The 72,089-nt window shown below is 45.0% G+C and overlaps 2 protein-coding genes, 1 long non-coding RNA gene and 1 other non-coding gene across 8 annotated transcripts; 1 reads left to right on the top strand and 3 right to left on the bottom strand.

Annotated features, from left to right (window-relative positions):
- Positions 1-19,687: 19,687 nt before the first annotated feature.
- Trnaa-ggc (transfer RNA alanine (anticodon GGC)) lies at positions 19,688-19,760 on the bottom strand. Its single transcript has one exon. It is a non-coding gene; the product is annotated as a tRNA-Ala (tRNA).
- Positions 19,761-45,499: 25,739 nt separating this feature from the next.
- On the bottom strand, positions 45,500-56,356 carry LOC135377100 (uncharacterized). 5 transcript variants are annotated; one of them, XM_064609419.1, is made up of 5 exons: positions 56,207-56,356; positions 53,628-53,757; positions 51,859-52,026; positions 50,619-50,765; positions 45,500-45,784 (listed from the first exon to the last, which is right to left on the bottom strand). In XM_064609419.1, the coding sequence occupies exons 1-5, from the start codon at positions 56,320-56,322 to the stop codon at positions 45,599-45,601; spliced, it is 747 nt and encodes a 248-aa protein (XP_064465489.1). In that variant the 5' UTR covers positions 56,323-56,356; the 3' UTR covers positions 45,500-45,598. The 5 variants fall into 5 exon arrangements, with proteins under 5 accessions (XP_064465489.1, XP_064465490.1, XP_064465493.1 ...); XM_064609420.1 differs by having other exon boundaries at positions 53,628-53,685; XM_064609423.1 differs by having other exon boundaries at positions 51,859-51,949; positions 53,628-53,685.
- A 7,737-nt stretch (positions 56,357-64,093) lies between these two features.
- Positions 64,094-66,247, top strand: LOC135395575 (uncharacterized). The gene has a single exon (XM_064626701.1). It carries the CDS (start codon positions 64,094-64,096, stop codon positions 66,245-66,247), a length of 2,154 nt encoding a protein of 717 aa, XP_064482771.1.
- A 4,597-nt stretch (positions 66,248-70,844) lies between these two features.
- Positions 70,845-71,664, bottom strand: LOC135377099 (uncharacterized). Its single transcript, XR_010418029.1, has 2 exons — positions 71,485-71,664; positions 70,845-71,025 (listed from the first exon to the last, which is right to left on the bottom strand). It is a non-coding gene; the product is annotated as an uncharacterized LOC135377099 (long non-coding RNA).
- Positions 71,665-72,089: the final 425 nt, after the last annotated feature.

The following is a 72,089-nucleotide window of genomic DNA, read 5'->3' as shown; positions in this document are numbered from 1 at the left end:
AGCTCCGTCCCTTGATCCTGAGCAGCTACAGCAGCCGCATAAGACTTGGGACAAACACCGGTGACATCGGCATGGAGAACGGAGTAGAGACTGAAGTCCACAGAGGCGGAGAACCGAGGGAGAATAATTTTGTAGTCGTCAGAGGGTTGCACAGAGTCAGTGGAAATGATAGGACGGGATGGAAAACCTGGCCATGGGCCATTGGAATTGCGGAGCTCGGGGAGAGCGTGACAGCCATACTCGATCTGCTGCGGTAAAGTTAGGGGTATCTGATACAGAACGTTTGAAGAACAGTGGACGAATTTGTTCCGGTGATTCTTGCAGCCAACTTCAGGTTTCGCGAAAGGCGTGAGGCGATCAAGACGGAAGTTGTTCTTGAAAACAAGGTTGACTTGAAATTTCTTCGCAACGGCCAAGAAGTTGTGAGTCATTTTGTGGAAGTGAGGTAATAGCACACGTTTGGTGACAGAGGGCTTTATTTCAGGCGAACGAAGAAGCAAGGTGTCTAATAAAACATTTAAAGCACCAAGTAACATATGTTTGGGGTAACCAGAATCATTCAAACAGAGAAGCTGACTCTCTGCAGAGGGAAGGATACGATGACAACAATATTATTTTACGGCATGTGATCGAACCCCGTTTTACAGTTTTAGAGTGGCAACTTGAAGCGGGCTAAATGGGTCTAGCATGAGATTTGCCGTAAGCCCAGCAAATAGTGGGTTGTAACAAATGTCTGATATCAAGAAACTGAAGCACGCCAACAGTGGCGAACTTAATAGTGAAACAGAAGCTCCGGGGCCGCGGGCAAAATTACATTCTTACATTGACCAATAACACTTTACATTACATTATGCATCCTCTTCACCAGCTCGCTTGCTTCGTAGCCATTTTTCATTTACACTTTTTATGACTGAGCATGATAAGTGTTAACTGCCAAATAACGTCCCGAACTGGCAAAGTGAAACTGAACTGAACTGAAGACTTCAACGTGGAGTCCAATAATTCGTTAAGCCAGTTTGAAATAAATTCAGAGTAAATGGAACCACGAACAAAGTGAAAACGCAAGGTGGAAGCAGAAGCAAGTGCAAATCAAAGTGCAAAAAGGAAAACCGGGGTGCACTATACAAGAAATAAGTAGCAGAGGCTTCTGCAAAATCATATAAAATGGGCGATCATCTGGGACAACTTGGGGTAAAGTACTACAACCCCTTTAAGCCACAAATGAAAGTGAAAAGATATGAGCATGAAACATCAATATGAAAGTTATATACATAGAGAGTAGGAGGCTACACAAGAGTGGTGATGCCAACACGTCACGCACAGCAACTACTAAATGTAGATGGAGCATTGGGTTCTGTGCACATAAAGATGTGTAGGGAATTCTAACGTGGTAAATTGCAAAGTGATTGAGTGTTCGGAGCTATATGCATCATAGTTCCATCTGCACTGAGTGTGAGCATGGCATGCCGTATCGGTAAGCTTATAGATCCCTCTAGACTGTGCTATACTGAAAATATCTTCTACAGCGCGGCTGTGTAAACGAGCAAAAAACCTTATGTGGCAGTAGTCTTCCAAATACCAGAGTTTTGGGAAGTTTACAGCCCACAGAATTTTTGTGATTTCCTGATGAACCGTCGTATCGACAACTCTCCCCTTTCTAGTTGTTCAACCAGCTCCAGAATTGCTGCGTCCTTCTTCTCCAACTTCTTCAGTAGTTTCCGCATTTGGGCACCATTCCTTGCTTGTACCAGAGCAACTCGTTGGGTCGATTGCCCTCTTCTAATCAGATCGATGCAAGTTAAGATGTGTGGGTGAGACCTCCGAACCATGTTGTTGATTCTCCTGGAATAACGTTTGACATGTGTTCAAGTGGTGCTGCAAGATTGAAAAAAAAAAAAAATCTTTCTGACAGGCACTGTCATTTGCTCTTATCCTTTAGTGTGAAACACTACTCAGTGCTATACTTCCTGGGCGGCCATAAGGTGGTTCATGTTCCCACCCAGTCCCCTTTGTCTGAAGTACACTCTGAGGCACTAGAACAATATCGGTAGCAATAAAAATAAAAATTAAAGCTTGGTTTCACCAACGCTGGTCAACTTTGAACCAAGATCAAGGGCTGCTAAAAGTTGAGGTTAACACTCAATTATTTTTTACAAACATTAGTTGGAGACATGATGAATGTTTCGGTGACACTCCCTTTAGTGAGGCAGAGTTAAGCATTAAATTCATGTTAAGAGACCGCTGATCTCGGTTCAAATTTTAAATGACGTTGGCGAAACCGGGCCTAAGTGATACATTCGCAGTTTTGTAGGTTTTCGTAACCTGACTAAATAAATCTAACCGTGCAACAGCTGCTGGGTTTGTATTCAGTCTAGATGGGTAAGGTACACGAATACCCCGATGGCTAAAAAGTTGTAAAGGTGCCAAAGCGACTAAACAACCAAACCAAACCAAATGTGGCATAATATGGTACCTGGTGTTCACACACTATCTATTTGTTGGCCTAGCTGACCATCTGACCTAGTTGATTTCAGTTTCAGTTACCCATTAAATGTAATTGAGCTGCCAGATATTGCAAAATCTCCCACAACATATTTAAGAATAATGTCCTTTTCATCAGAAGGTCATTGTACCCAGTGAAACAGAAAAAACAACAGCTTTACAGATGATACAGAGGTAGCAAGAGAGCAAGTTATGGAGCTCATCTGAATCATCAGACCTAAGTAGAAAGTACTTGAGTACAAGTTGCAGGCAAGATGTAGCTAGATTACAATCAGTTACTCATTTAGGAAAGTGTTAAGTACAGTAATTAACTCCCCAAAAGTAAATGATTGCACCAGTTTCACTACTTGCAATTATTAGTCGGGGAGTAGCTTGTAAAACTCAACTGGGATGCCATCAATGCCAGGGCACTTTCCGCCCGTCATTGAGGAGACAGACGCAAAAACCTAATTTCGCGTCAGCGGCGTTAAGTCAACATGGTCCATTTGTTTCGCCGGCAGTGGGCACTCTCGGCTGACAACAGGCTCGTCGTGAGGTGACTCCTGATAAAGGGCCGCGCAGTGTTTACGCATTGCTTCCTGAATGCCACCGGGATCAGTCAGAATTCAGCCGTCAGCTGACCGGAGCTCAGTGATTCCGAAGTCCGCATTTTCTGCCACATAGCGCTTGGGTAACACTCGGGAGCAATATGCCTCCCGGCACTAGCGCATAAGAACTCAGAGAGAGAGTGTATTGGCATCAAATGGAAGGCCGGCCACATGGGCAGGCTTCCTGTAGCATCTCAAACAGACTCGAACAACACCACTCAAAACACCACTGTTACCACGGTGATCACCGCAAACGCAAAATCCGAGTGTGACGATTGTTACATACCATCAGTGACAGTTATCCAACTTTGCTGGTGTGGCCGCGTGTCATATGGTGAAAGGCGAAAGGCCTTTTATTACCGCGCGGTATGGATTCGTCTTGGATTATGGCCGAAAGGTCGCTGGGCTGCCATTTACCATACTACAACGCGCTTATGGTGCAAAAAAAAAAAAAAAAAAAAAAACTGGCCCTGATGATGCCTTGAAATATCGTATGTTATGAGAATGTATGGTACCTGACTGCAAACCATAACACATTTCTGAAGGACCACATTTCTTGCAAGAATATGTGCAGATTTGAAAACATCCGGTGAATATCCAAATATCACAAAGTTGCGTCTCTGGGATGTTCGTGGAATGTAAAAAAAGTGGGACAAACCATAGTCGCCAGGACGTACATGCTACGTCTACTAGCTCTCTGCAATGATCCATGGGACATCCACACAGACACCTTGGGATACCAGGTGGACATCTCCTAGAGGTCTATGGTTTGCTGGGTTGAGCTACACTTGTCTCCTATGTGGAGATAAAAGACAGATCTCCACAGGAACAACACTTCACCATATAGGGGCAGAATTTTGCCACTAACGGGGTGGAATTGTTTAGACGCTCAGGGGTAGAACAATTCTACCGATGTGGTAGTAATGAAAGGGTAGACTTGCTTCTACCACTCTTTTTCTACCCAAAAAGGGTTGAGAATCTGTAACAAAACCCTTCTACCCCAAATGCTAGCATATTACACTTTTCTTCTTAGAGTGTTGATAGATCGAAAAAGGGACACTGCGTACCTCTTCGAATTATGCGAGTTCCTGTTGCGTTAAACTGTATTGCGTTTTTTTTTTTCTTCTTTCTTTACCTGTGTTGAGAAACAAGACATGGCCGTCACGAGCACACGTGTGTATTGTCATCAAGCAGAAGAGCCACCTATGGAGGTAGTCCCCTTTGGACAAACACTAACTTTACGTTACAGTCCTACAACCTAGATAACAACACTCTCGAGGAGAGTTGGCTTTACGTACAGACCGTACCAAGCGAACAATCCAAACACGGGAGAGCCGCTGCAGAGCGCAGTACGGTCCTAGCGAGCTGGCTAGAACATGATTTGCCACTCATCCTGAACGTGGCGAAAAAGACCAGTAGACGTCAGCCAGCGGCGTGAGCACTCCACAAGACCATACAGTGCTTGCTCACGGACAATGTGGCTACGAAGCCCTGCCCTGACAACCTGAAATGTAGCTGCGTCTCCGAAGTCTGGGCCACCGAAAGCCAGCCGGCAACGACGGATCCAAATCTGAAAGTTGATCTCGGTAATTAATAAAGCTAATTGTTTACGCTGAACGCGCGGAACAGGCAATGGTTCCAGGAACTGTACGGTGGCCCAGGCGACAGTCGACAGCTGAAATATCTGGGTTACCCTGCGCCACAGCGAAACAGGAACACGACAACGCCTGAAACAGTGCTCTTGCGGTGTCACACATCCAGCAAGACGGGCAACCGTCAGAGCGAGAGATGTGAAAACGGTGTAGTCGCTCGCGAAGAGGAAGAACGTCGTGCGCCAACTTCCACTGAAGACTGGCGCGGCGTGCATCTAGCCAGCCCGCAGTGATTCGACGCCAAGACAGCTTCGTCGGCACCGAAAGAAATGGGGGACCAGACTCCAACTCCCGGATAGCTGTATAAAAATCGCTGACTGGATGTCAGCGTCCGGAAGCTTGAGTCGCAAACGCCGTACAACATGAACACAGGCACTGTATTGATGAGGCAGGACTTCAGACCCAGGCCGAAACCTAGGGCTCTCAACGAACCACCTGGTAGCACATCCCAGAGAGTACTGCACTAATGCGCGCGCTGGGTGTTCGGGAGTCTGCAATGCCTCGAAATAAACGCGCGACTGAAGTGCAAGGCACTTGTCGAGCACCACCGGCAAGGCTAAGCCGCCCCGGTCACGTGTACGGGACCTCGCGACCCACTCCACCGAACCGCCCCAGAGGAAACGAACGCGTGCCTAGAGGTGGGAGAACGAATTAGTGATGGCGGCGTGGCAACGACTCCTAAAAATCACAAGCCACCGTAGTACCAGGCCACTAGCAGATGAGCGCGAAAAGTGATGGGCAAATCAACAAACTTAAGGCTACGGTCTCACGATAGCCATCTTGAGTTTACTTATGGACTTCCTACGGCGGGGTGCCACCGCCGCGGTTTTCGTGGATGACCCCGTTAGGGAGAAACGCGCGTGGGACACCTGCTGACTGGACCCTTTGACCTTGAGTCTCCTCTCTATGCTATTGTACCCGGTGTTTACACGTGTGTAGAAGGGACGATTGTCTCGTAAAAGTCTTCTGAAACTGTCGTGCAAGACGGCGAGTTGATTTTCGTGCTTTCGTGTTTTGAGTAGCACGGGGGTAGCTGTCGCGCGCGTAGCGTGTGACGAAGACTGTGCAAAATATAATATATTTGAGATATATAAAAATATATATCTCAAATGCAAAATGGTCAAACAACCGTCATAAAAAATGGACGCAAATACTAAATAATTGCAGTCAGCTGTGAAGAATCTGTTCACGTGCCGATCGGTAGCAGTTTTACCTCAATACAGCTTACAGAAACAGGATTTCTTGAAATGAATTATGAAATTACCAGTTGTGTTGAAACTAGAAGTTCAACCCACAGTGCGCACACAAAATGATAAGAATCAAAGGAATGGCATAACCGAAGGAAAATATAGGGAAGTCGACAATTATACGCCATGTAACCTGTCCGTATTCGGCATAGTAGCGGCTGTGACTAGTAGACAGTGGCGTAGCCAGACCTCCAAGGTAGGGGGGCTTGATACGAAAACTCGCCCCCCCTCCCCCCGCTGATCCTGTGTCAACAACACACACATACTTGTGCACACTGCAAACTGAGGATTAAAAAAAGGAAAGAAAATAGTTGATTTAGACGTTCACAGTACGATTACATGTATAGGCTGTCATGACCAATGTGGTGGTGTCGCGAGATTGGAAGTATTTTGGAAAGCTCATACTTTGAAAACCATTCAAGAGTGCTTCTTAGACAGACGCCATGAACTGCAAGAACTTTCGCGATCGTCACACCCAGTAAACCATAGATGTACAAGTGACGTCCGGGTAATATCCCAACCTGGATGTTTGGATATCCCAGGGATTTTCGCAGAAAGCCTGTAGACGTCACATGTACGTCCAGGAGACTTAATTTGTTCCACGGTTTTCCACAATTGAGGAACGTCCCACAGATGTCACCACAAGATATTTGGATATCCCAGGGATTATTTCAGAGAGCTTGTAGATGTCACATGTACATCCAGGAGACTTGATTTGTCCACATTTTTCCACATTGCAGAAATGTTGCACAGATGTCACCGCAGGATGTTCCCAGGATGTTTATTAAATCCCTGCATTGTGTTAATGTAGTACTTGTTTTCATCACCATGATAGCAGCTTCTGCAGAGGCAATGCACTAACCAGCAACATCTCAAGTGTTCTAGTAAGGTATATAATATTGTTTTTTTACGACTACGGTATACAATTTATCGCAAAATGTATTGCAGATTGTGGCATTACATAGTTGACCACGTGCAGCATAGAAAAACATATCACAACACACTACACAAGTGTTTTTATGACAGTTTCACATGACTAAATTTATGGCAGTGTAATGTTTATCACAGTGCAATGTAACACTTTACTGAACAAGAGCATGTCAAAACTTCTCAGTATCAAAATGTACTACTGTGCGGCATTGCAAAATGTACACAGTACAGCGTAGAAAAGTGTATCATGGTACGGTAAAACGAAGTCCTTAACACAATACAGTTTAAGTAAAAGCAAGCACTACAACAAATTCTATCTGTCCATGAGATTGCCACACATGACGACCATCATTAGGAACATGGTCCTTCCTATTTACTAAATTTACTAATCTGAAGCACGACATCCATACGCTTTAGTCACAGGCTGTGATAAGCAACTGCCGTTCTTGTCCTTGCCAGAGGCCTTATTTTCCTCTACAACCTATTCCAAAATCAAGACCAGGAAGACCAAGGAGACAACAGGAACCTCCAAATGTATGTGCTTGCGTCACATCACAGTAAATGACTATTATTAAAAAAGGTTTACACACCGACTTAGCTGAACAACACAAAGTAATTTATTCAAACATGTAATTTCTGGGGGGACATCATCAGTGTCCGCCAAGAAAGACAGAGTCAGGAATGCCCAGTTGCCTCAGTTAAGGTCACTGTATACCTCGGGAAGTGGGCTACGGTTAACATTGCATAGGGTCTAATCTTTCTGAATGTGCGGGGACCCCACCTTTGTTCGCAAACACTGACGCAAACTAAGTTCATTCATGTAGTTGAAGCTGTTACCGGTTGTCCAACAATGATAAAAAAAAAATGTCTCTGACCTTGTCGAGTTTGTGGTTCTCTCTAAATCACGTGCCACAAATACAACAAGGTCAAAGACAAAATTGCCTGATTATTGTTGGATAACTAGCCACAGCTTCACCTACATGAATGTACTTAGTCTGGGTCGCGAACAAAGGTGGGGTACCCGCAGATTCCTTGAGTTGTGGCACAATAGAAAATATAAGGCTGTATGAAATGTTAACCGTGGTCCACTTCGCGAAGTATACGCTGACCTCAAATGCGACAACTGGTTGGGCATTCCTCACTCAGTCTTTCTTGGCAGATATTAATGATGTCTCTCGCATGGGAAATGAAATGATGACCAAGGGATTTGCACAGTATCAATCGTTATGTTTCTTTGCTTATCTGGGGGAAGAAACAAAAATAAGAAATACAATTAGAAAAAGAAGCAAAAAGGAATGATGAACATAAAAGGATTATGCTAATAATGCCATCAGATATCCTACAACAGCGGGGAAGTCACTGCAGTAAGTCTAGCAGTGGCAAAAATACAAAAAGTGCTGTTTGTCTTTCTCAGATTAGCTGCAACTTTGAAACAGCCTCTGAAGGCACTTTAATGCCCGTACTGCAAACAGCGATGAATGTCGTGTTCATTTTAGGGTGCAGCTAGACCAAACAGCATCCATTTTGTAAATGAAAATATACCCTCTAAAATGAATTCAGGTATATGTTAATCACCCAATGATGGAAAAGTCTTCCTTTCTAACAGATGCCAAGTTGCTTAGACACGCCGTCTTCCGCGAGGGACGTTAAATACGGGGTGCCGTGTGATGAGCTTTCATCGCACGTTAAAGAACCATCAGGTGGGCAAAAACAATCCATAGACCGACCGCTGTGGCGTCGCTCATGATCTCAGTTGTCTCGCGACGTAAACACCCAATTATTTATTTATTTCTAATAGATGCCATCTCAATCTCAATCTTGAGGTAACATCATGGCGAAATGGAACTGTTTTGTTCAAATCTCGTTTTTCTTACATGTTCAGTGCAGCTAAAAAATAATCTGTGCATTATTGCAAAATCTATAAAGTACACTTCGGATAAAAGCATTGTAACAGTAAAAGTTTAACATGAAGATAGACCCTAGAGCCTAGTACACAGGGCTTATCAAATACAAAGGTGAAAGTCCTTACCACAACAATTACATAAGAGCTGTACAAAGTGAACCAAAGCAGCATAAATTACGTGAGGTAGCAGACTACAGCTAGTTGAGTGGCAAGTAGCTTCTTGGCACGTGGACGGCAAGCACCATGTGGAGAGCAGGTATAGTTCCTTTCCTTCCCGAGTGCTAGGGGAAAAAAAATCAGCCAAAATCAGAGCTAGCAACACATATAAAGATTTTGTGCGTGTATGTCTCCTCATTGCAATCACTGAAATTAAGATGAGGCGGTTTTGTATCAGGGTGCCTACCACATAATAGTTTTCAAATTCCCCGACTTTCCTATACATGCTGTGACTAAACAAAGTAAATTCCCTGACCATAGCAAAGGTTTCCCTTTATCGGTAATTGCTATCACATGATTAGGAACGGCTTCCTTCTTAATCATGAACTAGAGTTCCATGCAACACCTTGGATGATGAAGTAATGCTACTTCCCATGACATGTGCAAGGTACGCATCGGACAGGATTTGACTGACAGCGCGCGTTGAAAGAAGATACAGTATGGACAACAAACACTGAGCAGATGTAACAATAATTGACAAAATGCTTCGCGTGTTCCAGCCTGACTACTCTCTGTTCATAAAACATGACATCTGGCTGTGCAATAATCTATTCATCGCATTTGCAAAAAAACTGAGTGAATACGCAATCATTTGCCAGAATACTGAGATACAGGAATGAAAGAATGTGTGCCTGCACTGCTCCGCACAACAAATTTATAATCTAAATGTTCTCTACAATGTTCAACACCGCTTGGTGTAAGCAGAAATCGCATTTTGAGAGGAACACAACAACGTCAATCACATTAGGTTAAGTTGAATGGTAGACGGTCAGCAAAAAGCGAAAACGCGCCAAACTGTTGTAGCTAGACTTGCGAGGCAAAGTTTAAAACTTCCAAAGGCAGAAAGGAAATTGGTCAGAGGCAATTAGTACAAATCATTATCTTTGTTGATGCATAAATTATTTCAAAATAATGATCAACGGCTGGCAATCGTTTTTGCTGCCAACATGCTCCCAAGATGATATAGGATATCATATAGTGCCAATGGAGAACACGTAGAGTAAGTGGAGATTTTCGAATAAGGTGTCCTCAATGCAGTGCACATAGCAGGTGTAGTTTTCCTGCCAAAATGAAAGCACATGAAATTTAAGAACCCGACTACCTGTTCGAACTTCTAGCGCACAAGTGGGAACTCTTATCAGGGTCTAGAGCATTCTAAAGTACCTGCTAGGGTACAGTGAACCCTTCATTTATGAACACCAACAGTTCACAGTGAAAATGTTTATAAATCGAGGTGTGCAGGAACGAAAAGATCCGAGGAGCGCTGTAAACGGTGTAACTTTCCAGAGATGGATATTTCCAGAAATACTGGGTTATAGCGCTTTGCACATTACCTTCATTTGAGTCTGCTATATTGAGAAGGGATGTCAACTGCTTCATTCGTCGTTCTCCTCTTCGAAATACATTATAGCATCTACAGAACAAAACTACTAATCACAGTAGCACTTTTACATTTTCTTTGCTCGCTATCATCGTCTTTTTCACCCTGATGGTAAGGGCTGAGCGCTTCACTGCTCCAGATATGTCCATTTCGAAGTCTGAACACCAAACAGCTGTCTTTGTGCCAATCTGTGGCACCAAGGATGAGTCACGTTTTCTCGTACAACATCCCCCGTTTTATCAACTTTCAAAACAGCCAAGTCTCACCTCGGACGCCCCGGACACGTCATGCTCCAAATTCTTTTTTCTGACCTTTTTATGACTGGGCGTAACCTGTTCTTAGGTTGTGGTAAAAAGCTTTGTGTTCTCCAATTTGTATCCACAAAACTTGTTCATGATTCGGAAATCCAGGATACGTATTATGAGGGGAAATGCATGGCAAATGTTTCGTTCTGCGGCATACTGTTCATAGAACGGGGAAATCCATAAATTAAGGGTTCACAAATCAAGGGTCAGCTGTGCTCTGGAATACTGCAGTACCTGCTCGTGTGCCAGACCCAAAGACAGGGAGCTCAGGCCGTTACGTGGTACCCTTTTACATTTCTCAGGCTTTTTTTCGTCTGGAAAAAAATAAACCTGCAAAGGGTACGCACTGAGGGCATGTTATTAAAAAATATTTCAACCACCCTGTCTGACTCGGCATGAAATTGCTCCACTATCACAATGCCAAAGCTGTTGTCCGAGTCTATAAGACGTCAATGTATAATGTTTACTGTGGCTATAAATGTGTTAACTGGCTTCTTCAGCACTTGGCTCTCTTGTTGCGTTCAGGAGCGTGCCGCAGCCATTCCTTGATTACAGCTTCCACCTCGAACTTCGCTACTTTGGCAAATTTTTTCTGTGCATGTAGTGCACCTAAAGAAACAAAAAATGTCAGCATGAGCGAACACACAGGTGGGTGAGACAGTTTTCCGCAAACTTGTGTTCAGGCCTGGTTGACAATATGTACAAGGTATTTCAATACCGTAATTTAACAACTGATTATAATCAATATGCTTCTTAATTAGGACTATTTGGGAAATCTTTGGGAAATATTTATTAAAATTAATGACAACCTTAATCATGTAATTTTGGAGAAATCAGAAATAGCAGAATTGTAGGCAGTTCTCTTTTATGTCCATTTCAAGTTTTAGAAATATTGGTACTGATATGTGCTTCAAAATATGCACCTCTGAAATTTCTTCAAAATGACAACGAAACCGTGGTTGAATGGCTGTGGAAGAATGCAGGAAGCACGCTCACCCTTCGTGTCACGTGGCCATCACCTGCCAGAAATAAGTGCCTTATTGATTGCCGCCCTTAAGATGGTATCAGTCACATGACACTTTTCCTCTGTGTGATGACCACATGACGCAAAAGGTGGACATGCTTCCTGCGCTCTTCCACATCCGCTCGCCTATGGTGTCAGAGTGATCTTGAAGAAATGGACATAAAAGAGAACTGCCTACAATTCTGCTATTTCTGATTTCTCCAAAGTTACATGATTGAGGTTGTCATAAATTTTAATAAACTAGTCAAATTAAGCTGACAAAATACCTCACACAAATTGTCCGCCTGGCCCAAATGCACAGATGTCAAAAATGCATCTAGCTATCTTTGTGTAGTGACGCATCAACAGTGTCTGAACCATCACCATCTGCATTCCCCACAAAATCTGACGAGACAAAACAAAAAATACATCCTGCTGCAAAATACCTTTACTAGGTAAACGAAAGAGACAATATGATTAGAGAGATATGAGAGATGCATAGTATGATGACGCTACATCACTGCATGAAGGCAGCCTCAATTTTTCCTCAGACATGCGATTGAGAAACAAAATAGGGCACACTTAAATACTGGATGAAAAGTTGCAAAAAAGCCACTCCCTAAATATACGCATGTTCTCTCAGACAACAGAACAGAAATATATGGCATTTTTAAGCGGGCTACACACAGTTTGAATGAGGTTTTGTTTAAATGTGTATACAAATGTCAGTGCCAACTGCTATATAAGCTCCATGTATTAGTTAAGTAGATCTTCTTAGTTATTAGCTAGCTAACGAGTCACACTTACGTAAAATCAGGCCTGCGAAGCACAGCTCAAAGAATTTCAGCTTGCCCTTGCGCCCCTCCCAGCTGTACAGTTGTGCAGCTCGTCTGTGAAAACGTGAGAGAGGATCCTTCGTACCGCAGACTTCGTGGAGTGTCCCCCCAGTAATGTGAGCTCATGTACCTGCAAATAGTAGAGTGCATTTTTAGCTCACTGTTCAAAGCAGGATGTGATCAACAAAGCAGAGAGCATGCGCACTCACAGTCTGCTTCTCGCGCTCAGGTGTCAATTGACGTTCAAAGCTTTCAACTTCCTCCACGGTGTTAAGTGGCTGCAGTAGGACCAGTTGTGTTTCTGGAAGGGTGGCGCTCGCAGGGACCATACCAGAAACGACATCTCCCAGTTGTTGAATCGCTAAGCGCACTATGCTGAAGTTTTTCAGAACTTGCTTTTGGAACTCTAAAATAGTTCCAGTGCACCTTGGTAAAAATAATTACAATAATAGGGAATAAACATTTACCATGCTGCGGGATTGCTACTTCACGTCACCTTGGAGAAGTCTTTGTCGCTGGTGAACAGCCTGCACATAACATGGTTTATTGTGTACTTGGCTGGATAATAAGCATTTTAGTACTATTTGCCTCTCCAGCTGGCTGCTCGCCACCTAGCTGACACCAGCAGAAGCACTCAATGAATGATAGTAACAGCAGACGACAGGCATTCGCTGCGAGACCCTCACTAGGAACGCCACTGTGCCGCCTCTTGGTGGGGATCTTCGTTTCGGTTTCGTTTTTGTTACTTACAGTAAAAACTGTCATATTGGAATGAAAATGCGATTTACTTGGAACACATATGTCGTTTTCGTCATGAATCACCAGGAAATATCAATGCTGGACAGCCTCTTACACGTGCAATGCCTTGATACGCCATGCAATGTGCGAATACTGCCCGGGAATATCCCCACGACACGGTTCGTTCAGTGAACACCAGGGGGCGACTCCCAAACTTCTCGGCGCGAATATCTCGCAGACACGCCGCCCTTTCTTGTTGCCGAAGTGGTTGGACCTGTATTCCGTCAGTTATGCATATGAGACCACAGTTTTGCATGCATTTTGCAGGGCATGCCAGGCATTCCTAGAATCACTGTTTAGTTTCCTACAAACTCATTGGTACAAGTTTTTTAAGATGCATGAAAATGCATAATCTGCAGGATAGTGCATGTTTAATTTCGAAGTGGGTGTCCCTGTATAAGTGTCTCTGTGATAGCTTTCAAACAACCAGTTCTGGGAGGCTATGTAGGCTGATTGTCGAGATACTTCCCAGTAAACCAAATATGTCCCAAGGATATCCTGGGGAAGAACTGAATTTGACATTTGGATATCCCAGGGATGTTCGTGAACGTCCCGTTTACGTCCGTGCGACGTCCCTGGGAACAAACTTTCTTCCTCATTTTGCAGTCCGGGGGACATCCTATGAACGTCTCCGTTGGATATCTGGATGTGAATGGGACGTTTACCGTTTCATATCAAATTAGCTTGTATGCTGAGCACTATGCATTATTATTCAGTTTTTGTTATCTGTCCACGTTTTAGAAATTGTTTTGAATAAATAATCGACATCTTTTATTTGAGAGCGGTACGCAACCGCTGTATATAGCTATGGATACAGCACCTATCGGCAACGCCACGTGACCTTGCGTATCCCATTGTTGTTATGGGAGACCGCTTGCACTCGCACATACACACATATGTGATATCGAGTGAGCACTACCTACGGAGGCCTGTGGTGGCCTCTTTTAGCGTACTGGATGGAGCATATACTGAAATGAGACTTGTAGGAGTACGTTCAGTAAGTGTACAGCGCGGTGAACTACGATTGTAACGGTGAAGACGTCTTGGGAACTAATTAGTTCGTGTGCCAACAACGCCGAAGCATAACCGTTGATACTTCTGGCGTCCCTTTCTCACAAACATTGTGTTTTTAATTCAAACTATCTTCCATGATGTGACTGCTCTGCAAATAATGGTCTAAACCCAAAATGTTTCTCGCTTTGCTTACGTCACTACAGTAAGCGTCACGTGTCCCAGATATGTGCGCAAAATGCAACGCGGTGGGGCAATTCTTTTTACATCCTGCAGATGTCCCTGGGAGATACAATGTCGGACGATTTTCATTGTCACATTGTGGACGTCCAAATAACGTCTGGTGGACTTCCTGGACATAGGTGACGTGTGAGACTTTTCTGGGACGTCCCTGGGATATTTCTGGTTTACTGGGTTCATGTGTCAAGATAAGTAGTCGGAACGTGCCTGTTGGACAGAGTTGTACACAGTACTCCCCACGTATCCCATACATGTGTTCCAATTATTTCTCTCAGCGCATCAAGTTATCTCAACAAACTTTGCCTCCCTGGCCTGTAAGTGGAGTCTGCAAAGCAGTGCTGAATAGTCCTAGCAGGTGTCATTAGAATCTTCCGTATCAAGCATACTGCCACAACGGAGTGTAAGGGTGAAGAATGCCGAGGGTGATGAGGAGGAAATCTTTCGTGTGTCGCATGCCAAACACCCCCAGTGTCAATACCTGATAATATTGAGCACTACGTGTTTTCTAGTTTTAAGATCTGCATGTCAAAACTTTACGAATATGTTACTTTCTGTTTCTTCTGCATATGTAAAGCAAAGTAATATTTTGAACTTGAAGCTCAATATCTCAAGTTTTTTAATGGTTTATATAAATTTACACACACGAGTTGGCTATATTTAGTGCATATAAATCTGTGATCTGCTCATAATGTTAACCTCACAATGTCAGTAAAAGTGCATAGCAATAAACCTGTAAAGGCAGGCATGTCCTCAGAAAGTGCAGAAGCGGGTGAAGACCTCAGTGAAGCAGAGCCTATATGACAAAAAGAAAAAAAAAAGAGAAGAAGAAAAGAAAAAGAAAAGAAAAGAAAAGAAGAAATGAATTCACTATGTTTTAAGACTAGAGTTCATGTGCTGGGTACTCTCCTCCTTTGCCAATTAGTGCAAAGCCAGTTTAATTTTACATTTAATTTCTACTTACCACTAGTGCTGTCAATTTGGACTTTTCGGTGCCCTGGTTTTTGTTTGTGTGTGGGATGCTTTGAAGGTGCCTTTCCTGAAGCATAAAAATAAAAACTGCCACTACCGAGCACTTTTACAGCGAAATGAGGGAAATTAGCAAGAAAAAAGATATTGAAAAATCACAACGTACGTTTTCTTACGAAGCTTTGAGGAATCGGTGGGAAATCATCCTCCTCCTCCTCACTCTCAAAAACTTTGGCACGCCTTATCCTCTTAGGAGGCAGCTCGGCTGTGTTGTTGAGGTCTGATGTGTACTCGGACAATGGCAGCATTTCCCTTGCGTCTTTGTAGCACTCTGCAAAAATGTGAACAAAATAGTGAAGGCCACGCCTTGCTTTGAAAAACTTCTTCGTATGAAACTGTAAATTCAAATAGCTCTTACTGAACACTCCTTTGACAACCACTTCCATCTCTTCATACTCGCTGCCAGGAAGACTCCCTTTTTTTATGAGTTTCTCAACTCTGTGGCACGGCAAGTTTGGCCACTTGCAGTTTTTCCCAGGCAACCATGAGCAAGGCACAACTTCAACTTCGTTGCGCATTGTAAAGTGGACAATAGCATAAGGCATCTTTAATTGCCAGTATACAGGACAAAAGAGTAAAGTAGTGGACAAGATCAAAAGCACTTTGCAAAAACAAAGTGAGATGATTGCAGATGCAGGACTGATACGTGATGTGTATGACCACAAATGTATTGAAATGAGCCATACTTGTAGCATGCCTTGATCTGCTTCGTAACGAGATCCAAATAGTTAATAACACGGCCCATCGCAATCTGTTCCACAAGGTCCAGCCACACAACGTAGTTTTATAGCCAGTGCTTGTTCTTACCTAATGCAGGACTGGTCTGTTGCGGAGCTACTTTAATTTTTATTTTCAACCTTTTTAAGTTTGGGTTTAACGTAACCTGTTTAACTTGTACTTACTTAACTTTAACTTGTTTTGCACATGCTGGTTTAAAGGGGTCGGGACACTGTCATAGATGTGGTTCATTACATCAGAGGCGCTGTAATGCACGCCAGAATACAGAAGGAAAAAAAAAATTCTTCTACGTGTCAGCTACAAGCCCTCGAACACACGGCCGAGCAAAGCGCAGAAGAAGCGCAGAAGAGCTCAGAGAGCTCAGAGTTGTGTCCATTCCTATTGGCAGCCATAAGCATGTGACAGCCACGTGAGTTTCGGTATTCGCGGTGCCCATTTTTTCAGCTTCTGTTACTCTTTCCGGCGTGAAACTTTCAACGCATGTTCACACTTGTGGAAAGAACCGTTTTTTTTACGTTTATCTAGTCTAACGTGAGATGACCTGTCTCAACCCCTAGAAGGAATAGTTGTATCAAGTTGTGTGCCACATGGCTTGAAACACCATCAGCGTAAGTGAATTAACTGTAGGGGACACAATTAGCTCCCTGCATACAACATGCAGACCATTCTCTAACCTGCACTGGGAGCATCTGATACGGTTTTATTCTGGTTCTCTGCTTTCAGTACGCACAACCATTCACAAGCACTGTGTATAAAAGTATACTGCGTCGAGAGGTATACATGGTGGAAATTAATGCTGCAACTACGAAATGCTTACTGCGGGTGTATAAGAGGCATGACTACCATATCGTGGCCAAATGGGAGGCAGACAACTTTTTGAACGTTTACGAGGGGCCACGTGCTCAGGGGTATCTGCTTAGAAACTATACGTGGATTCCAATTAGGGACGACGGAAATGGCTTCCTGTATAAGTCACGAACACAGCTCAGTTTGCAACCAATTACGCAAGGTTCACCAGATGACCGCAGTGTTGCAAACTTTTTAATGGCAACCATATTGCCGTTTACCATGCAGTAACTGTCAGGTCCCTTAGTCGTCAATATAAAATGCCGTGTTCTCATAGTGTCATACTGGGGCTGAATTGCCAATTCGGTAAGGGGACCTCGATTGTGCAGATTGCCAAGGCCAAGCCCTTGCTTTTGGTGAATGTCAATTTGGTGAATGTCGCTGTGGATGAGCCTTTGCTCACTGTAGCGGTTATAGAGCTGGACCAAGCTAGCCCCTGGTTTCTTCAGCTGCCGTTTCAGAGCTTTCATATTGTTCTCGAAGGGAAAGGCACTGAAGGAATCCAGGGGACCTAGACTCTTCACGTCATCTGCCAAATGCAGAAGGCAATGTACATTGTATGAAACTAAATGGTAACCATATACCTCGGCAAATGTGCTCACGAAATGTGCCAGCAAACTGGAGACATACTCATTTTGTGTGTGGCACAGCTCATCCCTTGCTAGAATAGAAATGGCACATTGCAGAGTCAAGAAATTTTGGTACAAATGTTTCGGCAGCACTGTCTCGAGGATGACTGGACCAGTGTAAAGTAGGAAAAGCCTAAACTCTGTGGCTTTCCACCGGTCCACCTCATCCACACCTCGTGGTTTCCGTGCAAATTCTTTTGGGATAGCTTTCTGCAAGAGAACAGCCATCTCGTTCATGGTGGCCCTCTGCGCTGCACCTAGACGGACAACCAAAGGACCCGAAACCCACAGGACAATAATTTTTTTCATCACGCCCAAACAGACAAGATGCATATAGTCTAATGGGGCAGATTTGATAATATCAATTGGCAAATTTGTCATGATAGTTACGGTACGGTGGTGACCAGGGTCTGGTTGCGTGCGGAACGAATCATCAGTCCTTAACGAGGCCGCAGTGCTGCTGAAAAACGTTCTGTTCATGTCATAGCCTCCTCCTCCTCTATGCATTTAGGACAACCTGAATACCCAGTGTGCCCTTTTGTGCCATATATGAACGACCGTGCTGGGGCATCACAGATCATTGCATAAAATTCTACAGACACTACTGACTGCTTTATTTGTATACCTTCACGAAGGAGAGCCGACAGCTCATCGACAAATTTTTGAAGGTACTCATTTGTGCACAGCGGCTTAGCGCTTCCGCAGTACGCCCCAATGACAAATGGTGCAGCATTTGGCATGTCTTTGATTTTGCACTGAATTGGCCACAGTTCGTTTTTTGAACTTTTTGAAAGGGGGAGGCCATCAACGTTGAACATCAGCGAGATACGGTCTGGCACATCAGCTGATGATTCAAGAATTTGCAGCAAGCCATCAGTTAACCCAAAATGGCAGTACTCGCCAGGGGCGTTCTGAGCTGCTTCTTGGCGTCTGCATGAGTGTTTGGGCGTCCATGGGAAGATCAGCGTGACATTTGTGCTGCCGCAGTATTTTAAGGAGGCCAGTTAGTGCACTTTGCGTGATACTTTCACGCACAGCCCACGACCGCAACTGCGCCAGTAGGTCGGCAGTGTTTGAAGCCGCTGCACTCGATGTGCTGAGTTCACTTTCGAATGACGTTTCGGGCTCATTTGTGCGGGAGCTTTGCGTCACCGGGCCTTCCGTTGCAACTGCTGAGCCTCCTGCGATCTCAAAGTCTGTGTCGATGCCTTCCTCAGACCAAGTACTCGAAAGCTGCTCATGACAAGAAGCTACTTCCAACTGACGCGTTGGCGAAACATGCGCAGCTGGCGGCGTTGGTTCCATGCGTTCTGCCTCTTCACCGAGCATTGCCATGGTAGTACGTGCCTCACGCAATGCTTTCCTTCGCAAATAGAACCGTTTATATTTAGGCATAGCTGCGTTTCGAACCCTTCCGGCCAATATACCCCCTACTAGCTAGGCTTATTCTTTGAGGTACGAACGCGTACGCGTACAAGGGGATAAAACTCGTCCTTTGGCACAGTAAACCAAAAATTATTTTAGTTAGTGCACCTTAGAATATTTACATTGTTTGTTGTTGTCTCCATTCTGTGCAACGGCGTCGTTTTACTCAGTTTCAACAGCTACCAGCCGAAGACGCCACATGAACTGGCGCGAGAATATGCCGGATTGACTTGGATGCACTTGGATAGTATGCATGGTTTACAACACTGTGACCGTGGCGTTGGTAAAAAGAAACTACTACACGAAAGAACTGATGTTCTGAGGCTGGAACAACATAGAAGGGACAAATACATACAAAGCCTCAATTTGCCTAAGAAATTAACGATGAAAGATGAAAGTCACTGAAAAGGTTAGCTAGCTGTAGGGCTCGAACCCACATCTTCTGGATTGCCGGTCCAGGGCTCTACCAATTGAGCTAAGCTAACACGCCTTCTCAGCGACTTCCAGGGTGCGTCATCTGAAGGGACAAACTAGCCACTCTCTCTCACTCATCCTCCTTTCACTCTTACATTTTTGCTCACTCATACACACATTCATACGACGGGATCGACGCAGGCGGCAACTGTTGAACGTGAAAGAACTGATGTTCTGAGGTTGGAACAACACAGAAGGGACAAATACATACAAAGCCTCAATTTGCCTAAGAAATTAACGATGAAAGATGAAAGTCACTGAAAAGGTTAGCTAGCTGTAGGGCTCCAACCCACATCTTCTGGATTGCCGGTCCAGGGCTCTACCAATTGAGCTAAGCTAATCCAGAAGATGTGGGTTCGAGCCCTACAGCTAGCTAACCTTTTCAGTGACTTTAATCTTTCATCGTTACTACACGGTGCTCTTATAAAACAAGGATTCAAGTAGTTCTTGTGCGCACAAAGTTTTTTAGGCGAACACCTTTACGCTATTTTCCACTTTGCTGTGGCTAATGGTAAGAGTACAGCCAACGGTATCATCATCATTGTTATCATCAGCAAGTGCGAAGCAGGCGACGATAGAAGCTTATATTGCTTATAGGCTCTCTTTTTTATTTCTGTTTTCATCCTTATTAGCTTGTCCGCACACACCATTTGCGTACTGGATCCTCGCTACAAAGAATCCGGCTAGGTGAAACAACGACTCACCCACGGCACGTTCACACCGCCGCTACAATTTATAATGTGAGCAATGTTCAACAGTGGTAAAGTGGCCTCATTGTGGTAGTGTCATCTGTGCTTTAAAGGCATCTCTCGGAAGACTTCGCGTTGATGTGGACACTGTGGCAATGAGATAAATATCAGGGGAAAATCTTGTAATCTGTGTCGCGCTGCACTGCGTGTGATGAATTGACGTTTTCATCCCCGCTGGCGTGTCGTAGTGTGTTTTTAAGTAAGTTTGTTTTTTTTGTAAGACACAGGTTTACGCCGTATGAGTGACTTCTTCGAGTGGCGTAGAATGCGTCATTAATTTCAAAGCGCTAGCAGTTTTAGAGTGCTGCATTGTATTTTTCTTGTTTATTTAGATACATTTTGCCCGCTATAATGATGATTTTCAATGTATTATGAGTTGCTACCCTCGATGTTGCTTTGGAGTAATTTTTCGAGTTTACTGTTTATTATTCTGTTGTAACACACCTGTGTGATGATGCATTGAGTACTCTACAAAAATCATTATGTCATAAAAAGAAGAGAGACTGAATGGTGAGGTCCTGAACCCCATTGTACATGGTCGTCATTATTTTGTGAACACATCCACGTTCGTCCAAAGCGGAACCAGTGCTAAAAAGCCATTAAATGTCTTTTTTTTAGGTTACATAGTTATAAGGAAGTTACGTAGTATGGCTTAATGCAGGAAATTCACAACTGTATTCTGTGCAATAAACTACCAAGATACTGCAGCAATATTCCTGGTAATTTTACTTTATGTAAATAGTAGGGCCGAAAATTTCACGCAAGTGCATGGTATCTTACACGGTTCTTGGGTAGCCTGACATTCTTCAGAAATAAAAATGCAAAACTTATCATGGTACGAATGTTGTTACATTACATATTTCAGAATTTCTAGGAATTCTCATGATATTTTTTTATAAATGGCATATAATATACCTCTGCACTTTTCATGCATAGTTTTACTGCTCCGTGTCGTACTTCCTTTTGGTACAAGTACACAGCTACAAATAACAAAACTCACCCTCACTTGTAAGCACGTACCCTTCTTATGGGTTGCTCTCATTTTTTAATGTTGACTGGCATGTCCCGTTCACCGCCTACCTGCCACACTGAATGACTAGTTAAAACAGTGGTGTTTAGCAGTGGCTCTTCTTCCTAGTATGACCGTATTGTTAGGTGGCATTATGGTACAACTGAAATGAGCAGAATTACGAAAGCGCATACTGTCCCAATGGCAGACACGCGTGCACCACTGCTTTGGTGTCTGTCATGTAGATATGGGCTGCTTTGAAATTAACTATAATGTTCTTGTTCCCAGGATTTGGCAAAAAAGGTCTCAGGGTCCTTAAGTTTATGATTAGCTTCGTGATGAGCTTTGATGAGCTTCAGCAACCCTCGCTGGAGTACGTCACATTCGAGATTAGACATGCATAATTTTTCAGTGCAGTGGAAGCAAAACAAGGCAGTGTATATCGAAGTTCACCTGTCTCTTTCGTCTGTTGTACCTCGTTGCTGTGTTCATCATAGTAATAAGGTAGTGTATGCACAGTAAATCATTTTACACCTTTATTTGCTCAAACAAGGTGTATTGTTATAAAAACACCCTTTTCTATTCCACAAAGAGTGCAAAAAGTGCATGACTAAAGGTGTAATATCGACATACACCACGTCTTATCCAATGTGGATCATTAATGGTGTAAAGTGGGGTGTTGAAACAGGTGTTTTCGGTCGAATGCACCTTTTTTACACCCATTTGAATTGGGAGTATGGTGTTAAAAATGGTGTTTTATTTCGTGAGAGAAAAAATTATGCTGGTTTCACAGCTCCGCTCAGCAAGTAATCACATTATAGACGATAACCTGAGTTAAAAATACAGTATTTGACATGGAGGGATGTTAGAAATTTAGCTTATACCTTTGACTCGTTGCAAGCGTGGGCGTTAATTGCAAAAACACATTCCCGCCACCGTTACAAACGTTTCCCGCCCCACCACATGTAACGAACGTACCCCAGCAAATTTTATTTCAGTATATGATACATCCGACACGCCAATATAGGCTACTGAGGTGCCCCAGGTCTCTTTATGCCTCTGCACTCACGTTGGTCCCACAGTGTTAACAAGCTAACGAGGCGTGCCTGTGACGCATTGCACTCCGGTTTAGGTTCTACGATGGAACCACGGCTGGAAGTCTACCGCGTTCGCGGTGATGCTTGCCATAGAAGCAAGAACGTCGAACTGTATGGCACGGCCAGTGGTGTCGGTATGCTGCCGCGGAAGCTCCTATTACACTATTTGCAAGGGAATATTTGCTAGCAAATAATTCCATCATAAAAGGTGTTTTCAATAGAATACTTCCATTTTAAGGGTGTTTTTGTTTTTAAACACCCATTATAACAGTGTTTTACTAGGAATACACTTAACTAAAGGGTGGATTAGAAAACACCCATCATTTGAGTGTAAAGGTAACACCAAAAAGGTGTGCGCCATGGGACAAGCCATTTACACCAAAAAAGTGTAAAAAAGTTTACTGTGTGGTGCAATGGAAATTATGCCATATCGGGTTTCTTAGCCTAACACCTTAGTGCGTGCATGCATACATACATTGAGACATACTTACGTACATTTTAACCTTTTAAACTTAAGTCAGCCACTATTGAGAGCTGCGCAATGGCTGCTGTTCGCACATGCTGTACAGCACCCAAGACATAGTTCAGAGCATGCCTATGAATGAAATATCGAAGATTTACAAATTAATGTGAATTGTTTAAAACGCATTTCACATATTCAAAGCAACAATGCGGCTTCAGAAGCAATGTTCAAGGTCGGGCACCACTGCATTTTTGAATGTGTGCATAATTAGGCATTCTTGCTGCATATTTTGGAAGATTTATATGCATAAAGTCCTGGGCCCTAGTAAGAAGTCCCTACACACCAGCGGCACCAACGCCAGCAAAGCAAAAATAAATGTACTACAATCACTTTTTAGCAAGTAGTACATTATTTCAATGATATTGAGTTACAATTTCCATATTATATCCTATATAACATATTGAAGCTGTTGCATGTATGTTTTGTAGTGAGTTGTGTAGGTCTTTAAGAAGTAGGTTTTATGCAGAAATGTTAAGGAATACTGGGTTGTGCAGCTTCGCAATAGCTACTGCGTAGAAGGCACATAAAAGCTGTGCTTCAACGGTGGTAGTGGTGCCCTACGATGTCGATTTGGTTTCATGAAGTTGCTGCTGCTACCACACTACTGCAATATAGTAAAGCCGTTTTTAGATGTACTAAAATATTATTCCCACAAAGTCACTAGCAACTTTCTATAGTGTTTGTGCATATGGTGCTTTAACTTCAGGAATTATTGCGACGTGGGCTTCCTGTGTAACACCCGGTGTGTCAAACCCAACGGTTCTTTGTTCAGGTTCTCATTTCATTTCAAAGCAAACGCTTTAGCTCCAGAGTAAAAACGTAACGTTTTGAAACTGGTTCGAACTACGGGTGTTGTTTCCAATGCAGCCCCCAATAGACGGATTATCTCCGATGAATAGAAGGATTAACCATTGTGTAGGGTACACCACTAGAGGGCACTACGAGCGACGCCTCACCACTAGGGGCCGCTGCTGTCGTATTCCGCGGATGACGTCATTGCTCCTTCCGGGAGCATGGTGAGAGATAGCGGGAGGCATTGGATGGCGATGGGAAATAGAGCGCCCCTTTGTGCAAGGCTGTGGTGGCGCTGCGGGCGACAGGACAGACGCTCTCGGTGGCGGCTCTCTACGGCGTTGTTATGGTTATGGTCTCGTGACCGCGATACGCGGCGTCGGCGGCGAAAGAGTTTTGGGTCCAGCGTTGTGTACGAGTCTGAGCGAGTTGATATTAATCTCACTCCGTTTATTGTTCAACTGATGGTTGTTGTTTGAGAGCTCAATTGCTATGCTGTGAGATTGGGGTGTACGGCACGCATATACGGCATACGACAATATAAATAAATACATATAAACAAAAGGATGTGCACGATAAATTACGCCACATTATTATAGCTTCCCGTGTTGCTACACTTTGCATTATAAAGGCGCTTTCGCGAACCAGTCCGTTCACAAACAGCCGTGTGCATCCCGTCGTGTATATATTAGACTTGGATACTTTCCTTTTAATTGCCTAATAACGCTTTTGCGACTCGAGCGCGTATATTGGCAGGCTCCAGACTTGCGCAATATTATTTTGGTGATGGCGCATATGCTGAGACAAGAGCGGAGGAAAGTTGTTCTCCTATTTGCTTTATGTATTTATTCACTTCAGTATAAACAATTATGCACACTACAGTGCTATATGATATATTGTAAGCACCTTATGGCTGCAGACACACTGGGTGGATATCTGTAAAATTTTAGTGCCTTCTTTTTTGTGGTGGTCACTGTCACTCATAGGGATTCAGTTAAGTGTTGTGGCAATTCCAATGTAAACAGTCATCTGTTATATTGGAAAGTGAGTGATTATGGTCAAACAAGTCTCAATAAACATGATACCTTCTACAATACCATCTGTGATTCCTAAATGTCAGTATGACAAGGTATGAAGAAATATTAACAAAGTGCATGTTATCCAAAGCAAGTTCTTCCACATCCCCCCCCCCATCTACACACACTCAGAAAAAAACACAAAAAAAACAAAGCCGGTCTTGGATTTGCCTCTGATAACATAATTTAACTACACAAACGCAGATACGTGCACTCAAACACATTTGCAAGGAAAGCATGACGATTATTGCAGTTGCAACGGTCATGCCAGTAAGTCATGTACATCTTGGTATTTTTGAAATTTCTCAAACATTTCCATATCTTTTATATTCAACGTGCTGGACATCTAGTGTGCAACACCTGATATCGAATCAAAATCTGAGCCAGTATGGGGTCATGAACACACCGGTGTAACCTGAGCAACAATAAGGTAGACGTCATGTCAACAAGTTGCACACTGCTGTTCCATCTTGCACATTTGTCATGCTCATCTAGGTATTTTGAAATTTCTCAAACATTTCCATATCTTTTATATTCAACGTGCTGGACATCTAGTGTGCAACACCTGATATCGAATCAAAATCTGAGCCAGTATGGGGTCATGAACACACCGGTGTAACCTGAGCAACAATAAGGTAGACGTCATGTCAACAAGTTGCACACTGCTGTTCCATCTTGCACATTTGTCATGCTCATCTAGGTATTTTGAAATTTCTCAAACATTTCCATATCTTTTATATTCAACGTGCTGGACATCTAGTGTGCAACACCTGATATCGAATCAAAATCTGAGCCAGTATGGGGTCACGAACACACCGGTGTCACCTGAGCAAGAATAAGGTAGACGTCATGTCAACAAGTTGCACACTGCTGTTCCATCTTGCACATTTGTCATGCTCATCTAGGTATTTTGAAATTTCTCAAACATTTCAATATCTTTTATATTCAACGTGCTGGACATCTAGTGTGCAACACCTGATATCGAATCAAAATCTGAGCCAGTATGGGGTCACGAACACACCGGTGTAACCTGAGCAACAATAAGGTAGACGTCATGTCAACAAGTTGCACACTGCTGTTCCATCTTGCACATTTGTCATGCTCATCTAGGTATTTTGAAATTTCTCAAACATTTCCATATCTTTTATATTCAACGTGCTGGACATCTTCGATTGATATCAGGTGTTGCACACTAGATGTCCAGCACGTTGAATATAAAAGATATGGAAATGTTTGAGAAATTTCAAAATACCTAGATGAGCATGACAAATGTGCAAGATGGAACAGCAGTGTGCAACTTGTTGACATGACGTCTACCTTATTGTTGCTCAGGTTACACCGGTGTGTTCATGACCCCATACTGGCTCAGATTTTGATTCGATATCAGGTGTTGCACACTAGATGTCCAGCACGTTGAATATAAAAGATATGGAAATGTTTGAGAAATTTCAAAATGCCTAGATGAGCATGACAAATGTGCAAGATGGAACAGCAGTGTGCAACTTGTTGACATGACGTCTACCTTATTGTTGCTCAGGTTACACCGGTGTGTTCATGACCCCATACTGGCTCAGATTTTGATTCGATATCAGGTGTTGCACACTAGATGTCCAGCACGTTGAATATAAAAGATATGGAAATGTTTGAGAAATTTCAAAATGCCTAGATGAGCATGACAAATGTGCAAGATGGAACAGCAGTGTGCAACTTGTTGACATGACGTCTACCTTATTGTTGCTCAGGTTACACCGGTGTGTTCATGACCCCATACTGGCTCAGATTTTGATTCGATATCAGGTGTTGCACACTAGATGTCCAGCACGTTGAATATAAAAGATATGGAAATGTTTGAGAAATTTCAAAATGCCTAGATGAGCATGACAAATGTGCAAGATGGAACAGCAGTGTGCAACTTGTTGACATGACGTCTACCTTATTGTTGCTCAGGTTACACCGGTGTGTTCATGACCCCATACTGGCTCAGATTTTGATTCGATATCAGGTGTTGCACACTAGATGTCCAGCACGTTGAATATAAAAGATATGGAAATGTTTGAGAAATTTCAAAATACCTAGATGAGCATGACAAATGTGCAAGATGGAACAGCAGTGTGCAACTTGTTGACATGACGTCTACCTTATTGTTGCTCAGGTTACACCGGTGTGTTCATGACCCCATACTGGCTCAGATTTTGATTCGATATCAGGTGTTGCACACTAGATGTCCAGCACGTTGAATATAAAAGATATGGAAATGTTTGAGAAATTTCAAAATACCTAGATGAGCATGACAAATGTGCAAGATGGAACAGCAGTGTGCAACTTGTTGACATGACGTCTACCTTATTGTTGCTCGGGTTACACCGGTGTGTTCATGACCCCATACTGGCTCAGATTTTGATTCGATATCAGGTGTTGCACACTAGATGTCCAGCACGTTGAATATAAAAGATATGGAAATGTTTGAGAAATTTCAAAAATACCAAGATGTACATGACTTACTGGCATGACCGTTGCAACTGCAATAATCGTCATGCTTTCCTTGCAAATGTGTTTGAGTGCACGTATCTGCGTTTGTGTAGTTAAATTATGTTATCAGAGGCAAATCCAAGACCGGCTTTGTTTTTTTTGTTTTGTTTTTTCTGAGTGTGTGTAGATGGGGGGGGGGGATGTGGAAGAACTTGCTTTGGATAACATGCACTTTGTTAATATTTCTTCATACCTTGTCATACTGACATTTAGGAATCACAGATGGTATTGTAGAAGGTATCATGTTTATTGAGACTTGTTTGACCATAATCACTCACTTTCCAATATAACAGATGACTGTTTACATTGGAATTGCCACAACACTTAACTGAATCCCTATGAGTGACAGTGACCACCACAAAAAAGAAGGCACTAAAATTTTACAGATATCCACCCAGTGTGTCTGCAGCCATAAGGTGCTTACAATATATCATATAGCACTGTAGTGTGCATAATTGTTTATACTGAAGTGAATAAATACATAAAGCAAATAGGAGAACAACTTTCCTCCGCTCTTGTCTCAGCATATGCGCCATCACCAAAATAATATTGCGCAAGTCTGGAGCCTGCCAATATACGCGCTCGAGTCGCAAAAGCGTTATTAGGCAATTAAAAGGAAAGTATCCAAGTCTAATATATACACGACGGGATGCACACGGCTGTTTGTGAACGGACTGGTTCGCGAAAGCGCCTTTATAATGCAAAGTGTCGCAACACGGGAAGCTATAATAATGTGGCGTAATTTATCGTGCACATCCTTTTGTTTATATGTATTTATTTATATTGTCGTATGCCGTATATGCGTGCCGTACACCCCAATCTCACAGCATAGCAATTGAGCTCTCAAACAACAACCATCAGTTGAACAATAAACGGAGTGAGATTAATATCAACTCGCTCAGACTCGTACACAACGCTGGACCCAAAACTCTTTCGCCGCCGACGCCGCGTATCGCGGTCACGAGACCATAACCATAACAACGCCGTAGAGAGCCGCCACCGAGAGCGTCTGTCCTGTCGCCCGCAGCGCCACCACAGCCTTGCACAAAGGGGCGCTCTATTTCCCATCGCCATCCAATGCCTCCCGCTATCTCTCACCATGCTCCCGGAAGGAGCAATGACGTCATCCGCGGAATACGACAGCAGCGGCCCCTAGTGGTGAGGCGTCGGTCGTAGCGCCCTCTAGTGGTGTACCCTACACAATGGTTAATCCTTCTATTCATCGGAGATAATCCGTCTATTGGGGGCTGCATTGGAAACAACACCCCGAACTACAGTCACTATATAAGCTACTGTAAGTCACTATATAATAGCTTATATAGTGACTGTAGTTCGAACCGGTTCACTTCCACGTGGTGTAAGGAGAATTGATTGTGGCAAAAATAATCCCCTTTATTCTTTTCAACAGACAGTGAAGTAAAGAGAGAGGTATATGACTTACAGACAAAAACAAGGGGCCCGTGTAGTGCTCTGGCACATTGTTGTAATGTGAAGTTTCTGGAGTTTCCTACCCAAACACTGATGGATGTCGTGTATTGTGCACTTGAGGTCTTGCGTTACATACCCTCGAGGGCCAAATTGTTCAGTTTTTCATTTGAACCAAAAACATATCTTGAAAAAAAAGGAAGAAGCACACAATTTTGTTTTTTTTCTTCTGTTCCAGTTCAGAAAAAAATAGTTTTTTTTTTTTGTTCGCTCGGAAACCCTGATAGTACTCGAATGGCATATATTAAGCTGGAATTATAAAAAAAATGAAAATGCAACTTTTTTAGTCACAGCTAGCACACACTTAAGTACGTCCACCGTGTTACGTCTATGAGACATTGAAAACACGACATTCTGAAATGTCACATCAAGGATATCCATGGGACGTCTATGAGGCATAAAGAAAAAGTCATTCACGAACGTAAAATTCTGGATGTCCATGAGACGTCCATGTGACAGGTGTGATATCTGTGACATATCCGACCTTTCTGGGATATCTTTTGGATGTTGGTGGTTTGCTGGGAGGTGTTGAATACTATAGACACCTTCAGTGCCAACAACTTCTACCGCTGCATCAATGACAGCATCCGGCCCAGCATCAATGGACAATCAATGACAGCCCGGCGACAGCGTCAATGGGCGTACCCAGAGGGACAGTGACGTTGAAAGCCCAATCCTTGCAGGCTGACTGCGACGCAGCCATCGTGCCCCGGGAGACGGCGAGGTCCACGACGAAATCGGGGGCGTTATCTTGAGCCACAAAACCACTGAAAAAGCATTGAAATTGACAAAAATAGACGAAATTCCGAGGAGCAGTAAAAGAACACCGTCTACGCCGATGTTTTTGCGCAGAGTTGAGAGGATCTTTCCATTGGCGCGTTCCACAAGTCCGTTCGTGTCCGAAGCGTATGGTATGGATAAAACATGCTTGATATGTCTCTCTGTGAGATATTTTGTTGCGGATTTCGTTACCATTACTTTGTTGTTGTCGGTGATTACGGTTCTAGGATTGCCGAAAGTGTAAATGATTTCTTCGACGAACTTGAGCAGACGTTCCGTCGATTTATCACGTACGGCTCGAGTGATGATGTTTCTGGTTGTCGTGTCGATGGCTGCAATGAAGTAACGGTTTGGGGGTTTCTGCCGTGTTGATTGGTCCGACTTCATCCAAAGCAAGTATCTCAAACGGAACTTTGGGTAGGTACCGAGGATGCAGAGTTCGTGGTTGAAGTTCGGTCGGCGCATTGTACCTGGCACAGGTCTCGCATGCTGCTACGTATTCGCTGATGTCTTTCGCCATATGTTTCCAGTGGTACCGTCGCTGAATTTTCGTCAAAGTTTTTGTACAGTCGGCGTGTCCGTCTTGGTCGTGATATCACTCGAGCACGGCTTGTCGCAAGCATGCTGGGATTTCAACACGTAAAATCTCTTTGTCGTCTTTTGATGTAACGTGCATTAGCATCTGGTTGATGAGTCTGTAGTTCACCGGGGCGTCTCTTTCCGTATATTCGAGTCGCTCGATGATGTCTTTTAAGGACGGGTCGTTGCGTTGAGCATTGGTCAATCTCGAGTCCTCTGCTCGCAGGACGAACACATTGTTGACGGGTGCGAGGATTCGCGACAACGTGTCCGCTGGGACGTTTGAATTGCCGGATGTGTGCTTAATGGTGAAGTGATACGATGCCAAATTGATGATGATTCGCGCAAAAATTGATTTGGGTTCTTCTTGGACATCAGGTTTGCTACAGCCCAGGGCCCGCTTGCACGAAACTTCTGCTAGAATCCTAACCTTGAGGAATTTCCTTTGGTGCAGCCTTGCTAGTGCTTGTGTCACGTGCTACTGACGTAAACTTTCCTATCAGCGAAATGCACTGCCAGAGCTGTGACAAAGGAAATGCCTCAAGGTTAGGATCCTAGCAGAACTTTCGTGCAAGCGGGCCTAGTTGTCCGTGAATAAATCAAAATGAGGTAATCCCTGGAGGTATTTGTGAAAGCGTTCAGTGACTGCCGAGTGTACGGCTATAGCTTCGAGGTCCGTGGAATGCTTTGTATTGTTGACTGATTAGATGAGTCACAAAATTAATGAGCTTGTGCTGGTACTTATACTGTTACTGCTGTTACGGCGGCAATCACCGCAAACGCGAAATTCGAGTCTGGGGACTGCTACATACCATCGGCGTCAGTTATCCAAATTTGCTAGTGTGGCGGATGCGTTTAGAATAAAGCTGTTCGTCACTGCCACTCCCCTCGCGGTACGCGATGACGGCGACACTTGAGCTAAATGGTTCTGATGGCAGCATTCAGTGAAATATTGTATCGAACCTCCCTTTGGCCCAAAGATGTTAACCTTTTGGGAAGATAACATACCGATAACATAAATTACCAATGACAGTAATTTGGTACAATCACGTGCCTGTTTTAAACCTGGCGAAGCAATACTTTTTTAAGAAGATCTTCTCGGAATGATCCAAGAAGGAAACCCCCGGAAACATACGTATTTGCTTCAAAAAGGCAGACCTCAGGGGCCGGCTTCCTGTGGATCTCAGCATAGTTCCAATCAGAGCGTCGAACGAAACCGAAACCGAAAATCGGAGTTAACCGTAATATTTAGGTGGAACTCAACCGGAATTGAACCGTAATTACTGTGACACCTTGGAGCTGAACCGGAACCGAACCTATATAAAAACTTGGGTTACCGGGTCGGATTGGTGTGTGTGTGTGTGGGGGGGGGGGGATTCGAGCGGTCTGCCTGCCTAGATTGGCTGCACGTTGCTCATGGAAAGGATGAAAGGGGATCCTGGTCGAAAAACAGAAATAAATGCGTAAACAACGTGACCAAGAGATCTTGCATTCTTTTTAGTGGCTACTATAATTTTGTAGCATATGAGAACCTCGAACTGGTTCCCAACCGGTTTACAGCCTATGAACCGGTTAATCAAACCGATATATGTTAACCCCGGAGCTGAACCGGAACCGAACCTTTATGGCCGAACCCGAACCCGAAACACACCGAAAAACGTTTCGGTTCGACGCTCTGCTTCAAAGACATTCGGAATACCAACTCTGGCACAGGGACTAAGGCTTCGCCTGTGCCTCTCCCCTAGCGGTATGCGGTGACGACGACGCTTGAGTTTCGAAAACTGAAATACCAATGTTGACCACAGTGATATGAGGGGTGTTCAATCTGTAATGTGAAAGAGTAAGAACTATCATTGTGGAAGTATATTTAAAAACTAATACGATTATTTTGAAACAGTTTCTGAGTTAATTGGCTTGAGAGTCGACACAGGCTGAACGTATATTGAGCAGAATAGCGAAACCACAAGATAATAGGTTAGCTGACGCCCTAGAGACTGTTGCACTCTGACAAAATACTGAGGCGCGTCGTCACCATGTCTGGGTGAACATATAAATAGTACTCACAAAATTCAGTGTAATACACAGGTTATAGTAAGTTTCGTTTAATACACTGGTTATAAGAATGAACACGACGTAGATAACCTTCCCGTTGTCAACTCCAGCTATTGTCGTATTCAACGAAAGGACAGCATATCGGGAGCAGACTTTCCAGAGAGTTAGCATACTTTTGTTACATTTCCGTTACATCCGCTCCCAACGCGCAATAGGGCAGTGTACCGCCTCAGCGGTGGTGAATCGCCCACCTCATCATCATGCAATGTATGTGTGTCCAATGTATCCAATGCATGTTCTTACATTTTGTTTTTGTGAAACGCAGCTATTACCCGAAACAACATATACGTACAACTTTTGTATTGCCAACGTTTCGAACACACTGTTGTAATCTGGTTGACGATATCGGGAGAAAAAGAGACTTCCGAAATGCCGCTTTCAGCGTGAACATACCGGGTGTGTCACGAATCACTGTCGGCTGCATAGTTCGTACACAGGTGGCGCTACTGAAAGGTTTCCTTTGCAGTGAACATTCTTGAGACGTCGGTCCAGTATGAAGTGATGAGGGACTCATCTGCTACGCTCATTCACTAAATAGAGTGAGTTCCTAACTTTTAAGTTCTACATAGGAGGCTTTCGGGAGCTAGCGGTGGGGGGTGGGTGGGGATGGCACATGACAATTAACAGCGGAGACGACAAAGGTAACACAAACGGAACCAGCGAATGCCAAACTGTAAACCTTTGTCATAACGAACCTGTAAACACGAAAATGTATTGAAAGTCCCGCGTTCCGTGTCCGTCGATGTGTTGCTTTCTTCGTCTTCACTGGTGACTCTCTAAACTTGTCCTTGCGTCTGGTTTTTACTCGATTGGTATTTCTACTAGATTCCTACAGAAAGTTCTGTCCAAGCCCTACATGGTCGATTTCTAATCTGGTGCTTCCAATGCTAAAAGCAACGGTCTAGTAGCAAGTAGTCGCAGGCTCGGTGATCTCCCAAGGACATTTGAGCGAATACCTTCAGAGTGCAGAGGAGTTGAAACGGAGCTTTTTGGGTCGTCAGTTGTTAGTACGTTCCGAACTAATTGACTAAAAAATAGATCTGACTGATGTGCAGTGCGACCTTGTTCTTGTTAACAAGGCCTACGAGACACTGGAGTGCTCAAATACTTGCATTAACCGGCGCCACTGGAAAAAAGGAACGTTACAACGCCTAAAGCAGTACTCTGCAGTTTCACACATCCCACTAGGCGGGCAACCGTCATCAGAGAAAGAGACGTGAAACCGGCGTAGTTCGCTCGCGGAGAGGAAGACCGTCGTGGGCAAGCTTCCATTGAATACTCGAATGGCGCGGGCATCCAGAGTGTCAAACCGAACCCGAACCGAACACCGTAATTAACCGTTATTTTTGGCCGAACCGGAACTGAACCGAACCGAACCGAAAGAGTCGAAGCCATCTTGGAGTTGAACCGGAACCAACCCGGTAAAAAAATACCGCTTGCCGGTTCAAATAGCGGTTCACACGGAATTAAGTGCGAAGCTTTGGATGTTGTGCATGAATACAAAAACTATTTTTCGTATTTTTTCTTCATTTACTAGCTTCGTAGATTTCGTCTTGCTTGCCGAAAAAGTCGTGCCCCTTAACTATGATCTGGATTTGCTCAAGTTACGAAATAGCAACGGATAGTAACTGAAAACTGTTAGGATTACTAATGTCTAAGACATACATATGAATATGTATAAGAATTAGGGATCTATGACAGTTTTGGGTAGCAGTCAGCAAGTAATATATATTGAAATAATATACTAAACAGACTCAGCTATAACTGCCCGGCGTATGTACTCAACGGCGCACGCAATGGCAGAAACGTGACTTGGAGGTAGGCATGTGCGCCTCCGCGCCACGCTGGTCCGCCCGCAAGTTTCATTACACCGCCGCTGCCGTTTCCAAACCGACACGCCGAGAACCTCTTCGCGCCTGTTTTCGGACGCGAAAACGCGCATTGCAGACCCCACGCGTAGTCCAATTTCCTTTTGTTGATGGTGAGGACGGTAGGTTGCGGCTTTGGCTGTTTTTGACCTGTGTTTGTTCGCGCCGCGCACGCCGCCTCCACCGGTGGGGAAATCGGCATGACGCCTGCTCAGCTTAAAGTCCCATCGGCACACACGTCTACTTAGAGCACACCAGAGACCCATTCTCCGGCGCCGTCCAATCAGTCGCTCCTCGTCGGACGGGCGATGACAAAGTAATCGTGCCGAAAAAGAGCAAATGCGCCTGTTTCTGTTTCTCGGCGCTGCGTTTGTTTTTCTCTACATTACCCACGTCTGAAGACGCCGCTTTCGCTGTCATCTGAACGTTGTGCGCCGTGACAGATCGTTCTGATGACGTTGCTGGCGGCTTGGGACGAAAGGTCGCTCCAACCCGTGACCTTTTCGGCCTTTGTGACATTTCTAGAGAAAAAAAAAGGAGGTGAAAAGGGAAAAAGGATCAGGAGGCAACTCCTATCCATGACAGCCTGAAAGGCCCTTCACAAAACTATCGCGGGAGACCGTGGAAACGAGAATCACACGAATAAGTAGCACACTAAAGAGCGCTATAGTGTAGCCACGCAGATAGAGGAGCTATATGCGCCGCACGTTGTAGCGACTCGAAGGTCCAGTCCAGGTAGAGATCAAACTTCCTGAGAGCGAAGATGATCGCCAAGCATTCCTTTTCCGTGACGGAGTAATTCCGTTCTGCCGGATTCAGCGTGCGACTTGCAAAAGCCACTGGACAGAGAATAGCGTCATGCTCCTGCAAGAGAACTGCGCCAACACCATAATCGCTAGCATCTGTTTGCACTACAAACGGTTTGTTCAGGTCAGGCAAATATAACCTGGCCGTATTAGCGATTACGTGTGAGAGAGCTCGAAATGATCATTTGTGCTCCTCTCCCCACTGCCATGGTGTATCGTTGCGCAATTACCGGTTAAGCGGCTGCGCTAACTCAGCGCAATTAGGAATGAATTGTCTGTAGAAACCAACCATACCCAAGAAACGCTGCAAGGCTTTTACGTTACCGGGAACCGGATACTCCATGATCGCCTTTAGCTTGTCATCGCTAGGACAGATGGTTCCTCCGACCACCATGAAGCCGAGAAGGCTGATCCTAGGCGATGACAGCTGCACCTTGCGGGGGTTGATGGTTAGCCCCGCCTGCTTCATCCTTGCAAGGACGATTGACAGGTGTTCCAAGTGTTCCTGAAAGTTTCTGGAAAACACTACGACATCATCCATGTACGCCATCGCGAAGTTATACTTCGCATCTCCCAATACGGTATCCATTAGCCGTTGGAAACTGGCGGGAGAGTTAGACAGGCCGAAAGGCATCCATACAAACTCAAGCAAACCCTTGTGACATGTAAAGGCTGTTTTCGGGACATCCTCCGGGGCAACTTGGATTTGCAAAAACCCTCTAGTACAACCAAGCGTTGAAAACACTGTAGGGTTGCCCAGGGAATACATAATAGACTCGATGGACGGAAAGGGGTAAGAGTCCCTTACAGTTATTGCGTTAAGTCGACGGTAGTCGACGCATAACCTAGCCGTACCATCACGTTTCGGAACCAGGACGACAGGAAACGCCCAAGGGCTCTGGGACCTTTGAACTGCACCGGTTTGGAGCATTTCATCAAGAGCAGCGTCTAACAAAGCACGCTTATGCACACTCAATGGTCTCGGATTACAACGCCACGGCTAGCGTTACCAGTGTCTATGCTATGCTGTAGCACAGATGACTTACCGGGTTTTTCCGTGAAGACACCGTCAAACTGCCGCAGTACTTGTTCAAGCTGACGGCGCTCCTTCTCGGGACCATAGAATGACCCCAAGACAGTCGTGAGCGGGGACGGTTCGACGGACGTTGCTGCAGCTTGCTTAGCTGAACTGCTGCCCTGTGGCACGGCGAAAGGAAAAAATCCTGACGATTCGTGGTAAACGTATCCTCCATTGGGCAGGTCCAGCACAAATTTCTGCCGGATGATGAAGTCCCTGCCCAGGATAACGGGCACTGCCAGGCCAGGAAGGTGGACGAAGCGCTGCTTTCGTCGTCTCCCATCAAAGCGAAGCCAGAGTACAACTGCAGTTTGTGCTGGAATCACGTCATTGGAAGCAAGACGTAGAGTGACATCTGTGGATTGCAATTCCACATTCCTTGATGCGCAGTGCCTGTAAACACAATCGCCGATAAGGGAAACTGTAGCTCCCGTGTCGATAAGGGCGATGTGATCTCTCCCCAAAATTCGAACAGCCATGTTTGGTTCTTTGTCCTCGATGTTATCTCGGAAGGAAAGAGCAAAATGAGCGAAAGCGTCTCCTTTTATCTGGCTGCTTGCAAAGCCAGCTTCTGAATTATCAGGGCCACGGATTGTAACCGTTCGTTCGCTCTTTCGGCAGATAGCCGACGTCGCTGAGCGATTGTTTACCGGCGTCGGCTGCGACCGTTTCCCGTTGGTACATTACGGGGGTTTGGTCTTTGCTGCAGACAGTCCCGACGAAAGTGGTCTGGGCTGCCGCACGTCCAAGAGCCGGTGTGCATTCTGCGTTGCTGCCGCGGAACATGCCACTGCTCCTGCGGCCTCCTTTGGGTTTCGCCAGCTAAATAGCCGGGTTGACCATGATTGTGGGAGAGGACAGGTCTGCCAAGGCTCGTTCCTGCGGGGATCGCCCTCTGTTCATAAAGGAGGGGATCAATTGCTCGGCGGGATGGCTCCGCATAAGGATTGCGGGGGTGCTCATCCTCACCCACTGCAGGTAGGCGTTCGACCGAGGCTGCTCCCGCTGACCACGCACAGCGCTGTTCTAACGCCAATTCAGGCGGCGGCGGGGGCCGATACTCGAGTTCTGCTCAGAGGTCGCCTTCAATTGTGCGAGCCACTTGCGCCATCACTTCAAGGCTATTAAAGCGATGGGCTTGAAGATAGGGCCGGTAGCGAGGATGACACTGACGGATAGCCCGTGTTACACGCTGCTCCTCTGTAGCGGTAGGTTCAGCTCTGCTGTACAGATCTTGCAAGGCCCGAACGAATTCTGCTAAGGTCTCATCTGGGTGCTGAGTACGCTTATGCAGCTCCTCCAGGATACGATATTCGTAATCCGGGGGAAGAAATTCGATTTTAAACCGCTTTTGAAAGTCTTGAACGGACGTAAACCTCGACTGCAGCCGAAGCCAGCGAGCGGAGTCTCCGATCAAGGCAACCTGCAGGATGCGTTGTATCCGGACTTCATCTGAGATTCCAATACCAGTCTGATAGGCTGTAAGGTCATCCAAGAAGTCTGCGACCGACTTTTTATCGGTATACCCTGAGAAGGTAGGGACCCGTAAATTCAGTCGCAGGGGCACTTGTGCCTGCGGCGGCGAAACCGACACGGCATCAAGGCGTTGTGCCACAAACGAACATAACTCCGTCATGCGTGACAAGAGTTTTGTCCAACTGCACCACTGCAGGCACCATCCGTTCCGGAGGTCATATGGGCCTCGCTGCATCGGCTCCGGGGCTCGGGCACCGAGTGGGAGCTCTGAAGCACTCAAAACAGCTCAAACACACTTGGAACAAAACGATAGCTGAAAAAAAATGACACCCCGGAAAAACAACGCAAACAAACCGGCGGGTCCTGAATGAAAGAAAAGAAAAGAAAAGAAAAGAAAACGTACCAAACGAAAAATGAACAACGCGTGCTGCGTCTTCCCCGCTGTCGAACGGACGAACTGTGACGCCAAACGTTGGGCGCCAGTTGCGGACCATAATCAACACCATAATCGTTAGCATCTGCTTGCACTACAAACGGTTTGTTCAGGTCAGGCAAATATAACCTGGCCGTATTAGCGATTACGTGAGAGAGAGCTCGAAATGATCATTCGTAAGACTTTATCTGTTTTCACGTTTCGCCGGGCTGAACTTTGTTATCGTTGTTGGTTGTTATCATTATTTGCTGGCGTTATCTACTGTTGTGGCTGCGGAACTGTTGTAGGGGGGGGGGGGGCGTGGTCGTTCGTATTTAAGCAAGCGTTTTCCCGCGCGGAGAGGTCTTCGGGTGGTTGCGGTTGTTACGGCGGTTGCGGGTCGTGCTGCTGTGGAATAAACGGTATGCTGTGTTGTTAAACTCTGTTGGTTGCCTCGCTTCTTGGTTCTGCCGAGCGGACGGATTACGGCCCTAAGAATGGGAACTACTGCCCGGTTGGGGGTAGTTGTCCACAACTGGCGTCCAACCTGGGGTCGTTCCGTTCGCTGAGTAGTTAGGGTGGCGAGGCACACCTGGTTTGTTTTGTAGCGCGCCGGTGTTCTGTGCGAAATGTATGGAATAAATCCTGGTTTGTTATTTGAACCTTTTCACTTGCTGTGTCTTCCTCGGCGGCGGAGCGGACGGACTGACGCCCCGAGGTTGTGGAAACACGGGTTTCCACAGCTGGCGCCCAACGTTTGGGGGCACAGTTCGTCCGTTCGGCGGCGAGGAGGACGCAGCACGCTTTTTCGTTTGGTAAGTTTTCTTCTTTTCTTTTCTTTCATTCAGAACCCGCCGGTTTGTTTTTGTTCTTTTTCCGGTGTGTCATTTTTTTTATTTTCTGAGCTAGCGTTTTGTTTGTTCGAGTGTGTTTGAATTGGTTTTGAGTGCTTCAGAGCTCCCACTCGGTGCCCGAGCCCCGGAGCCGATGCAGCATTCGCCGCCGCGAGGCCGATACGACCTCCGTAGCGGAAGAGCAAATGCGCCTGTTTCTGTTTCTGGGCGCTGCGTTTGTTTTTCTCTACATTACCCACGTCTGAAGACGCCGCTTTCGCTGTCATCTGAACGTTGTGCGCCGTGGTAGATCACGACATGGAACTGCTCCTGGAAAGGGTTAATGACTTTAGTTGTCTCTACGGCAAAAGCGACCCGAACTACAAAGGGACATGCTAGAAGGAGTCGACTTGGGGATTAATAGGGAAATAGTTAAGAATTATCTGACAGGGAAAGACTGACGCCGCGTTCTGCTGATAGTGTTTTCCAAATTTAACGCCACTGGGCGCTTCCAAATAGTCATGCGCCACAGTAATTGCAATGGCAACTGCAACTCCAGTGTGATTTTCTCTTGACTTTTATACGTTGTGATTGCTCACTTACCACTGTTTCAGACTCTGTATTTCTGTACCTGAGAATCTCATATGTTCTAGATGTGCCACTATTACCTTTATAAGTTTCTATTATGTTGTTGATTCTGTTTCAATTTGGGGTGCACCATCACCTAGCCAAATGCTGTTCATGTCCACCATAAAAATACCAATAAATAATTACTGAAATAGTGTCACAGAAAATGGTCAAAAATTTGGCTGTTCGGTGTAGCATATTTTAAAAGCAATAAAACCCCCATGCCAAAGTCAAAAGACGACACGACGCACAAGCACAAGCTGACGAACAAGGATTTATTATTGTCAAACCTGCTACTTTATATCCTGAACCAACAACGCCCTCTTCCGCAAGGTTCGCTATCACACCCTCAGCCTACCTACTGGCTTCGCCTTTATCAAAAGCACAAAACATATCTTGCGTCCTTTCTATCTGAACCTCCCCAAAACTCCTCGACTTGAGCAGTTAGCAGCACTGAAGGCACTGCTGATCAAGGCACTGTGCTGATGTAGTACCGGGATCGGCTTGCTGCACATTTATCCTGCCCAAGGCATCGTAGATGACGACTAGCATATAACGTCGTGAGCAACGGTTCTGTGCTGGCAACTTATCCGAAGCTGAGAGCGACAATCCCGCACGGGTAGCATTTGTGTGTAGTTTTATTAATCTATTCACAAATAAACCATAAAGAAATGTTGGAGATACTCCGTGTCCGTCCGCATTTGGTTCAATTTGGAACTGGCAGCGACAGTGTCTCGCATGTTTCGCATCACCGATGACCACACCTCGTGGGCCGTCCTCCCGATTTTCCAGATCTTCAAACCGATCTTGCGGCGTTTCTCATTAGCGCGGAGTGATGCGAAAACTCGTGTTGCTCTAAAACTAACTAAACAGCGAATGATAAAATGTTTGATGCCGATGACGCTAGTGCGGTCACACCCTTGATCTGGACGGGAGTAGGGCTAGAACGATTCTTAATAATTTCACGATTAAAATAGTTAAGAAAATAACCGTAAGGGATTTAGATGTGGGGCTTTTAGAGGAGAAAAAATGATTACGATTCCATCATCTGCCTGTCTCTCGGGTGGAACGGATGTGATAACTCTATCCCCGCTTCGTTTACGAGTATCGGTGATGCTGACGACCAGCAGGGCGCTGGCTGTTATTGTTCCTGTCCGCCATTTTCTGTCTTCAGCGAAACTCGCCTCAGCCTCGAGATCAAGAGCCATGGCATGATTCTTAATAATTTAACTATGTAATTAATAAATGTAGTTAGTTCAAGAAGTACCCACTAGGGGACAGATTCGTGACTCTATAGAAGAGAAAGAAGCATTATGATTTAATTATCTGCCTGGCTGTCGGATGGAACATGTGTCTCGTTCTGTTTTCCTGACTGTTGCTGGTGCGAATGATTTGTTGTGTGCTTAGCCTTTTTGTTGTTAGCTATTGATGGTGTCCTTTTTTAGCATACTTTACTGTTGCTTTCACCGCTTTTTGCATTCCTCTGTCCCGATTATACGTGTTTTTTCTCCTTGTTCTGTTGTGAGCTGTCGTAACCTGTCCCGACATGTCATGATGATGTCGGACCTAACGTCCCGAGATGTACAGAACTGGTGGCCAAAAGATACGGTGTCTCCACATGGTTGTCATGCTTTGCAACTACGTAGTCACCTGTGTCTGTAACCACCGGTCAAGCGATGGTCAGCAGCCGTTCCGGACAGCTTTCTTCAAGATGGCGTTGTTGATCTTCAAATCCACCGCTTAAGTAACATAAACGTCTATACTATTCCGGAAAGCTTGCACTTCACAGGGCACATGACACTGGCAGACTTCGTAGGAACTGCTATCATACACAGGAATCCTGTTAAGGCAGCCAAACCGGCATTTTACTCTGTAACCTTGCCTCATTTAGTAACAACAACACAAAATAATTTTGTAACGCTGTGAACAAAAAGGATCGCCAACCAGTAACTCTCACTGATGATAACAGCAAGGCTTTGCAACACTTTTCAGCTGCCGACGTCCTTAATGACTTCTTTGCAAGTGTATTCTCATCTGTGGGTAACAGTGTCCTCATTACACCAGCAGCGGTAAATTTTACAGCCATGGACTCCATCGTTCCAAAACAGCTTGGCGTAGTCAAGGTGATAGACACACTAGAAGTATCATCCCGTGCCTGCGTAGACAACGTCTTGACAAGCACTGAAAAGTATTCATCACTGATACTAACCAAAATATTTGAGCAATCCTTGGAGGCGGGCGAGTTACCTGATGCATGGGAAACTTAAAAGATCATCCCGTTTCACAAATTAGGGAGTAAAAATCTTACGATAAACTACAGGGCGATATCACTTACCAGTATTCCGTGCAAAATGCTCGAGCATATCATTTAGTCACATCTTATCCACCATTTATAGACGTTCTCTGTTCATCTTTCCAGCATGGTTTTCATATATAATATTCATACGGGACACAGCTGGTATCTTTTGTTCATGACATTCGCCAGTTACTTGACAGGGACATTAACGTTGACTGCATATTTCTGGATTTTCGCAAGGCTTTCGATAAGGTTTCGAACAGTCGCCTTGTACACAAGTTATCTTACCTTAACTTTGACCCTAATACTTTGTCCTGGATTTAATCTTTCTCCGAGTTAGTTGCCGCGCTAACTTTCGTATCTTCTGGCGTGCTACGAGGTTGAGTCATCGTTCAGTTTTTGCCTTGTCTTATATACAGGGTGTTTCGCCGACGTACTTGCCGGAGGATTTTAAGGACTTTCGGCATTTACCTTCTGGAAACTTTTGCCATCCTTGAGGAAGGCTTTGGACATATTTTTTAACTGTGGTAACTTTCTTCGAATGAACTTCGAAAATTGCCAAGTGAACCTCACTTTTTTACAGAAATACGATGTCTCCACAGATCACCGCAGACCCAACTAAAACTATGCACAGTATCAACAGAAATAGTCGAAAAATAGAAAAGTAGTGGAAATGACGCTTTAGCCCCGTCTGCTTGATTTTCGCAGAGAAGCGCGTGCGAAATCTGCCTCTATAGACGAGAAAGTGACCCCGCTTTCAATTGTCTTGGTTTCTTTGTGATGAGGTGGTTTTGTTTTCTTTTCGATAAGTCGGTTGTCACCAGCATCAAGGTGAACGCGGCGCAAAGAAAGGTAAAACAAGATGCGGGAATACTTCCCCCTCTACCTGTAAACAACGTGCGCTTTTCTTTGCGACAATCAAACAGGCAGGGCTAAAGCGAATTTTTACTGATTTTTTAGACTATTTCTGTGGAGATGCTGCGCATAGTTTCGGTTGGGTGAGTGGTTACCGTGACTTCATATCACCTTAGGTGAAACACCCTGTATATTAGCGACTTACCTGACGGCGTTGCCTGTCTATTCGACTCTGCGCTGATGATTCTATAATTGATCAAGCTATAACCACTCCTTCTGACGTTCGTTTCCTTCAGCCCGACCGCAACTCATTACAAGCATGGTGCTCGACGTGGTCAGTGGAACTGACATATGTAAACATTGAAGATTCTCTCGTTCACGTAACTCGTCATCCCATCCGATGTAGATTATTAACTATGATGCTCTCGAGTCTGTTACATCTTTCAAGTGCATTGGTACTCCTGGACTTTACGTTCGCCATGTGTTTTTTTTTATTACATTTGTTACACATTACTGTATTACTTATGTTTGTAATAGTGAGTGTTATTCCAAATCGTACGATGAACTTGTCACGCATGTAATCGACTCAAGATATTTTTATTAGTGTCTTGCTTATGTATGATGCCTTCCTGGCCTATATGTTAATAACAGAATTTAACAGAATTCCCGCAGTAACTGAACCCACGTCCTGGAAGTATTTGTTGGCAGTGCCCTGAAAAAAGTAAAAGCCGATAATTCGTCCTTTGAAAATATATTGAATGCCCCAAAATCGCTCTACCGTCAGACCTGCCATATTCTTCCGGATTTTTCTTTTCTCGGGACATACGGCAACTAGAGAAAAAAGTACTTTATCTCCTATGGTGTAACTGAGGCAGGCTAAAATATATATAGTTCATTTTTCAGTAAAAATCACTGATGGTGTCCGGACCACCTTGCCTAAGTTGAGATGGAACGCACACTTTAGACCGGCCTCATTTCACCACACAGAGAGCCTACGGGGCCCCAGTCTACATGTCTACAGGGTGTTTCACAAAAATCCCTAGTCTGAATAATTCGGTAAAGACCCGTGGGACATCGGCTATGAACTGAGTAGTGAGCGGCTGATTTGCATACGCTCATTAATGAAATAAACATCATAACTTTCACTTCGCACGCTTACGGAACGCTTGTATTACGCATCGGGACCTTCAGTGAAAAATATTTTGAAGCAATTAATTGGTTTCGGTTTACATATTTCTTGCGCAGGGCAGCGCACGAGTACGCTCATTGAATCAGCTATCAGACTGTCAATGTCGTGTTTGTTCGCCTGGTTGACACATGATGGTGACGGAAGATATGGAAAGGCCGCAAGAGAGGCTTCGGTATTCCTTCTTAAAGCGACTGGTGAACAGCACTGGCGGGTCTGTCCTTGTGTGTGTGTGAGAGAGATAACGTGCTCTTATAATTAAGAATGACGAATGCCCCGCGAGCACTGTGAACCAGTTGGATACTGCACGAGATAGCATGCCTCTAGCCAACTATCGTCCTGAATGACAACGACTTGTCCGAAAGGGCAGGCAATAAACAAAACATTTGTTTATTTTTCCTTGTGTACGGCATCATTTGTACAAAAACAAGAAAGGGAAGAAAAAAATACACGCCCCCCATATTCATCAAATCATGGGAGAGAACGTTGTCATCCGGGATGATGGTTGGCTAGGATTGTGCTATGTGGTGAAGTTAATTTTCAAGAGTATAGAGAAGGAGAAGGAACACCACAGCATCTCCTGCTGGCTTGCAGCTGTTCCTTATCTTTCGTCACCCCCGTGTGTCAAACAGGCGGATGAATATGAAATTGACAGCCGGATAGCTGATCCAAAGAGCGCATTGGTGCGCTGCTCCACGCGAGAAATATGTAAACAGAGACCAATGAATTAATCGAAAAATCAACAAGTGTCGACGCGGCTTTTTTCTTGCAATATTTCCTGATACGTAAAACAGCGCTTCCGTAAGCGTGCGAAGTGAAAATTTAATTAATGAGCGTATGCAAATGACCCGCTCACTACTCAGTTCATAGCCGATGCCCTAAGGAAATTTACCAAAAAGAAATTTCTTCGATAACGCCGCCTGTTCACGAATTATCCAGCCGGGGGATTTTCGTCAAACACCCTGTATAGAGTAAAGCTCACTGTATCGGCCAGGAGAAGAAAGGGCAGAAAGGAGAAACCTCTGTTCGCGGAAGGGTCGACCGATTGGTCGATACCGAACACTATGAAATGTCGTTACTGCCCCACTCCGCTTTGGGCATGGAACGCTTGATATCCTTTCTCATTTTATGCGACATGATTTGGGTCGTTCGCAGTATCGCATATATGCGAATTTTCGCCTTCTTTTGAATACCGAAGCGAATCACATCCAATACGGGATTCTCTATTCGAATTAATTTTGGATGTTTTAACCCCACCAGGATATAAAGTGAAACCTACCATGGTCCATTCATTCCCTCGCTCATTCATTTCCATAGCAAAATTGGGGTTCACGATTTTTAGGATAGAACGGCCTTTGCCCTACGGTATTGCAATATACGTACTGTCTACCAGAGGATATCCGCCTTGCCGTACTCATAACACAAATGCAATGGCGACACTTCTCATAGCTTTATATTAGAGTCCATACTTATGGACTTCGGCTTTCCAGGTTTCGCTTAAGACTTTGGCTCAGCCATCACACGAGGCAGCATAACACAGCGCCTACGCTGTCTAACACGGCAGGAATACTGCTGGCAGGAGTCATGGATGGAACATCATATATTGCATCATATCACATCAGATTGCTTCACGGCCATGTAAACAATACTCCCATGAGCTTATCCTTTGCCCATGAGCTTATCAGCAGAGCTTCTCGCAATGTAACCCGGCGTAGTTCTTGTGCATATTAACTTTTGCCCACTTCACAACGCCAAAGTCACCCTTGGAATCTACGAATGCTGGCGGTGCTGAACACAGGTAGTGGAAGTGGACGTCAAAGATGACGTAGCCGCCCGTGAAGCCATAGGTATTGAAAGACAGACACATCTGTCAAGAGAAGAAATATGTTGTCAGCAGGTTGTAATGCTTCCTTGTAATTTGCTTCCTCATATTTGAGGGAATGAGTGAGTTTATACAAATTACGTCTCCGAAGAATACTCTCTCAGAGTCGGTTCCGTGTCCACATTTTATATCCGGACTTTTCGCCAACCGACATCCATTCGTGTTAACGAAACCCCGGGACGAGGGACAAGGGACACACGCACACACACAACTTGTCCCTTCAAGAACCCTTCTTTTCCCTTGTCTTGCCACCACACCAATACTACGAGCTCGCTACTATCCATCATTCACAGGCACCCACCTCCCACTTTAGTGCTTGTAATTCTGGAAGGACGAATATTCCGAATAGAAGTGAGGTATGCCCGTTATTTGAAGCAATCAGAACAGTCTTCGCCTTATAGCAGAGTTTGAAGTAACGCGTTACAAGTAACTCGTTACTGTAACTATGTTCTTTTTTCTTTCTTGTAACTTCCCTCGGTACTTTTGCGCAGTGGCGACTTTCAGAGGAACTCGTTCCTTTTTCAGGTAACTAAGTTAAGTTCTCAGTCACCTTAACTCGTTTTTCACTCACGTCCACATATTTTCTTGCTTTCTCTCCGGTTCCTTTATTGCGTTTTTTTGCCATAAAACGTGATATTCAATCAATTACATTTTATTCAGGAAGTGAGGACCCCTGTCATTGAAATGAAGCTGAACCATTGTGCGCCCACCTGGTGTAAGACGCAAAGCATTCGGATAGACCTCTAAGAAAAACGCCATCATGACATTGGTAGACAAAATTAAACCGAAACAAATCGGAAGGCGGGCTAGGTTCCACGAACGGACACTTGTTCGCTGTGTCCCACTGAAAGAAAAGTAAGCCCAAGCGTCGCATCCCTTCGAGGGACCATGTCGTAGTTTCCTCAAGACCGTGGCTTTCGGGCTCTACCTTGTTCACCTTTAGCTTCGAGCGTGGTTGAATTCTACCGAATTTTGGCGCTGTCGAAGACTACGACGTCATTTGTTTACAAACAGAGAGAGGTCTATTATTGGACATAACGAAATAAAAGTGTGTTGGACATAAACGTGTTGCACTCCTCCGCAGGCAACTGAACGTCTAACTCAACTGCTCACGCGCGCTGCACCTGCGCAATGTTATTTTGTGTCCGGAGTAACTTTGAAATAACTTGGAATTACATTTCATGCTGAACAACTTCGTCATTAATTTAGTTCCATTTCGCACACGGAAACTTGTAACGAGTTCTTTTTGACGGGTAACTTCTCAATCTATACCTTATATATAGGGACGCAGCAGGGTATAGAGACGCTATTCGGTCAAAGCCAGAGAGCTATACTGCTCAAGTGCAACTTTTATGTGTTTTCTTTGCACTATTTATAAGTAACTTATTTATAAGTAACTTCCTTAAGCGGTTCCTGTATGTGCAGAGGTAGAGCACCTGCATTTCCCCCTATTTTCCTAACTTAATATTTGGTTTCGAAGCTTGGACAGCACGGCTTCGGTTGGCTTCCCAGGAACACATTTTGAGAGACTATCCTATTACAGTATTGAACGAGACTTGCTTTCCAGAAGCGTGTCTGGTATTTTGAACCCAACATAAAGTTTGTGGTGTAGTATGTCAAACATAGGAACACAAAAAGCCACAGAGGCGTATATCGTAGAAGAACACATAGGAACACCGATGAAGTCGTAGACAGGAATTTCCAAAGTTTGTTCTCCCTCTTTCGAAGGCAGTGAGAAAATGATTTAGGCTTGTGGACGCAATTCAGCAAACACTACCAAATTTACAACGGTTACAGTGCGGCCATTCGAAGGTTGTGTCACCAAACTGTGGGACCGTACAGGAGATGTCGTCGAGGCACAGGTGAGTGATGAAACCAGGTTTATCGATAGCGCGCGCGAGAAAGACGCCACGAAGACGACGACGCTACGCGGCTGGCGGGCAACTGTGGTGATCTAGATGGACTGGTGTGCTATATACCGGCCTATTTAATCTATGGGAGCGCGTGGTCACGGAAATAACACCCGGTGACATTACATTGTTTACATGTATGCGCTGACGCTCGCTGCGCGCTGAACGATTTTTGTGGGGCTGCGAGATGCTCTTCTGCTTCGGCACACGTGTCTTCGTGTGAAAGGCAGAACCTTGCACCTCGTCGACTAATACCCAAAACGTACTGATGCAGGATCCACATCGCGCGCAATCATGATTAGGCAGCGATTGTGATATCCCCCAGGTATGGATACAGCGAGTCTCGGCGACAGAGATCAACAACGCAGACACTTTACACACTCCACGGGATGATTACACACTCCAAGATACGAGGAGGGTTGGCGCAGGCGCAGTGGCTCCGTTTCGCCCTCGCCTTCTCGCACTGCCGCTTCCGGGTTGGCAAGATTGCAGCGATGATAGCGGCCCGCACTAAGAAAACAGACAAACGCCGAAACAGACGAAATAGCATTTGTATTAATGTAAATTTCTTTCAAGTAGACATCTTGGACCAGTGTTTTCTTTTAATTTGAAACTTCAGGGGGTATTATGCACGGCACGGCGTGCCCAGCGGGATTTCGCCGACGAGGATCGCTGGCCTATCCATATCGTGTGCGACAGTTGGAAAGCAACTGGGCCGGTGGATGGCCTGTAGCGGCATCACGAGCCGCGAAGGCGTGCGCAGTTTCACTTCGTTTTCGGTTGCTTTCGCTGTTTGATCCCTTTTGCATGATGTTTGGAACGTAACATTACGAATACAGACGCATTATAGCACGCGCGCAAAATAAAGTTGTTGGTGTATGCTGTTGGTGTCACACACTTTTTTAGGTATCAGATACTCGACAATTTCAAACACTCTGAACGTAATAGCATATATCGCTATGTTTTCGAAAATGCCGCAGCATTTACATGCTAATTACATGCTAATTACAAACTAGAAGCTAATTAGCATGTAATTAGCTTCTAGCTGCGGCATTTTCGAAGCTAATTACATGACGTACAGAGCATATACCATACTTAAATTTATATATTGTATTAAATCTCAGCGTGTCACTGCCACTACGTGCGAAACGTGCGACGGAAAAGAATACCAAGGACGTGTACGTGCGCACACAAGTTCCACTCATCCACTACGAGCAGCGTGGGACGAAGTGTATAATGAAATCCAAGACAACCAAGTAGCTCAGAATGTTGTAGCGAAAAGTTCGCACCCTTTTTGTAACGTGCCAAAACAGGACAATCGTCGAGCGACATTTCCTTCGTGTACGTTGAGGCGCTACCTCTGCCATACACTAAAAGCGAAAACATTACTGCCAACTGCTGAGTGGAACCTCTCCACAACTTCACGCTCGTTCGTTGTTAGCTGATTATCAACATTATGATAAGTGCGCAGCATGATACAACAGCACGCGCACATTTTCCTTTCTCTCGAATTTTCAGCGTACTGCTTCAATTTCGCAGGTAATCTCGGGTTATCCGCGGTGCGCTTTGCACATGGGGCCACGAGGGCGCGCGCAGCGACAGCGAACAGTGTCCTTCGTAGCCACCTGCCGGCAGGCCCGTCTGCGTGACCCATAGGCTAACCTCTTTCATCGATCCACTCATTTATTTCACTAAGTTGTCAAGCCCGTCCGGGATAATTGCCCGAGATATACCGACACGCAAGGGCAGCGTGGCAGTCACACGAAGAACACAGAAAATTTTCTACGCCCTTCATAGAGCGTCTGCAAATGAATACCCTTTTTCAGGCAGAAAGCTGACAAACACCGCTGTGGAGCACACCCCTGAGATGTTGTGTTTTGTGAAATACGCCATTTGACACGGCGATTCTGTAGAATACACCAATAGAAACTATCGTTTGGAATTTGCGCCACAGAGGCTTGTGATACACACTGAATACGGGGTGCCGCAGCTAACATATTTAAAAAATATGTATATCACTTTTTTTCCGAGATCAAATCAATTGCAATATAGTATATGCTGAAGGGTACTCCTTAGGAGGGCATTAGCAAACTCGAAATCAAAGCGCAACTTCGAAGTTGTCCGAATGAGAGCACCTGGTCCCTTCGGTCACCAGCAGTTTTCAAAACCAAAAGCAAGAAATTCGTGAAGAAACACGATTTCTTCATTTGTTCGTCACGGATCTTCGTAGCGTCTTCCATCACAACGGCCAACAACGGCAAGCTACATTGACCCCCCCCCCCCCATCACCCCCAGTGTGAGAGGGTGAATGAGCGCAGTGCTGTCTCATGCGTCCAAGTTGAGCTCTAACTTGCAGAAACAAAACAAATGCCCCCTATGACATCGGAACTGCCCTTATGTTGGGTTGCATTTTCTGTTTTCTGTTAATGTTCTTCCAGCACGCAAGAGCCGAATGCGTGGTCTTTCCCTCTCTCACACTGGGAGTGAAGGAAAGACGCGTCTCCGAGATGCGCAATGAACAAAAAAAGTGTTCTATCACGATTTTTGTGCGGATGATCTACCGAACGGATTTCTTTTTCTGAAAAGAATAATAATGATTAAAAGATAATTATTGAAAGTGAATTAAGACATTGCCTTAGGAGTTTACTAATGCCCTTCTAAGGAGTACCGTTCAGCATATGCTATATGGCACCTCGGAAAAAGTGATGCATATATTTTTTTAAAGATCATGTTCGCATTTACCTAGGGCACCCTGTGTAACCGAATCACCAGAACTGTAAAAAGATACAGTGTAAGAGAGAATAAGGGAATATAATATACACTTTTATATACACTTATACAGTTATATATACAGGAATTGGCTGTGGTAAGGCTACTAAGATAGAGGACCTTCACAATGGTATACATACCTTTGTCGACATAGTGCAATCCGAGTCGTACGCTACTATGATAGTGGTGTCAAACGTACCGCCCCATTCGTCGAATCGGATGGTGTCGGTTTCAAGGTACATATTACGGTTGGTCACTATATCATGATATCGTCCATTTTGGCACACCTGAAAATAAGGACTCAAGGTAAAAGCCAGCATTACTACAAAACTAGTGCAACAGATCAAATGGCATACATTATCACTTACCGTTTTTAGAACACGCATACGCTACTGGAATCGCTCACGAACCAACCCAACTAAACTTTCCAACTAAATTTCTCTGCCGGATCTCTGAGAACATAGCCCATGATGTTCGAAACAGGATTGTGAAAGTGAACCCCAGCTGGTCCAAATCACCCGCTATCCAACACTGTGGTACGTACAACATGTCGCCACACTGCAGACGCTACATGCAGATAACCCTTACATAAAAAATCACTAATCACTAATTTTATGGGAACAATATGGTAATGTTCGGCTCCCTCTGCAGCTGAGGACCTCAGGACGTGAAGTAGGGCATGCTAACGGGAGAGCAGCCCAGACGCTTGTCTCGTCTGCTTCCAGTTTTCGCCGCAATATAGTAATGGAGAACTCGCCTAGTCATTTCCTTGCCATTTTCTTTCTCTTTTTTTGCCAGAATCCGGGCAGGCATAACACTTTTTTCATAATATAAAAAAACCCTGCCCGCAAAAAAACCGCCTGCTCATCAGCCAAACTTTTTTCACCCAGCCTCGATACAACCGGGCGTAGTCACATAATAGTCACAACATAAGGTGTAGTCACATTCGCACCGAGAGTGTGGCGAAAGCCCGCATTGGCCAACACGAAGTTCACGTGTGTCATTCGGTGTGTGTCATTCGCTGTCTGTTTCCCAAACTGCTTTTTTCCGGCAGACGTTGGGTGCTTCTCGTTTCCCCATAGAACAATGCTGCATCTAGTATTCCTCATTTTCAACGAGGACACCTGTCACTAAAAGCCTGACTGGTGACGCTATCCTTTTGGCCACTGGGGAATGTGTCTCCTTTCCCTTAGAAGGTGATACAGACTGACTGGGATAACGATTAAGGGGCAAAAGACCAAGTGACACGGAACAAAAATGACACAACCGAAGTGAGGATTCTGTATTCTGTGTATCGTTCTTGCCACCTTTTCTCGAGGTACTTTTTCCTTACCCCTATAGCGTTCAGTGTCCAAACCATGACAGTCAATCTCGGCTTACCAATTCTTTTGGATTCGCCTGGGTGACACTCCGGCATGGAGCTGTGAGTGGTGTATAAGGACCCGTGTAGGCAGTTATAAGGGCCGCAGCGCTAAAAGAGAGCAATTCCGCTGTTTTCAAAGGCAGCGGTTGGAACCCAGTCACATGCCTGAATGACAACGACTCAACCTGCAAGAACAGTAATGGTAGCTTCAACATCAACACTTATATGCATGGGGTGAGCACACATCTTGCTTAGCTAAGAGCGTATGAACACCTCATTCAGCAAAACTCGTGGCATTTGCCCTTCTTTTGCCGTAAGCTGAACCACAGTTGGGAAAGATGGGGCAAAATCTAGCGAGCGTGCGTAGCCAGGCATCTTATCGACAACATCTGTCGAGCTTGGAACGCGCCTCGATCTTTGCCGAAAGACCAAATGGCATGGCTGGTTAGCTTGTTTGGCTGAGGTCGTGGGAATGAATTCTTCTGGCGGATGTGCTCTCTCCGGCTTTCCTGCAGACCTTCCAGACCCATGTCGGCACAGTTACCTGTGAAGTTGGCCCACGACGCGTACTAACCTGCTCGTCACAACCAGTGATCTCCAGAAATTCACTGCTGAGGGGGTGCCGAGCTTTCAAGGGGGGTATGCTTGGTGAAGGTTCCACTTACGAAATTTTTCTTAGACACGGAAATTATCGTGGCACAATGGTGACATATCTGCGGAGCTTTCCCGTTTTATTTGTACATGTTAATACGTTACAACACAGTACAGTAGAATACAGATTCATTATGAGCGGCATTTCAACATTAAGATGCGTAATCGCACGACCGACAAAGAAAAAAAGACTTTCACCTTGGCTCACGAAACTCAATGAATACCTTGCAACGAACGGTGAAGACCTCAGACGAAAAAAGCAGAATACCTCACTTGACTGAGTTGGGCGCAAATGATTCCTTGTGATCCACATTGAGTTTGCATGCCCGAACGCATTTTTCCCCTTATGCGCGTACTATATGAATGGAACAGTGATTTTCAGATGAATTTGGACAAATGCATGGTAGGATCATCTGCATCACTGTGGTCCTACAGACCAAGTTTGATAGTACAGGATGTAATTCGCTGCGCCGGACTTACTACTAGAATGTGTTGGTGGTCGAGTTGGGTGGTGTGACCTGAGGAATTTCAGGGGGGGGGGGGTCCAAAAATGCAGGGAGGGTGTAAACCCCCCCCTGAGGGGGGTGTAGGGAAATCTCTGGCTCACAACTGTTCTGTCCAGCTGTGCACGGCTGTATACTCCACTCATAGAAACAGTTGTTTGCGGCAATAACAGCGTCTCCGTCAGTTGGCTGGGGAATCGTTCCAGTTCCCTGTGCAAGTTTCCCACGCGCATTTATCTATCAAGTAGACGACCCAATTGCTATAAATGTTCTCCCGTACAAGGTCGGTCAGACTGCCAGCGTTCTGGTCTGGGTCTGCGACTGTATATTTTACTGTAGCCCGGTTTCACCAACACAGATTAACATTTCAACCGAGATCAGCAGTCCCTGAACTTGATTGTAACCCTCAACTTCACTTCATCAAGAGTAGTCACTAAAACACTCAGCACATATCTGACTAAAGTAATTAAAGTGTTAATTTCAGTTTTTAGCTACCCTTGACCTTAGTTCGAGGCTAAGCAGCGTTGGTGAAACCGCGCCAATGTCATATTGCGAGTGGCACTATTTCCATCGTATAATAGTACCCATGCAACGGATTGTCGCGTTTCCAAACAGTAGACAACTTTGCTTACGAATGATGACTGCATAGACGGCATGCCAGGTCCCTGCCAGGGTGACGGTCCTGTAGCCCTGCATACGTTTGGGTCCGTTATATTACGATTGAGAGTTGTTCGGTACACCAATGCGTCTGGCTTAATTACTCTGTAAACAGAAAATTCTATAATGAGAAGCAGCCAGAAGCCCATACCGCAGATTCTCTAGCTGGTAGACATCGGCGCAAGACTTACGAGACATTCATTTCGGCGCACTAGGGAGCCTATTCCATTCAATAGCGGTAACCGAACAGTAATGTTTGTCCACACCGTCCACACACGCACAGTACGAACCTGGACGCACGTGATGACCACGACAATGCAATGCATACGTTAGGGTACATAGTAAAAATTATCGGTAGCTGGAAATTGGGGCGAAGTCGCAGCTGTTAGTGTGTGGTGGTGGAGATGGTACCAGATACTAGGAAACCGCAGGGTGAGCACGCCATTTCAGATTGGTTTTGCCACGCTATCCATCATTGTCTGGCGTCTGATGACACGCAGACGATGCTGCTTGTTGTCTGGGAAGAATGAATTTACTTTCCCGTATTCAGCAGTCCCACTGAGTCACTGGTTTAGTGACGTCTGAGGACTTCGTCCGCAAACCACCAATCACCACCCTGCTGTTCTAAGCCGACTGCCGTGAGGCCCTTGGCGGCCTCCATAGAGTGTGTGCACAGTGCATAGGCCTAATCTACGCTTCGCCGGAAATTTTTTGGCGAATTACAGGCAAGTCTTACAGGTAAGACTTACAGGTAAGAATTACCTGTAGACTAGAAGCGTTCGTAAGGCGGATGTTGTTGCACTCCAATGAATACCTGCCCTCAATGTCATTTTTTTCGCCGTTCACACGGCGTAAACCTGGCGGTCTAGTAATGGTCGAACTCTCATGTATTCGCATAGGACTGATTTAAACTAAGGGGGGGGGGGGGTAGTTTAAAGCCGGTCTAGCATAGCACGGAGCAGCTGTAACTGAACATTTCGAGAAAAAACCCAAAATAGTTTTTGCTAGATGCTGTTGCCTACTTTTCAAGTCGAAATTGCAGAAATTAAGGAAAAAGAACGTTGTGATAGACCCGTGAGCGAAGTAAGTGAGGCAATAAACCCCCACCAAAAAAAGTTAACACTATCGGTATGGAGCGGAATTTTGAAATCCGCTCTGCAAATTTAGAACCGATATCGTCCATGTTAGTGATGTCAACATTGGCAGCAACACATAAGTCGCTTTCCGATCCAAAGCTGACAGGAGGTCGCGCACAAACAGCTGTTACCTCCAGCAACAAAGGCGGTGCTGATTATGCGTGGTTCCTTACATACAACATCTAGTGCCTCTGTTATGCATCATTAACAATAGTGTTTGCTGTGCTGCCGTTGCTGGTTCTGGTTGATACATTTAACGATTTGTTGCACATTTTAGTGATCGCCGGTACTTGTGAAAGATCTTTGTGTTCCTCGTTTACTGTTAAGTGCGTCCTGTTAAAAATGAATCAGTCGTGTAAACGGAGATCACAAGAGTGAGGGAGAAGGGGGTGGTCGCATGAAGCAGTTATACCTCCATGTACTTTACAGCTATACAGCGGAGGATGGTACATGTTGCCCAGGATGTGAAGGCATAAATATCGAACACGTTGCTCGCCTTTGAAATGTTAAGAGTGACGTCCCAGAATAGTAGTGCATTAACAAGGTACAATATTTCAGGTCTCACTCTGGAAAAGGCACCACATGCAGGAAGCTCTACATCCTCTTGAAAGCTTTGTTTGCTTGCCCAGAAAGATGCAAGCTCCCTAGGAAAGCACTGTTGCGTTGTGTGTCATTATGAAAGCACTATGTTTTCGAAATCGCTATGAGCTTGTTTCTCGGCGCAATTTTGTGCTGGTGAGACCGGATTATGCTTGTCGGCATCAATCCGTTGTGCTGCTGTGCATATGGACTGGGAGAAATTTCGATTAAAAAAAAGCAAGCATGACTTTAGGACTTGGTTATTCGATAAAAGTACATGTAGAAATATCTCGCAGAGGCATACAAGCAAATATTGCGAGGAGTGTTTTGTGTCAACAGATTTGTATGGACAAATTAGAGCCTCCACAGGGGCATATAAACAGTAGAGCGTCAAGCAGCCCATGTAGTCATGATGTCGATATCACGGTTAGCAGTCTGCAGATCCTGCGTGCAAAATTGAGCAAATTGTGAGCTACTTTCTCCCTCCCCTCAATCAGCTTGTGACAATATGTATAGTGCGCATGCGTTGTGGCCAACCGGCTTCATAGCCGGAGAGACTACGTGATCGATTTAAACCCGACGTCATTAAACAACGGTTTAAGTGGCTTGGTGAATACGGGCAACTGAGTTTACTCGCGGCTCTTTCGGGACAACGACCAGGTAGAAAAAGTATGTTTATGTGAGTGTTGGTGCGTGTGACTTGAACGCGGTTTCGTTGAACCATCAAGTGTGTGCAAGTGTAATCAGCGCAACATTTCCATCCTTTCGAAGCCTGCCGCTAAGATATTCGTATAAGCAGCACCCCGGACCCTCACGTCGCACACATATGGTCTACTCACTGTACAAGTTGATTGAAGTTAGCCATGAGGGTGCTTGGTTGTTGGCTTCCATGGAGTATGGCCACACCTAGAAGCACGTAGCCAAAGTTCCTCCTTGGCGTTGGTTCTGCTCTCATATGGATATTTAGAAGTCTGTCCGTTTCCTGAAAGAATTCAATGAACGCCTATCACTAGGACGTTGTCATTGTTGGTATTGATGGCAATTTCGACAACGCACGCGCAGGACACTCAACTCAGTTGGCGATTGAAATGAGCGAGTGGTATACGAATGGTTAGGTTTCTGTAATGTTGGCTTCTTCGGCACGCTGCGCATAAAATTGCATCCTGTGGCAGTTGAATCACCAATGTATCAGCTTCAGAGATCCGCCACAAAGGAATCAAGTGAGGGACTGTCGACTATCACGTGGCGGATACTAGAACGCACCTTTTGACGACACCTAATATTCCCAATAGGACATTAAAGGGCCCACATGCTGACAACAGTTCACCGGACTATGTTTATTACATGTTCCATGTGACGTGTTACGTTTCGATGATAACTTTCCTGCGCGAATCAACTGCCGCGATGAAACAGTTTTCACGGTCATGGACACAATAAGGGCACGCTGGGAAAAGACATAGGTACTACACTGCGAAAAAAAAAAGGTGGCATCATAACTCCTTTAAGGGAGTAAGTGGCTTGTCCCTTATAGCACTCTCTTTGGGAGTAAAACTTACACCCTCACAAAGGAGTATCATTTTACTCCACATTGTGGGAGTAAGTGTAACACCACCAATAGGAGTAGCTTCTACACTGGAATGGGGAGTTTACTGAATGCCTTGCATGTTATATGCGCCACTCCCCTCTGAATTCTTCAAATGGAGTGTACGGGACACCCAAAGAGCATAAATAATACACCCATACCAGGGTGTTACTGTAATGCCAGGTACTGGAGTTATGTTGGGACCATTGAAGCAGAGTAGCCACTGTGCCATCATGTGGACTTGTGATAACTCCCCACGCAGGAATACATGCAGTGCCATCCAAGGGAGTTTGAATGACCCCACAGGAAGGAGTAACAGAAGATGCGTTTATAGAGTCAGCTGCACTCCCGCACTGGGGAATGACGGGTCGTCCCACGCGCCAGATCGATCTAAGACCCGTTAGGTTAAGCAGCTTCCGTGCCCCTAATGATTTTCATATATCAACTGCTACATGTGCTGTGAAGTCGTGTGCATTTAGCGAAGTATGCAAGGAATGTGTTCATGGAGCCATGTATGGGCCCTTAAAGAAGGCAACTATGAGCAAGTGGCATGTATGCTATACACACAATTTATTTGCTACGTACAAATCCGATTTCATTCTGTAGTCTTGTAACTAGGATTGACGTTCCTGCTGCCTGCGGAAGTCCAACGATTGCTTCCAGCATCATGAACACCTTCTTCAATCTTGGGGAATAGTGGATGTTATAGACCCAATACAGTGATAGCACAAGTGCCATCGCTGCATTGAGGTCCACAGCATCCACTGAAAATCCTTCCAGTCTCACCCTGACTGAGGAAGGTGCCCAGAGTTCTCCAGAGATTTCCACACATGGATGAATGGGGTCACTGGGCAAGGTACCCTGAAGAAAAAAACAAAAAAAATTGGGAGAAAGATATATAGTAGGAACACAAAGATCGTCGGCAATAAACCTAGAGTAACAGGAGATCAGCAGCACAACAAAATAGCGGACTTATTATTTACACCCATCATTTTGTATATTTACTTAGAGTAACATACCGCTTATGCGAAACATCTTTTACCTTCTTTTACTTATGACAGAGCCTTTCTAACAAAATCCACACTTGTTATTATGAGACACTGCACTGCCCTGTGAACTATTTCATCCTTGCCCCTAACTGCGGCTATACTCCCTGCCAGTTTTAAATGTTGCAGACACTCTTTACACATTACTTGAAAGTGCAAAAACAACTAAGTGAAGTACATTGCGTGGTTGAACAGGACAGCTGTTTTGCAATGGAGATATGAGAGCTTACTCTGTGAATGATGTCTCCAGGCGCATCCTTTAGCAGTGCTGGTAGGACTACCCATACAGCAGCAGACATGCAAGCTGAAAGTGAGTGGAACATAAGATCTGTTGTTCCACAAAATGCCGGTGTAAACACAGTTACAACAACCCACCGTCATCCACAGCACTGGATGTGTGACCAGGAAAGCCTGAAAGATGCTTCAGAGCCCACTTGCGTCGTGCTGCTGCATCGATTGTTGCCTTCCCATAGCTGTTGATAAAACTGGCCAATGGAACATCGGCGTGGCACTGTGTCATGCAGTGAAATTCGTTGAGAATCTGAAATAAACTATTGGTAAGCACAGTGCAGCAAAAACTCTGCAAATTCTTGCACAAATACGCAGTGTGCTTTTTTAACCTTAACAAATGCAACAGGGAGATGTACCTCATTTGCCAGAGCCAAGGCAGGGTACTCCTCAAGCACCTGAGCAACCGAGAGTTGCTCCTTTTCAATCATGCGTCGTCTTGTAGCATGTGTCCGGCCCATGGCATCTGTGATGCGAGAGTAATGCCTGTCCCCCGTGGCCTTTCTCATTTCTCGCACCATGAACAGCCTGTGTGCAGCCAATGTCTCTGTGTCATCGGGCACACTGTCCAAATTATCAGGTAGCTGCAATGGCAAGGCATACTCAGAACCAAAGCATGTGCAGAGCCACAGAGACAAAAGGACGTCTATGCAGAACAGGAACTACCTTCTGGCGGATACAGTTCCTCGTAGAAGGACTGCTCTCATCGCGCCTTTTTCGTTTTCCATATTTTTCCCGGGTAGCTTGCACCACCTGTATCTCTGCGAGTGACTTGCGTTGGTTTTTCGTCCGGTACTTGAGCTGCCTCCACCATGAGTGCTATGAAAAGAAAAGACATCGGTGAGGTAAATCATTTACGTCCATCATGGCATTTCATTGGCCGATTGCTGAAAAACAGTAGAAGTGCAAGTATGGTTCGTATAGTCGCACATGCACCAACAACATATGTGACGTCAGTCTCTGAAAGACATGACAGAGTGATGACACATTGGAAATAATAGCTCACTGGCAACTCTGCTTTTACAGACTTCAGAAAGCAATCCAATTCGAATAGAACAGCGAAGGAAAATCCAGCATACTGGTAGGACACAGATTGAAAAGGTCACCTCAGGTTGGGAGCTGCCAATATTTTGTGCAGAGCCCAGAAGAAGCGCAGACTCTGTGCAAAATATTGGCTGCTCCCAACCGGATTCAAATGTAACTTGAATTCTACACACAGAAACTACAGTAACAAACAGGCCACCAAAAATTCTGGGTGAACACAGACGGTATATGACACTTACAAAGCCTGGACCATTAATGTCACGCAGAGCAGGGTAGAAGTATACCAGCAGACGCGCAGCCTCATGGTACAGATTCCTCTGCCCCGGATAGCTGCAATGAGTGAAGGATACGTGATACTGTGAGATAACCCAGCATATAGCCACAAGAGCTTCCATACATGTATAACGACACTTGTGTATTGAAGGTTAGAGAGACAGATATCATTTCTGAGCAAACATGACCACTTACAGTGTGTAACGACAGATATCCATATGTAGCCAGCGCACAATTTTGGCTCTCAGCTGGTCAGGTATTTCGCCAGCCTTCAACCCTTTGAGCTGGGCTTCCAAATCCAGCGGTGGTGTCGGGAAGGTATATTCCCCTTCAGTTGTCGAGCACGCTGCATCAGCCCTGTGTAGGGAAAGGAATTACTGTAAGTAAAGTGCTGCAGTGCTAGCTGTAGAAGCCGAAGGACACGAACGTAATCTCACATAGCAAGATATATTATACCTGAATACGTAACTAAAGAACCACACCAAATATTAAGTACCGGTAAAAGGAGGCCGGTAAAGCTGTGCCCCCCCCCCATTGCAATAATTGCAGGAACACATGACAAATGCTAGCAGATGACTGCCATGTGTGCTGCTGTGGCTAATATTACAAAGGTATTAAACTACAGCAGTTAACTACAGAAGGAATAGTTGAACTGCGAACTTTTGAGAAGTAGTTGCAACTATCTTATATAACTACATAGGAAGTAGCTAAATTTGCGATTAAAGTACTGATCATCTCACTGATTCCAACAAAGCTGTGAACGCGAGACCCCTCAAAACGAGCCTAACGATATACTCAACAATTAGCTGACCCACCACCTCGCTTGGATAAAGCATGGCATTTCAGAATTCAGAGCACGTGGAGATGAACGAAATCACGAAATGGGGGAAAGCCACCGCTGGGCAGGCCACTGCACTGTCCGAAGCGAAAGAGGAAGGAGCCGAGGCAAGCGAGTGGGAAACCTTTGCGTGCTAGTCAAACCAGAGCAACTCAAGCATAGGTCGTGTCGCTGGCAATGTCATTGAGAAACAGATAGTGTGTGTCTGCAGCCTAACGAACATTTCCGCTTACCGTTCGCTTTCTACTCGAACACGTATGATGCGGGCATTCTTTGGAAGTTACAATATTGCGTAATGAAATTCCTCAAATTTCGGCTTCCACCATTAGCACCGACGCCACCGTTGTTGCCTGCTGCGAATTTGGCTTGCTAGCTGCTTTTAGCAAACATTTGTAAAAAGGAAACTTCTCCGCACATCGCATTCCCTCTCGCAAAAGCAAAATGGGTGCTTTGAGACTTATTTTGTGGTTGTGAACACATCTGTGTTTATGAAAATCTAGATTACGCTTCTCGTTGACATTACCAGCGACACGATCACGTGCACGGTACTGTAACACAACTGTAAAGGTACTACACGTGTACGACCACGTGCAATGGTACTATAATATCACAGTACCATTACCACGTGCACGTATTCTTCTGTAGGCCGTTGTTATAAACAAACAGAAACGTTAAGAACTTACGGAACGACGGCGATGGATATCGCTTCCCCGGCATTTTGCCCGGCCTGTGGTGACGCTGTTCGTTTCGGACAGGAAAGAAGAATCTTGTCGTTGTCGGTCACAGTAGTTTTGTCATCGAAGTCGAGGAATTCTTCAAATCTTTTGCAGTAAAGCTGAAATGATAAAGATATGTACTTAATTAAGTACCTAACAGAGGAAAAAGTAAACATTGAATGTATAAATTAGACAATGCTTACCTGACGCTTTACGTCCTCGCTGACGATGTCAGCTAAATCCGAAGCCAACAATGCCGTTAAAATATCTAGTCTTCCTCTTGCCCCACCAACGTTGATAAGTACCTTCTTGTCGCCAAAAATCGCAAGGCAAAGCGCAGCCATCGCCAGCTCGTGGAGAGTGTCGCACGCAGAATGAAACTGACAGAAGCGAGAATGTGGTGCCGGGCTTGGAAGGAAATTTCCGAACGAACAATGTCCAGCATGAGTCAGCCCACTCCCCGATTCCTGGAACCCGTGAACCCAACTGTCAAAAAGGGGTCAAGCAGGCGAAGAAGAAGGGCAACTCGGACAGCATATGTGGAGGAAGCCGGGTATGGCTGCCGTTTGTAAAAGTGCCGTTTGTAAAACTGTAAAAGGCTGTTGCTCCAGGGCAGGAAATGCTGCAACCAATGCCCGTGATTCTAAAAGTTCGCGATAAAAAGGCTTGGGCTTGAGCGAAAGAGCAGGACGAACGTACAGGGCACCGTGTGCTTTTCTCGTTGCTTCGCTCAGAGTGCGGCTTTTTTTCACTTTTATTTATCCTGTATGATGGCGTCTTTTTCTCTTCTTTTTTTTGCCATAATTTGCTCGGGCCCTCTGCATTGTTCTTGTTATATTCGTAAATCGGATCCAGCGATCATAATATTTATAAAGTCCTCCAAAATTAACTTAATCGTCGCTTCGTGGCAATATCCAGTGACACACATATTTGATGTCACTAGAAACGAAAAGCTGAAAGCGCTTGATACGAGAGTACTATAAAATAATCGGGCATGTGTATAAAATAGTCGCGGTCACCTCACTCAAGATTGGAAATAAATAAATAAATAGCCAAATCAATCACATACATGCACTGCGTCTGCCTCCTGTATTGTCTCGTGTTCGGGACTCCTATGGTACCCATCCTCTCATTAGTTATAGTGACAAGAGTAATGGATTTTAACAATTTTATGTAATCTCTGAGGGGTTTGACAGCGATGTGCCAGGTTGGGCCATATAGATCACAGTAGTGGAAACACCCTCTAAGTTTCATCAAAATGAGGAACCCAAGTGTCTAAACCCTCAATGATCTCTGTGAGCCCGCAAAAGAATAAGGGTACAGGACGTACAGCAATTTACAGAAAGCTGTCTGTGTGACCGTGGGCCTTTTTGTTGAGAGCTGCGCGATAATTCACGCCACCCCCTTCATTGTGGGTCATTTAATTGATTGAGAGTTGATTACTTCAGTGGCAGTGGTCACGATAGCGGTCAGTGTAATGGAGTCGGGTATGTCAACGTTTCGAACTCCCTCACGGGGAAGCCGGCAAAGCGTTGAGGCTTTGCCGCTGAACTGCAAATGAATCATTATTTCCCGCCTGACAACTGCCCCTGTCTTCTCTTTGCATTCTGTATCATTGTACGTGGGGAAATTTGCTCACCACAGAACTGGAATTAATTGTTAATTAATAATGTATGGCATTGTTAGGTTAGGTTAGGCGAAGTCAATTTGGTTCACCCTTGCTTATGACAGGCTGTTCGGTGAGCAACTGTTCGCCTTCGGTAGTTGCCAAACGTGAGGGACGCAGTTATGGGTATAAAGCCACAATAAGGACGAAACAGCTGTCCCGTTCTGGTTGTGTGGCATTTTGGGATTTTATACTCATATTCAATAAGTACATCCATGACGCTTCGGCTTTCAACTGAGGAGAATTCAAGAACGACACTCCTTTTGTGACCAAGCTATGGATCTGCCTCCATATGCTTACCGTCTTATTTACTTCACGAACACATTGCAAGTATTCTCTCTCCCCTACCCGATAAATAAGAAATACCAATTCACTCTAAATCCTTCAAAGTTCTGGTGTGTCGAACGTCGGAGAGCGGACGGTGCCGTGCGTTATAGCGAAATATATATAGAAATATAATATATATATTTTTCTCTCTCTCCCTCTCTCTCTCTATATAGAAAATATTATACCTACTGTGTTTTATGTTACTTAACTTAACGTTAATTTGTTATTGAACTTTTACGTGCAGGGTCTTCAACTTCACTGAAAAGGTACCCTGAACTGTTGAGGTATGAGCGTGTTGTTGTTACTAGTATAGCTGGGGCTGAGAATTATTACTCTGATCTTTCAATCAAAGAACGTGTTATCCTGGATTACTGTGGATTAGTTCAGAACTTGGGAAAAGTGGTAGGACCGGCGGCGACTGGCGGTGACGATATTCGCGGTGGCGTCTCACACGGTGCGGCGGCGGCGGCGGTGGTGCGATACACGCTTGTTGGCGTTTCCGACCGATACGTTGCACATTCCGGTATGGTGTTCGCGTAGTCCGCTGCAGTGGCCTCTCTAACTCATTTAGCCTCTTGAATCTGAATAGTGAGTACACTGACCAAGTGTAGCAGCAAAGATGTACACGTGTTCAAGGTGCGCATACTTCTCCCCCGTGTTTCAGTTAGTCATGAATCACATTGCACTGGAGCATTCGCATGAAAGAGGCTTCAGCATTACATGCGGGCTCAACGGCTGCAGTAATACTTTCAAGAAGTATGATGCGTACAAGAAGCATGTACAGCGGAAGCACAGGGATGTCGTACCACCATTGAGAAGTAGTGGACAGTCAAGGACAGAAGACGGTACATCCGCAGATGCAGCGTAGCCTACCTCTGCCCAGCCAGATGCTGAATCAAGGTCAACGAGCACAAACCGCAATGAAACGTGCAGCCCTACGGAGTACATGATCAACATGTTCAACAAACTGAAGAGACACCTTGTTTTGTTCAGCTTGAAAGTGACTGAAAAACATATGCTTCCAACATCTGTGTGTGAAGGTATATTCAAGCACATGAAAATTCTCCTGGAACTACTTTTAGAAGCATTTAGAACATATCTTGAAATGCTCATGTCAAGTGACAGGGTAACAGTGGATCCGGGTCATGATGTGTTATCAGCGTTGTCGAATGACGCGATTGACATGATATGGGACGTGATTAGGTCTGAGCATGTACGACTGAAGTACGTGAAAGACAACTTTCCTTTCGTCGAGCCAAAAGAAATCAACTTGAATGAGAACATCACTGGTCGATCAGGCAGGCATGTGTTCTATTATGTCCCAATTCAGGACTTACTGACAAACTTAATGTCAACAGACTTGGGTGAACACATTCTCTCAGCACTGCCCAAATACAGTAAAGAACGCTCAGATGACCACGTCTTCAGTGACGTCTGTGATGGAGACTTTGTGCGAACCCGTACACTGATTCAGGAAGGTGTTGCTCGAACGCTCCTCTTGTTGCTCTACACTGATGAATTAGAAGTGGTGAACCCTATTGGCGCAGCACGTGGTGCACACAAACTTCTCGTTGTGTATGTAAGCCTGCTTGATTTGCACCCAAGATACAGGTCCAGACTAAGCTCAATATATCTTGTTCTCATCATCAAGTATGCACTTCTGAAAGAGTACAGCCTCCACAGAATAATGGAGCCACTAATTGCTGACCTTAATTCCATCCAGTCAAATGGATTTGATGTTATGTTGGATGGCTCACCTGTTCACTTCAAAGCAACTGTCATCGGATTTTGCGGCGACAACCTGTCTCTGAACAGGCTCGGAGGCTTCACTTGTTGCTTCACTGCAGGTCGCGTGTGCCGTCACTGCCTTGCGAGAAGCACTAACCTACCATTGCTAACAGATGAATCTCGCTGCACATTGAGGACTGCAGAGGCACACAACAGTCACATATCTGCTGTAGAACTGAGCCCAGAAAATGTAAAGCTCTATGGAGTGAAGGAACGGTCCTGCCTGCTTGCACTTAGTGGATTTGATGTCACAAGCCAGCTTCTCCCAGACATAATGCACGATGTGCTAGAAGGAGGCATAAATGTTGTCCTCAAGGCTGTGCTAAATTCTTTGCTGTCTTTGAAGGTGCTGCTGAAAGAGCACTTCAGTGTGATGGACAACTTTCAGTACAAGCATCATGACATGCACAAGAAGCCTGTGGCCATTTCACTCATGAACACTGGAAAAGTACAGAGTATAAAAGGAACAGCAAGCCAAAAACTATGCCTTTTTCGTCTTCTACCACAACTGCTTGGTGATCACGTCCCTGAAGGAAACACGGACTGGGATATTTATCTGCAGTACCGTGAAATGGTAAACATTCTTTTATCCGACAGGATACCTGTTGACTGCGTCAGCTATCTTGAAGTGCATATAGCCTCTTTTCTGAGAGCGTTTGTTCAACAGTACCCAGAGTTGAATATTACACCAAAGTTGCACTACCTGATTCATTATCCTAGGTACATTTCACTCTTTGGGCCTCCTCGCAACTTTTGGTCAATGCGATTCGAGGCCAAGCACTCTGCGCTGAAGACAATTGCAGTTCGTGCAAGAAGCTTCCTCAATGTTGCAAAGACTGTGGCCACAAGGGTACAGCTTGGACAGTGCTATGATGCCATGTCTCCATGCACAAATGACGGCCTTGATGTTCCAGTCATGAATGATGTACGGTGGGAAGAATTGCCTGATTTAGTGAGGGAGAGTTTTGTCTTGCTGCCAGAACCGGACGAGATAATTTTTGAAACGAGATGTGCCACTGTACATGCAAGCACATACAGAGAAGGGGACATTTTGTGTACTGGTTGGGAAGCTGAAGCACCAATGTTTGGTAAAATTATCAAGCTAATAATTTTCAGGGGATCTCTGCTTATTTTTCTTCATATTCTCCACACATGTGGATTCTCCCGCCACAGGCAAGCCTATCAAGTCGTTTTCACAGACTGTTCTATGCAGATATCCCCAGGAGGTGAGCACAGCCATCAACCATTAGATCTCTACAAGTACAAGAACCTTCATGAAATAGTGCCACAGTTTGAGTTGTTTGAAGCATAGTAACAACTCACCTCACTGCAGTGAAAAGTGCCTTCTGTGTCAGATAATATGCTCTACTTTGTATTCTGTACTTTCATAGTGTTTTATGCAATACCACACTGCTGAAATATTAATGCCATAATCTCAACTCTTTTGTCTTTGTGCCATTATTTTCCTGTGGAGTTTTCTCCATTGCTGGATGCTGTTTTATGCAATAACAGATCGCTGAAATGTTAAGGGGACAGTCTCGAACACCCTGTCACGTCACAACATCTATATGGGCGCATGAACATGAAAAACATGAAAAAAATAAGGTGCACTACTATACACGACCAAATTTGAGACCACCTGTAAGACTAACACACACTGCTGTTCTATCTTGCACGTTTCTTATGCACATCTCGGTATTTTTGAAATTTTTAAGTCATTTCCACGTCTTCTTTATTCAACGTGATGGATGTGTTAGCCCGCAACCCTTTACACTGAATCAAACCATGGGTCAGTATATGAGCTCATGCGCACACCGATGTAAAATGAGCAAAAATAAGGTGCACTACTACACACGGCCAAATTTGAAACCACCTGTAAGACTAACACACACTGCTGTTCTATCTTGCACGTTTCTTATGCACATCTCGGTATTTTTGAAATTTTTAAGTCATTTCCACGTCTTCTTTATTCAACGTGATGGATGTGTTAGCCCGCAACCCTTTACACTGAATCAAACCATGGGTCAGTATATGAGCTCATGCGCACACCGATGTGAAATGAGCAAAAATAAGGTGCACTACTACACACGACCAAATTTGAAACCACCTGTAAGACTAACACACACTGCTGTTCTATCTTGCACGTTTCTTATGCACATCTCGGTATTTTTGAAATTTTTAAGTCATTTCCACGTCTTCTTTATTCAACGTGATGGATGTGTTAGCCCGCAACCCTTTACACTGAATCAAACCATGGGTCAGTATATGAGCTCATGCGCACACCGATGTGAAATGAGCAAAAATAAGGTGCACTACTATACACGACCAAATTTGAAACCACCTGTAAGACTAACACACACTGCTGTTCTATCTTGCACGTTTCTTATGCACATCTCGGTATTTTTGAAATTTTTAAGTCATTTCCACGTCTTCTTTATTCAACGTGATGGATGTGTTAGCCCGCAACCCTTTACACTGAATCAAACCATGGGTCAGTATATGAGCTCATGCGCACACCGATGTGAAATGAGCAAAAATAAGGTGCACTACTATACACGACCAAATTTGAAACCACCTGTAAGACTAACACACACTGCTGTTCTATCTTGCACGTTTCTTATGCACATCTCGGTATTTTTGAAATTTTTAAGTCATTTCCACGTCTTCTTTATTCAACGTGATGGATGTGTTAGCCCGCAACCCTTTACACTGAATCAAACCATGGGTCAGTATATGAGCTCATGCGCACACCGATGTGAAATGAGCAAAAATAAGGTGCACTACTACACACGGCCAAATTTGAAACCACCTGTAAGACTAACACACACTGCTGTTCTATCTTGCACGTTTCTTATGCACATCTCGGTATTTTTGAAATTTTTAAGTCATTTCCACGTCTTCTTTATTCAACGTGATGGATGTGTTAGCCTGCAACCCTTTACACTGAATCAAACCATGGGTCAGTATATGAGCTCATGCGCACACCGATGTGAAATGAGCAAAAATAAGGTGCACTACTACACACGACCAAATCTGAAACCACCTGTAAGACTAACACACACTGCTGTTCTATCTTGCACGTTTCTTATGCACATCTCGGTATTTTTGAAATTTTTAAGTCATTTCCACGTCTTCTTTATTCAACGTGATGGATGTGTTAGCCCGCAACCCTTTACACTGAATCAAACCATGGGTCAGTATATGAGCTCATGCGCACACCGATGTGAAATGAGCAAAAATAAGGTGCACTACTACACACGGCCAAATTTGAAACCACCTGTAAGACTAACACACACTGCTGTTCTATCTTGCACGTTTCTTACGCACATCTCGGTATTTTTGAAATTTTTAAGTCATTTCCACGTCTTCTTTATTCAACGTGATGGATGTGTTAGCCCGCAACCCTTTACACTGAATCAAACCATGGGTCAGTATATGAGCTCATGCGTACACCGATGTGAAATGAGCAAAGATTAAGTGCACAGGTGAACAGGCTCCGCATTGTGCGACATCCTGGTATCTGAATTGTATTCCTTGTACCAAGGTATCTCCAGATCCACTTTGTAAAGCATGCGTAAGTTGCATATCTGTTGCACTGTCAGAAGCAATGCAGATGCATGTCGATCCCATGTTTGGTTTCACTGCGTCACAATAAATGTGGACGTGCCATTATATACACAATAGTGCTAGTTCAGGATCGCAACGCAGCTGTTATCATTCGGATCCAGTGGCCGATTTGACGGCTGCAACTTCCGTGGTCTGCTGTTAGGGCATATTTCTGTAAATTTCTCGAACAACCACTTCGCTGTTCTGGATGAAACTTTCACGACTGTGTTACTGTAGCACTCGTGAATGTAGTTTCATCTAAGTTTCGAAATCACTCGATCTGTACGAGACCGTCCAGAATCTCAACTTTTTTTTTTTGTCTTCCTGCCCTTATTTCCCTGTGGAGTCTTCTTCATTATTTTTCGTCCTTTCTTTCTTGTGACTCTCTCCATAATGTCACCAAAAACGTCAAAACATCGCTTGAAACTTTGCTGCAATTTCAACATTTCTACTGCTTATAGTGTAGAGTAGGACAACAGTGGGCCTTCAATGCCTGCATCATCCTTACAAATGCATGACAGGCAAACAACACGGAGCAGTCCCGATATTAGTGATTGGACAAATCCAGATCGAAATGACACCGCAAGTGCGCACACAGCCGTTGAAAATGAGGATGAGCTTTCCATCGAACACAAATTTATCGTATGAAGAAAATATCACCTATGGAGAACACATTAACCTCACTATCGTATTAAGCTGGCTCAATGACTTAATTAATGGCTTAATTAAGCTGGCTGGTTTAATTTGGTGCATTAGTGTCCACGGTTAATGGCCACCTTATACAAAACCACCCCCTCATATTCGCCCCTGGTTTTGGCAAAGGAATATTGAGTCACTGTATATGGGGGAGTAAGCCTCATCAGCGATGGAGTAACCTTGCAGGTATATGGAGTAAGTCTCATGAGCGATGGAGTAACCTTGCAGCTGCATGGAGTAAGTGGGACGGAATGGAGTAAATCTAGGGAGAAGGGCGTAAAAGTAAGCGGAAGCTACAAACAACTATCGACAGACTGGCGTGTTTACGTCGGTATAGCGCATAGGAAATGCATGAAGACAAAAGTTTGCGTGGCCGTATCTATTTTGTTACGCAGTGCCTGATATCGACGATTTTTTTGTAGGGTTTCCTGCCGTAACTTCTTCACTCTGCGGCAGCGGAAGTCTGTCTGTCAAGTAGGTATCGCGCCACGCGCGGAAATGTGACTGACCTTTTATAGCATACACCCTGTATATCCGAGTCAACAACTGGGGCTAGTTCTAAAACACTGTCCCACTGATTTTGCACCTAAGTGTAGCATACTGCATCATGCTGCTCCAGTAAAGCACCAACACTCTTGCATTTTACGTTTAACACACCCAAATTCCGAAGTTTCCAGCCGTTCTCACACGCAGCGAGTGAAGCATAGACAAGCAAATAGAAAGAATATAGACGATAGACAAGGCAAAGAAAAGCTGAGCATTATGACATTTCTACTCACGATTCCAACTAACTGGTTCCTTCACAACGTCGGCTGTTCAGAACTGCACGGTTCGTCGTTTGATGATCTCTTCTTCTTGTTCTGCCTCGGGGCAGTGGCCGTTACCCACTTTTCTTCTTCTTCAGCCAGGGTGCAGTGGTCGCTAGCCACAAAGGGCGTTTGGCTAGGGCAGGAAATAGTGTTGTGTGTGTGGTAAAGGAGCTAGCGGCGAGTCAGCCGGCTAGAACGCGTCATCCTATAGGTAAGGAAGGAGGAAGGCACTCGCAAGTAGAAGATGCGGCTGAACGAGGGCTCTTCTTCTTCCGAGCTGTAAAATAATTCTTCTCCCATCTCAGGCGCCGCAACCAAAAGCTTGGAACGAACTGTTTATTGGTGCAACATAACTGTGCACATACACACGGCCACCTCGAGTGCGCGTTGACTACTACTAGGAACATAGTGGATCTGACAGGCCCAGCGAAGTCCAAGTGAATTCTTTGCAAAGGGCGCGTTGGTCAGGACCATGGCTGTAGAGGTGCTGAATATGGCAGGCTGCTTTGGAGTTGACACGCTTGGCACACGCGAACTCTTTGCTCCAGGTCTGTGTCGATCGATGGCCACAGTAGTATGGGATCAGCTCAACTGGCCCACAACTCTCACAGTGGCCTGGACGCCATTAATGAGCAATTAGAGCTAATTGGGACCCCCCCCAGTAATTAGGACCCACCAGGGAGTCATTACACTAATTGGGGTGCATCTAGGACGTGTCCAGACCACTGTGTGAGTTGTGGGCTAGTTGAGCTGATAAAAAATAAAAAATAGGTAGAAAATAAAATGAAAAGATAGAGATAGAGTGGAGAGAAACAATTTATTCGAAAATCAACGATGCCGCGGCGAAGAAGCCGCTCCGCAACACCCGAGTGACCAGCACCCGCCATGTTGGTAGTTTGCACCCAGCAGTTGCAGAGATCGACGACAGGTGGCCACGTAGTTGCAAGGCATCACACCAGATGCCGCCACCGTCATAGCTCTAGACGAGAAAGACAGAACAAGATACTAGCGGCAGGTAAAAATGGCAGCACTGCTAAACAAGTCTAGGCATGCGAGAGAAAAGGTCTAACCGCTACTGCTAAACAGAAAACAGTACACATCGGGGAAAAAGGCTCACGGGGGCGATCGCTTAGGCCTAACCACAACACTATGCAGCTAACACAAGGCGGGAACCACACATCGCTAAACATGCGTCAACAGGCTTGCTCACCGCAAAACAAGTCTAAACATGCGAGAAAAGGCTTAACACGAGCGCGCTTGGGCATAACCTCAACACTACGCAGCTAACACAAGGCGGGAACCACACATCGCTAAACATGCGTCAACAGGCTTGGACACCGCAAAACAAGTCTAAACATGCGAGAAAAGGCTTAACACGAGCGCGGTCACCGCTAAACACGGCAAACATACGAGAAAAGGAGCGCGTCAGATCACTCACCTTTTCCCCCGCGGCAACTTCCAGGCAGAAACTGAGCGAGCGCGGAGAACATACGTCTGCTCTCTACGAGATCCAGCCAGAAAGTGAGCGAGCGCGCGGAGCGCACGTCCGTCTTCCGCGACGGTCCGAGAGAAACTGAGAGAGGCGACGCGCATCGGCCGCTATGGATGCGCGCGCGCCCTCTGCTCCACCCGTCCGCGCATGCGCGCGCGCGCTGCTAGCTCCCTCTGCGCCGGCCGCGGGTGTTTTCGGTTTCGGCTCTCTGCTGCGCGCGCGCTCCTAGCGGCGACGGGTGGCTTTTCAGTTTCGCTTTCATTCTCCGTTCTTTGCGCGCGCGCGTTTATCTCTATAAAGGCAGCGCGCACCGCGCTCGCGTCATCACTACGTGAAGATGTTCAGCTACCACTCTTTACAAAACTGTTCCCGCACCCACGCTTCTTGGGAAGAAGTGGAGAAGGAATGTTTCAACGGCGAAAGTCCCCGCAACGAGCTCGTCATCACTGCTTTTCGCTACGTGATAGACATGGTAGGCTTTGGCAATATAGGAGAGATCTCGCCGGGGCCACTGCAGGAGATGGTGCGTCGGATCTACGCCCGTTACAAGA

The sequence above is a fragment of the Ornithodoros turicata genome, chromosome 1, assembly GCF_037126465.1.
Source record: "Ornithodoros turicata isolate Travis chromosome 1, ASM3712646v1, whole genome shotgun sequence".
Classification (NCBI taxonomy): Eukaryota; Metazoa; Arthropoda; class Arachnida; order Ixodida; family Argasidae; genus Ornithodoros; species Ornithodoros turicata.
This window is presented reverse-complemented; position numbering and strand designations above follow the sequence as displayed.

Coding starts and splice junctions, on each gene's coding strand:
- LOC135377100 (XM_064609419.1), bottom strand. CDS start 56,322: ATGAGAGCAGAACCAACGCCAAGGAGGAACTTTGGCTACGTGCTTCTA. Junction 53,758..56,206: donor AACTTCAATCAACTTGTACA/GTGAGTAGACCA, acceptor TTCTGTTTACAG/AGTAATTAAGCCAGACGCAT. Junction 50,766..51,858: donor AGGCGAATCCAAAAGAATTG/GTAAGCCGAGAT, acceptor CCTTATTTTCAG/GTGTGCCAAAATGGACGATA.
- LOC135395575 (XM_064626701.1), top strand. CDS start 64,094: ATGATCAACATGTTCAACAAACTGAAGAGACACCTTGTTTTGTTCAGC.